The 66,588-nt window shown below is 46.6% G+C and overlaps 8 protein-coding genes and 1 long non-coding RNA gene across 23 annotated transcripts; 7 read left to right on the forward strand and 2 right to left on the reverse strand.

The window, feature by feature from the left end:
- The first annotated feature begins 322 nt into the window (after nt 1-322).
- On the forward strand, nt 323-4,817 carry LOC112874436 (CCR4-NOT transcription complex subunit 9-like). 3 transcript variants are annotated; one of them, XM_025937752.1, is made up of 10 exons: nt 323-628; nt 1,780-1,854; nt 2,051-2,140; nt 2,442-2,484; nt 2,727-2,833; nt 3,124-3,219; nt 3,911-3,964; nt 4,040-4,101; nt 4,183-4,252; nt 4,354-4,817. In XM_025937752.1, the coding sequence occupies exons 1-10, from the start codon at nt 467-469 to the stop codon at nt 4,477-4,479; spliced, it is 885 nt and encodes a 294-aa protein (XP_025793537.1). In that variant the 5' UTR covers nt 323-466; the 3' UTR covers nt 4,480-4,817. The 3 variants fall into 3 exon arrangements, with proteins under 3 accessions (XP_025793537.1, XP_025793536.1, XP_025793535.1); XM_025937750.1 differs by having other exon boundaries at nt 332-628; nt 3,911-4,101; XM_025937751.1 differs by lacking the exon at nt 1,780-1,854 and having other exon boundaries at nt 330-628; nt 3,911-4,101.
- A 5,054-nt stretch (nt 4,818-9,871) lies between these two features.
- LOC112878117 (ferredoxin--NADP reductase, root isozyme, chloroplastic) lies at nt 9,872-13,129 on the forward strand. Its single transcript, XM_025942521.1, has 6 exons — nt 9,872-10,075; nt 10,166-10,225; nt 10,603-10,938; nt 11,310-11,529; nt 12,166-12,406; nt 12,611-13,129. Exons 1-6 carry the CDS (start codon nt 10,052-10,054, stop codon nt 12,867-12,869), a joined length of 1,140 nt encoding a protein of 379 aa, XP_025798306.1. The 5' UTR covers nt 9,872-10,051; the 3' UTR covers nt 12,870-13,129.
- Nucleotides 13,130-14,122: 993 nt separating this feature from the next.
- On the forward strand, nt 14,123-18,080 carry LOC112875500 (WPP domain-associated protein-like). 3 transcript variants are annotated; one of them, XM_025939376.1, is made up of 6 exons: nt 14,159-14,255; nt 14,352-14,395; nt 14,877-16,840; nt 16,938-17,064; nt 17,166-17,267; nt 17,505-18,080. In XM_025939376.1, the coding sequence occupies exons 3-6, from the start codon at nt 14,934-14,936 to the stop codon at nt 17,580-17,582; spliced, it is 2,214 nt and encodes a 737-aa protein (XP_025795161.1). In that variant the 5' UTR covers nt 14,159-14,255; nt 14,352-14,395; nt 14,877-14,933; the 3' UTR covers nt 17,583-18,080. The 3 variants fall into 3 exon arrangements, with proteins under 3 accessions (XP_025795159.1, XP_025795161.1, XP_025795160.1); XM_025939374.1 differs by lacking the exon at nt 14,352-14,395 and having other exon boundaries at nt 14,123-14,255; XM_025939375.1 differs by lacking the exon at nt 14,159-14,255 and having other exon boundaries at nt 14,366-14,395; nt 14,495-16,840.
- A 2,757-nt stretch (nt 18,081-20,837) lies between these two features.
- Nucleotides 20,838-24,546, forward strand: LOC112877072 (histidinol dehydrogenase, chloroplastic). 2 transcript variants are annotated; one of them, XM_025941274.1, is made up of 15 exons: nt 20,838-20,959; nt 21,058-21,186; nt 21,292-21,404; nt 21,493-21,545; nt 21,625-21,697; nt 22,079-22,180; nt 22,274-22,375; nt 22,457-22,528; nt 22,606-22,668; nt 22,740-22,781; nt 23,085-23,144; nt 23,248-23,358; nt 23,522-23,692; nt 23,813-23,903; nt 24,011-24,546. In XM_025941274.1, the coding sequence occupies exons 2-15, from the start codon at nt 21,078-21,080 to the stop codon at nt 24,280-24,282; spliced, it is 1,434 nt and encodes a 477-aa protein (XP_025797059.1). In that variant the 5' UTR covers nt 20,838-20,959; nt 21,058-21,077; the 3' UTR covers nt 24,283-24,546. The 2 variants fall into 2 exon arrangements, with proteins under 2 accessions (XP_025797059.1, XP_025797061.1); XM_025941276.1 differs by having other exon boundaries at nt 20,860-20,959; nt 21,086-21,186.
- A 218-nt stretch (nt 24,547-24,764) lies between these two features.
- LOC112877848 (protein arv1 homolog) lies at nt 24,765-28,923 on the forward strand. Of its 4 annotated transcripts, none has more exons than XM_025942223.1 (10): nt 24,765-25,118; nt 25,233-25,280; nt 25,428-25,517; nt 26,208-26,253; nt 26,339-26,421; nt 26,503-26,597; nt 26,833-26,899; nt 26,986-27,061; nt 27,378-27,496; nt 27,883-28,923. In XM_025942223.1, exons 1-9 carry the CDS (start codon nt 25,008-25,010, stop codon nt 27,392-27,394), a joined length of 633 nt encoding a protein of 210 aa, XP_025798008.1. In that variant the 5' UTR covers nt 24,765-25,007; the 3' UTR covers nt 27,395-27,496; nt 27,883-28,923. The 4 variants fall into 4 exon arrangements, with proteins under 4 accessions (XP_025798008.1, XP_025798006.1, XP_025798007.1 ...); XM_025942221.1 differs by lacking the exon at nt 27,378-27,496 and having other exon boundaries at nt 27,883-28,041; nt 28,298-28,923; XM_025942222.1 differs by lacking the exon at nt 27,378-27,496 and having other exon boundaries at nt 27,883-28,041; nt 28,628-28,923.
- Nucleotides 28,924-33,400: 4,477 nt separating this feature from the next.
- On the forward strand, nt 33,401-35,211 carry LOC112876244 (patatin-like protein 3). The gene is made up of 3 exons (XM_025940310.1): nt 33,401-34,416; nt 34,573-34,635; nt 34,778-35,211. Exons 1-3 carry the CDS (start codon nt 33,451-33,453, stop codon nt 35,063-35,065), a joined length of 1,317 nt encoding a protein of 438 aa, XP_025796095.1. The 5' UTR covers nt 33,401-33,450; the 3' UTR covers nt 35,066-35,211.
- Nucleotides 35,212-38,410: 3,199 nt separating this feature from the next.
- Nucleotides 38,411-40,995, forward strand: LOC112876389. Of its 3 annotated transcripts, none has more exons than XR_003225305.1 (5): nt 38,411-38,649; nt 38,911-39,200; nt 39,405-39,541; nt 40,380-40,638; nt 40,723-40,995. It is a non-coding gene; the product is annotated as an uncharacterized LOC112876389 (long non-coding RNA). The 3 variants fall into 3 exon arrangements; XR_003225303.1 differs by having other exon boundaries at nt 40,740-40,995; XR_003225304.1 differs by having other exon boundaries at nt 38,411-38,612; nt 40,740-40,995.
- A 572-nt stretch (nt 40,996-41,567) lies between these two features.
- LOC112873741 (renalase) lies at nt 41,568-46,544 on the reverse strand. Of its 5 annotated transcripts, none has more exons than XM_025936783.1 (10): nt 46,387-46,544; nt 46,175-46,274; nt 45,915-46,095; nt 45,377-45,449; nt 45,097-45,276; nt 44,421-44,518; nt 43,887-43,984; nt 43,632-43,805; nt 43,358-43,541; nt 41,568-41,794 (listed from the first exon to the last, which is right to left on the reverse strand). In XM_025936783.1, exons 1-9 carry the CDS (start codon nt 46,433-46,435, stop codon nt 43,361-43,363), a joined length of 1,134 nt encoding a protein of 377 aa, XP_025792568.1. In that variant the 5' UTR covers nt 46,436-46,544; the 3' UTR covers nt 41,568-41,794; nt 43,358-43,360. The 5 variants fall into 5 exon arrangements, with proteins under 5 accessions (XP_025792568.1, XP_025792569.1, XP_025792566.1 ...); XM_025936784.1 differs by having other exon boundaries at nt 41,568-41,797; XM_025936785.1 differs by lacking the exon at nt 41,568-41,794 and having other exon boundaries at nt 43,416-43,541; nt 43,632-43,691; nt 43,763-43,805.
- A 4,479-nt stretch (nt 46,545-51,023) lies between these two features.
- LOC112876574 lies at nt 51,024-52,525 on the reverse strand. Its single transcript, XM_025940712.1, has 6 exons — nt 52,463-52,525; nt 52,189-52,386; nt 51,932-52,105; nt 51,474-51,863; nt 51,183-51,386; nt 51,024-51,112 (listed from the first exon to the last, which is right to left on the reverse strand). The coding sequence occupies exons 1-6, from the start codon at nt 52,523-52,525 to the stop codon at nt 51,050-51,052; spliced, it is 1,092 nt and encodes a 363-aa protein (XP_025796497.1). The 3' UTR covers nt 51,024-51,049.
- Nucleotides 52,526-66,588: the final 14,063 nt, after the last annotated feature.

Here is a 66,588-nt window from a genome sequence, read left to right on the forward strand (position 1 = left end):
GCTACGGTGCACGTCGAGTGAATGCTTGCGGCAGCCCAGCAAGGCACGCTATCGAATGCGATTGATGGAACACTCTTTCCCACTTTCACAGGCATTCCAGAAAAAAGAAAAGAAAAGAAAGGGGACACAATTCCTGGTTTTTCGGATCATGCAGTACGCCGGGTTGGTATGTTTCCAGCGCCTTGTCATATTCCATTCATGAAAAATTGGATTGCGCCTTTTCCTTGTGTATCCTTTGGAGAATGTTTAGACCTTCAGGAAGGGCTCCCTGCTGCTTCCGTGGGCCGAAAAGATGGGCCAGCTTCGGGACCGAAATAAATTTGCCGGAAGCGTCTCCTCCTTCCTCGCAGCGCAGCCCCCCGGTCGCGTACGGCGCTCCCGATAATCTCTCCGGCTCGGCCATCGCCAACAAAATTACCAATCCCTCCCCGATTCCCGGCGCGAACCCGCCGCCACATCCGTCGCAATGGCGAATCCGCCGCCGCTCCACTCCGGCGGCCCGTCCTCCGTGGCGCCCTCGGCTCCCGCGCCGCCGGAGAAGGATGAGAGCATGGCGACCGCGGAGCAGCTCCTGCTCGATCTCTGCATACCGGAGCTCCGCGAGGAAACCCTCAAGTTGCTCTCCCAGGTGAATGGCTCCTCGCCTTCTCTCCGTCGCCGCGCTGCGGGGGCAAAAAGGAAAAAAATCCTCCCCTTTTTAGCTCTCTCTCTGATCGCCGGTGCCGTGTGGTGGTTTTGGAGGTCGCGACCGTCGTGGTGGTGTAACGCTGCGCGTAGAGTAAAGCCTGCTTGGGGCGCGATGGTCTACCGTAGGTTGCATGCATCTCTATTGTTGATAGATTGCCAGTCTAGTGTAAAATATTACTTTTGGCTGGCTCTGTGTTACTCGATCTCGGCAGACGCGCCAGCGGTGGACAGTGATGCTTGTTCATATGCGGAAAACAACGAGAATTGCGAGGTTTTGTTTTAGTCCTTATGCTTTAGTTTTGTGAAGAAAGCAATTGGTTTTTGGTGTATGCTAGTTCTTGTGTTTTTCGTTTAGTATCTGGTCTTCTGTGTAAGCCTTTTAGAATATGATCCAGCTATTATTGTAATTGGGCGTGTGCGGTAAAAAATGATCCACTGTTTTCAGTGTACATAATAAACACATAGTTGACCTGCACTGGGTAGCTTAATTTGTTTCAGGTCTACGTGCGCTATAATATAGACAGCACTGCAGTTTTCTGTGGGGTTTGGCTCGAATAAACTGGTGATAGCCAGACAGGAGCCATTCGCTGCTCTGCAAAATGAATCATGCAGGCCCTGAAGATTTGGTTCGGATATTTGAGTAGTGGGTGAGAATTTGACACTCTATTTTAGATGAGAGGGGAAAAAGCAGCTCATAAATCAGCACTTCTTTTACCATAGATCTAAGCCTCCCTATTTTCATCATAGTACTCTGGCACCGTTTAGCATCCTTTCGTACAAAATTCAAGATGGTCTAATACAATTGTTCAATGATGTGCTCTGCCTTGGTGTTCAGTTTGCATGTATATCGAGGCTTGTTATGATCTAATGTTTGTGATGCTACTAGCTCTAGGGAGAATAAATTCCTCAAGCTTTCCTTTTCGGTAGATGATTATTTGTTCCACCAAAATTACATTGTGATACCTCATGCGTCACGTGGCAAGTTTAATTAAACTGTCTTTCAAACATTTGAGCATGCATCCCTCAATATTGATCTTGGAAGTTGCGGCTGAAGTTTCCATTTAAAATGACGATCCTTGTTATTTCTTTCAGAATCGAGAAAAATTTCAACAAGATATTGCTCCACTTCTATGGCACTCTTTTGGCACGATGTCTGCACTACTCCTGGTGGGTTAAATAATTGCAGCATCTGAATTTAGCCCATGGGAACTTGTGGCATCATAGTACCTATGAACCTTTATAGTGAATGCTGTTTACATTAGTAATGTTGTTAATGTATATCATATCATTTTGATAAGAAATCAATTGGGTCTTTCATGGATCTTTATGATTCAATTTATATAGCTAATTGAAACATGTGCAGGAAATTGTGTCAATTTACGGATCTGTTGCACGCGCAACATTAACGCAAGCCCAATCAAACCATGTCTGCAATGCACTGGCACTCCTTCAGGTATGCTTTTACATGAGAAAGCAAGAAACTACTAATGGCACTGGGGATGCTTTAAAGTGTTATATATCAGTTCAAATTGATGAAGATTAAAAATCTGTCAGTAATTCAGTTTGTCATGACTCATGAATACATTACCTTAGCCATGATAAATTGAATAATCTTCCAATTTCATAGTATAGTGCAATGTGTGGAGTTGTTTTAAAGTATTGTTTTATCAGTTCATGCTCCTCAAGTTGGTTTCGTACAGTGTACACCACTCTGTTCCCTGAGCTTCCTTTTTCTATTACTTGTTTCATTGCAGTGTGTCGCTTCGCACCCTGACACTAAGATGCCATTCATAAATGGTAATGACTGCTACTGTGTTTCATGTTTATTACAAAGCATGAATATCCTTATGATTGTGTATCTTCAAAGAATCTGTCCCTATTATTCCAAACTTTCTCTTGTTTAGAACATATGCTAAAGATTCTAAATAGCAGATAGTGTTTATCGCATCTAGTAGTTTTGCCTGTAAAAATTTGCCTCTGTACTGGTATAAATTTTCGATCTGGCTTCTGTCCTTGTCATTAACAGTCTCATCTTGCAGCACAGATTCCACTGTACCTTTACCCTTTCTTGAGCACTGCCTACAAAGCAAAAGAATATGAGTTCTTGAGGCTTACCAGCTTGGGTGTGATTGGTGCTCTTGTGAAGGTAAGAAATTTAAGAAAACTAAGAATGGCTATGAATTTTTGTTTGGACTTTAGAGGGGAGGGAAGGGAAGATGGTGGGAAAGTGATCAATTTGGATTTTTGGTTACATATTCCAATCTTTCTGATTAAATGATCTGCTTGGGATCTTAAGTCCTATAGATCTCTATATAAACCTTAAATGCTTGAAGAGCTGAATACCACTGTAAAAGTGTAAGTCCACTCATTTTGCTTTTTGCCAAATATAATTTGGGGAAAGAAGAACTCAGCCTTTTTTTTGGGCAATGTATGCAGGTTGATGATCATGAAGTCATTGCGTATCTGCTGAGTAGTCAAATAATTCCTCTGTGTCTGCTTACAATGGATATGGGCAGTGAGATTTCGAAAACGGTATCCTATCTAGCTTAACCATTACTCAAAACAGTATCTGCTGAGTACTCAACAATTCCTCTGTATCTGCGTACTATGGATATGGGCAGTGAGATCTCGAAAATGATATTTACCTATCTGTATCTGCATACTATGGATATGGGCAGTGACATTTTGAAAACGATATTTGCCTATCTAGCTTAACCGTTACTCAAAACATAATAATCTTCTAGGTTTGCTTCCCTGTGGACTACACAATTGTCATGCTCCTTTGTTTTACTATTCTGTCTGAAATAAAATAAATAAAACTCTTAGCACCTGTTTCTCTAGTTAACTCTTTTTTTTCTCGAACACGCTAGTTAACTCTTTGAGAGATCAATCTATTTCATATCTTTAGTGACTAGGATCATGTTGCAACCTATTTTATTATTTTAGCAGACAAATTACTTTCATAATGTGATACTTGTGTACCCTCATTTTTGTTTGCTTCGAATGCAAGACTTGATTTTATTCTTCGACACAAGACTTTCTACTATATAGATTGCCTTGTGGGAGCTCACGCTGCTGTGCATTTTCAGGGGGGGAAATCATCTCTTGAATGATAATTAATAATTACCCATACAGTTACCCTGCCAGGAATTTAATTAATCCTATCTTTGGGATATGGATATATTGCTTCAGTTTTGTTAACTCAGTCAAGTTATACATGCAGGTGGCCACTTTTATTGTTCAAAAGATTATGCTCGATGACACAGGACTTATGTACGTATGTACTACTCGTGAATGTTTCCTTGCTGTGTCCAATGTGCTAGCTCAGATGCTTGATGCACTTGTCGAACAGCCTTCCCCAAGGTTGCTGAAGCACATAATCCGCTGCTACCTAAGGCTGACAGACAACCCAAGGTTTATGCTTGTATTATGTGCAAATTTCGATTCTGTAACATTGTTCTTATGCCGTCCCTAAACCTTTCTATGCTCATGCAGCGCCCGTGATGCGCTACGCACTTGCCTCCCCACCGTGCTGACAGACGGGACATTCAACGACCTCCTTGAGGTGATTTCTGCACAAGTCATTTGCGCTTCACCGAAGAAGCTTTACACCGTAACCTATGCTGCATATTCCAACTGTTCACTGACTCTGAAATCTTGCTGCAGACTCAGAAAGATCAGACAACCAGGCTATGGCTCCACCAGATGCTGCATAACATCGCCATGGCAAGCAGTGGACGCGGCGGCTCTCACGGCCCTCACGCTGACCTGAATCGCATCATGGGGAGGTGAATGAAGCTGGATGCGTCAACTCATCATCTGCCAAGGGCATGCCTTGTAGGTAGTAGTAGCCCTAGGGGAAGGTGTTGTAGTTTGGCCTTTTGGAGAAAAAACAGTACTTCGGTAGTTTTAGAGATTAACTATTGTTTAGCGTTGTAAAAAAAGCAGATAACTATCTATCAGCTTCAGATTAGGATCTCAAAGATGGAGAAGGGTCAAACATGAGGCTGAGACTCCCTCTCATGCAAGTGTTAGCATGTTCTGGCGAGAACTCCAATCATATATATAGGTCATTGGAAATCCGCAATAATACTGCTTGAGGTCCTGGAGAGGCCACAGGTTTTCTGCAACAGCTGTTTTTTTTATCTAGAGGTCATGCTTCTAGCTTGTGCTTATTGCAGGTAAATAGCAATCTGCTTGAGCACATTCTTGCTCCTCCTACTGTTCTACCAAGAAGCAAATCTTTTTAAACTTTAGAGCCGGTGCATTCCGGCGCTCCTCACTGATCCACGACAGCTGTTTTCTATCAGCCGTTAGATCTAGCCAGTTGTCTATTAGACGTTCTTTTTAAACCTTAGAGCCGGTGCATTCCAGCGCTCCTCACTGATCCACGACAGCTGTTTTCTATCAGCCGTTAGATCAGTAGCCAATTGTCTATTAGACGTCAGATCCTAGCAAAGGGAAAAAAAATTCTAGAATGGTCCACCAGACAGAAAGAAATCAGCCTATATAGACGTCAAATCCTATGGTAGGAAATACCTGCGCACTACCAGAGAAAAAAGAATCTAGAATGCTCGAGAAGAAAAAAGAAAAATAGAGAGCAGATAGCTGCGGACCAGCAACGAAAAAATCTGGAATATTTCAGCAGAGGACAACCAAAGATGTCAGAGAAGTATTAAAAGTGAAAAAAAATGCCCAAAAATGGACTACGCCTATCTGGAATGGTCTGGCCGTAACAGGAGGTTAGATACATAAAGAAAAAAAACTTCATCACAAAGACTTCATCACGTCATATTCATAAAAGGATAAATGAAGGTAAAGAGATGCTCCAAAACGACGCTCCCTCTCCCAAGAACAAAAGACGCATGGTCTGCTCATAACATCTCTCCTCTGTTGTATGCATAGGTAATCCACCAACTGCTATTGTAGATATAGATGTTCATTTTCTTTTTTCTACACCATTCTGCATGCTGTCACCACCACATTCACTTGCTCTCCCAACACTGCTTCCTGGCTGCCAACTTCTCTCCTTGTTACTTCCTCTTTACCACATCTTCCTTTCCCGTTGCAACCTCAGGTTATATGCTATCCAGCGCAATACTCTATGTTGTTGCCATCTCTTTCCAGCATGGTTTTCCACCAACAGAGATCAGTCATTGAATTGCAAGGCCACTGACGTCCAGTGCTGCCTCCTCTCTGCCACATCTTCCTCCTCCTGCAGCTTCAGCTTCTTTGCACGATCACTTATGATCTCCAACGCACATCTTTTTGCTGCTACCATCTCTTTCTAGCCTGGTCTTCCACCACCAGAGATCAGCCATTGAGTTGCAGTGGCATCTTGATGTCCAGTGGTGCACAATGCTAGAAAATATAGTGATGTTAACTTTGCTTCATTAGTAGTAAACCTCAACAGAGTCATATTCCCAACAATGTACAAATTAAAAAATCAAGCAGACCATTCTAATCCAATACCTTATCCTTATATGTATCTCATCTCTAAAATGAAGAGATTATGTAACAATTACCATTCCTTTTTTTATCACAATTACCTAATACAAGATTCATGGAAATTGCAGGAACTAACTGTTGATGTAACTTTGAAGAAAAGGTCCACCCTGGCAGTCAAAAGACAAAAGGTAACAATTATCTCTCCTCATTGATATGTTGTTCTTTTCTCATAATATTTTTTTCTTCCAGTTAAACAAATTCAGCTATAATTAGCAAAAAAAAATAGCAACTTGACTATATAAAAAAAAGAATGGCAAGAACTAAAAAGCGAAAAATAATTGAAATTGACCGCAACACAACAACTGAAGAAGGTATAATTAATCGAAGTAAAAGACGTAGTCTAAATATACAAAAGAAGACATCATATTTATCGATTCCAAACATCGATATATATTTCTCCCCAGAGCATATGCAATACTTGAAAGAATCATACCCTGAACGATCATATTACGGAAAAGCAAACCATGAATGTCAATATTGTGGTGTGGTATTTTGGTATCAGGAAAGAATTAAGTCTAAACATGGAAGTATTACTTACAATTTATGTTGTAAAGGAGGTAAAATTCGAATTCCTCCATTTAAAGGTCCTCCATAATATCTTGCAAAACTATTGAACTATAATTGTGATGCTCAGTCAAAACATTTCCTTCAAAAAATAAGATAATATAATAGTCTCTTTGCTTTCACATCTATGGGTGCAAATATAGACAAATCAATAAATCAAGGAGATGGTCCTTATGTATTTCGTATCAATGGGCAGATACACCAATGGAAATAGAAACTAATGAGTATGTATTGTACATATATTGTCTCCTTTTTTAACAGTATATCTTAACACAACTAATCCACAACTATCTTTTATAAAATGCTTTTTATATACAGTGATCAAGACAGTAAAAAACAAAAGGAAAGCCCCTGGCGACAACGACAAGGACAGTGATGAAGACGACAAAGCTACTAAACAAGGCAAGAAAGCTAAACATTAAGTACTTTGTTTCTTACTCCATTTTTTATTACTTTACTATATCTATACTACAGATTGTTATGTCGCTTTGCATATAGTAGTCACCATAATTTCTACCCTTAACAAACATTTAGTGCTAGCAATCATATTTCAAAATTTTTGTACAGGTACCTGCGATTGAAGAATGAGACGCGACTAACTGTTAATGGACTTTTGGTGGTCTACACTTTTGTGAAGCTTTCGACCTTACTAGATTTTGGGCCAACTTAGATTCGTACTAAGAAACGATACTACTGGTTACCGAATCTCTACTACATCTTTTGCAGAGTGACATGGAACGCTCATTCCTGTTATCTCTAAGCATGTATTAACCGAAATCACTACGTAGCAGTGAATTTGTCTAAATGGTACTACATAAAGTGCAGTTAAGCCTTCCACCAAAATTGCAATGCATATTGGACCATGTGCAGTTTAGAAGAATACCAGCTAGCACCAGGCCAAAACATTCGTGCACTGTGCGGCCACGCAGCCGTAGCTCGCAGACACGGCATCCGCCCTCGCTGCCTTGCGCGTCGATGTCCCTTTCTTGCGCGCCCGCCTGGCCGCTCGCTTCCGCCACTAACCTGCAGCCTGCTGCAATGCCGCGCTCTTGGCCGCCTCCGCCTGCGGTACAGCCGTTGCTGAGCCCCCGGCGCCCAGATCAGGCCGCCGCCATCGCCGGCCGTGGGGCGCCCGCGCAGGCCGCTCCGCTGCACACAACTGCGCCTCCGCCTTGATCCGCTGGAGTCTTCAACGCTTTGATCTCGCGCAGCTTACTGGTTCGCGCGGATCCCCCAGCTAAGTTTGCGACTCCTTTGTCTGGATAGCAGAAGAAATTAGGCATTATCGGGTCGAAAAATACACAGCCAGATACAATACCTGCTCACTCGTGGCCTAGATACACTAAAAGAACATAGGTAGAAATAAGTATCATCGGAGTAACTGATAAAAAAAAAGTTCAATCTATCTAATCTCATTTTCCTTGCTAATTTAATTACCTAACATACCCTAAATATCTCTATAGTTGACGATTTTGTAGCATAAAAATTATGAATTTCATTTAGATTAATACACACTAGCAACTGTCTCAAAAATAACATAATACTAATAAGATATAATATTATCAGCTCACGGGCCCCTATGGAGACGCCAAAAGTACACCAAATTTTTAGTACGAACTCTAAGACTTTTCTTTTAGGTAGCTTTCGATATCGAAATCTAGAATTCGGAATTGGCATTGGATGCACCTAATACTGAATACCTGCTGTTTGGATGCTTTAAAAATTGGCATTGGAAACCTCTCTCAATACCAGACGGTACTGGGCACACTACCGCATTGCCTCCCACGATTCAGACAATTCCTCCTCCGTATTGGATTGAATCGTCTTCTCTACCTTCATCTTCTCCACGCCCCTCCGCCGACGTGTCGCGCCTCTCCATCGCCATGTCTGCGCCGCCTCGCGCCTCCGCCAGCATGCCGCACGCCACTTTGCACCGCCCCTCCACCGTGCAGCCCTGCGCCGCTCCCCTGTGCCTCTCCGCCTCCCCACCCCTCCGCCGCCTAGTCGCGCGCCGCTCCCCTGCGCTCCTCCACCGCTGAGTCACGCGCTGTCGGTATTTCACCACCTGCCCCCCGAAGGGTATACCCAAGGTGGTAAGTTTAGGTGAGGAGACGCCGAAATCAGAAACTCGAAGGTGCAAGGAACACAAAATTTAGACAGGTTCGGACCGCGAGGTACGTAATACCCTACGTCCTGTATGGTGGTTTGTATTCCCTTGGATGTAAAATGATCTTAATGATCTGTTTTGAATGGATCCCTGCCCCCTTTATATCCTTTATATCCGGGAGATCAGGGTTACAAAAATCCTAGTCCAATACTAGATAAGGAATCGTAACCGAATGCAACTCGAGTAGATTCCTTCTGTACCGACTAGCTTTATCTGCTACTCATACGGAATAAATAAAAGATAAATAAAATAAATAAAAGATAAAACGGACTTTATCTCTTAAATCTATTTAAATATATTATGGACATAGTTCCGTACCTCCGGATCTGACGCGCGCCGCTCCCCTAGGCTCGTCCGCCGCAGAGTCGCGTGCTGCTCGTTGCGCTCCTTTGCATGGCCCCGAGCTTTACCTCCGCGAAGACGAAGAAGGTGAGATGGCCGTGAGCTAGAGGAGAGGATGAGATAGAAGGACGGTAGGCTGGACTTCGTTCTATGTACATCTAAATAATTATTTTGGTATTAAAATTTATTTCCAATACCAACCTAATTTGGTAATTCAATACCAAAACCTCCGAGATATCCAAACGGACTCTGCATGTACACTGCTGGTCATGCATGTATCTGGGCTAGGTGGCGAGCGTCTTTTGACCCGTGTGATCCGAGCCAGAGCCATGGTGCCCCCGTCCCTTGACACCCCCACAAGGGCCATTTCAGCGGCTAACGGGAGCACGCGAGCAGCCGCTTAGCCGACTCCAGCGGCCAATCACAAAGCCGGGGCAACTCTCAGCGCCTGCGTACGGCTGGCTGATCAAATCAAGGTTAGATTAGTGATACCATCCCCATCAAGAGCACACAAGTTTAGGCAGCTAACTGGATTCAATAAAATAAATTTTAGCGGCTGATTGAGAATTATTAGCCGCTAATCAACCCGGCAGCCCTCCCCAAGGAGCAGAGAGCAAATGGGCTAATCGCGATTAGCAGCAGCAGGGCAAGCAAGACAAGTCGCCCCTTCCGTCACCTCAAGAGCTCACTTGTGCTTCCCCCTTCCCCTCTATAAACCCGCCTCCCTCCCCTCCTCCCCGTCCTCAGATCAAGACACCCGGCGTCCCTACCTCACGATCGATCATGGCCGCCGCTACTGCGTCCAAGGTACGTGAGCCCCATCCCATCCTTGCGATCCCGTCCCCGGTTTCCCGCGCGGCGCCGAGTGATTGAGCCGCTCTCTCTGGTGACCTGCAGGTGGCCGTCTCGGCGCCGGTCTTCGGCTCGGATCGCGGCGTCGGGAGCTCAGGGATCAAGGTGCGTGCCTCAGTGCCCGTCTGTGCTGAAATTCGCTCCTGTGCGGCGCTTTTGGGGGAACCCTCGCGATTCGGTGGGCTCTGGGTTGGTTAGATGACTAAAATAGGTAGATTGATTCCAAAAGGGAGCAGTTCAACAACAATGTCGGGTAGTGCTGCAAGATCTCCGCTAGTTGCTGTTTTTATGCGCAGACCTGTTCATTGCTTATCAGCAATCATGCATATCCACGCGGATCTTCAGTGATTCAGGGCACTTGCTCCTGAACTCGGTAGCGATCTCCTACGCCATTTATACTGTTTACCCTGAAGTCATGACGTCCTCACATGGCGATGAGCTGATAATGGTGTGCTAAATTTGGCATTTTTATTATGCTCTAGGGTAACAACAGTGTTAGCTTCAGCAACAAATCATGGGTCGGTGGCACATTGGCGTGGGAGAGCAAGGCAGTGCGGCCCAAGCACGCGAACAAGGTGCTCTGCATGTCGGTCCAGCAGGCGAGCAAGAGCAAGGTCTCTGTCACGCCGCTCGATTTGGAGAGCGCTAAGGAGCCGCCCCTCAACACATACAAGCCGAAGGAGCCCTACACGGCCACCATTGTCTCGGTGGAGAGGCTTGTAGGTCCCAAGGCTCCGGGGGAGACTTGCCATATCGTCATTGACCATGGTGGCAATGTGCCTTACTGGGAGGGCCAGAGTTTCGGTGTGATTCCTCCTGTAAGTTTATCCTCCTCTCAATCGTTTCCTTTGTCTGAAAACACATGCATTAGTTTTCTTCATACTTGGTTTCCCTTGTATTATCAGATAACGAACAATCAAACTTACTTGTGGATGGTGTAAAATATACTATGTACACAAAGACAGGCATACTGATGTTTGTTTTGAATCTGTAGAGATTATTTTCAGTCTGCCATTCAATATACTGCATGACTAGGCTAGAAAAAAAATATGGTTGTGAATCACTTAGCATGCAGCAAAATTGCTTTCGATTAATCATAAAGTACCAATTCTTTATTCATCTGTTTTACATCATATTTTCTCTTCACATTCACAACTCTCTGAACCTTGATTGCATTTTTATCTGTCAGGGAGAGAACCCGAAAAAGCCTGGAGCCCCGCATAATGTCCGGCTTTATTCAATTGCATCGACTAGGTATGGAGATAACTTTGATGGACGAACCGGAAGCTTGTGTGTCCGCCGTGCAGTTTATTATGATCCTGAAACTGGCAAGGAAGACCCCTCAAAGAATGGCGTCTGCAGTAACTTCCTATGCAATGCAAAACCAGGGGACAAGATTCAGTTAACAGGTAACTTCCTGATGGATGTAAAAGCCCTGTGTGTTTACAGTGTTCTATGAAAGCCTCCTAACCACAATGATAGTTCTTTTAGTTACGTACTCCCTGTAATTCACTTGGTAGATCATCCATTTCTCAGTTCTTAGATTCTTTATAAGGTATTAATATACACATTTCACTAGACATAGCAGGAAAAAACACTGCTTCCAAAGCATTAAGAAATATGAGGTCGTTTTCGGTGTCACAGGTTTGCACTTTGCAACATATGATACAACCATGTGCAAAACGTGCCTTTGAAAATTGAAACACTAGCCCACAGAAAACGTTGACATGTAAAAGCAACCAAGAAGCAATGACCCTGCTATATCTCTGTCTTGTTTTGTCCCATCTTTAGTTAGACTTGCATGTTATCTTTTAAAGACTTCTGATTCTGATTACCCATATAGCATGCAACAACTGGAACATCTTTTCTCCTTTCAGAAAAAATGCTTTCTTTACTAAGTAACTCTCAGATATGCCACTACTTGTATACACATTTTATTTTTCTTTCTAGTATGTATATAGTTGTCCTTTCATATTAGTTTCTGGAAGACAGTGGATGTTTTAGCCTCAATCAAAGCATCTCATATGATTTCATCATGAGTTCAGGTCCCTCTGGCAAAATAATGCTTCTACCTGAGGAGGATCCAAACGCAACCCATATCATGATTGCCACTGGTACCGGTGTTGCCCCTTTCCGTGGGTACCTGCGCCGCATGTTCATGGAAGATGTCCTGAACTACAGATTTGGTGGCCTGGCATGGCTTTTCCTTGGTGTTGCTAATACAGATAGCCTTCTATACGACGACGAGTTCACAAACTATCTTAAGCAGTATCCAGACAATTTCAGGTTAGAATAACCTCATCCATCTTAACACCTCATTTTTCATATACTGATGCTATCCTTGCCCGCAACTGTGCTTGTTTTTTTACTTAGGCGCTTGTCAGTTTGCATCATCATACAACATTATTGCAATCTGAGGGTGCAGCATCACTGCAGTACCTATGTCCAGCATATTTGTATAATATAACCAAGTCATGCTGAAACCTGTAGGTACGACAAAGCCCTCAGCAGGGAGCAGAAGAACAGGAGCGGTGGCAAGATGTACGTCCAGGACAAGATCGAGGAGTACAGCGATGAGATTTTCAAGCTTCTGGACGGTGGTGCGCACATCTACTTCTGCGGTCTGAAGGGGATGATGCCTGGGATTCAGGACACCCTCAAGAAGGTGGCGGAGCAGAGAGGGGAGAGCTGGGAGCAGAAGCTGTCGCAGCTCAAGAAGAACAAGCAATGGCACGTGGAGGTTTACTAGGGTCTGATAACTTGCAGGTGTTATGATTGTTTTGCTGCGAGTCAATGCCAAGAGGAGGCACAAATACATGATTGGAATTGAATGACGAATGATTGTTGTGGCGGTGTAAAACTGTAATAAAAGTTTTCTTGGTGAGAACCATAAGATCGCGCAAGCAACCCATAAGCTTCCACTGTCACGTGATGCGTGGAGCGTGTAACCTCCAGCCGTTCAGACTCGCAGGGCAGTGCTTTTCTACATTTCCATTTCAGAAGTGTCTCTGTCGAGGTCGTATGCATATGAATCCTGATGACTTGAAATGTTTAAAGCATGGCTGTTTGAGCAGCCAACGTTTCTCCCTGACGACGTCTGATCTACATACAGTCACTTGCATCAAAGCGCTTGCATTGGCGAATAAAAAAAAAAGCGCTTGCACTGCTGCTCCTCTTTTCTCCCCCCACCCCCTTTTTTCTAAAAAATAATACTGCGTCAATTATGGGAAAAAAAACTTGCATTGCTGTTGTCTCAAAATGCTTGCCCCTTATGCCCATTCACTAGCCACTTTTGGATTGTCCAAGTGTCAACCGACGAGCGGCGATCTATACAGATCACTCACATTCCTTTTAATTTTCATTTTTTATTGCTTGTTCTCGTCTGGAATCAGTTACCCACATCTTCACCTAACTCCATCACCTCCTACTAAAATAGCAACATCGATAATGTCCCATTGCATTGCATCTGAAGTTCCAGCACAAAAACCAAAAGCCATGTCACGCAGACGCCGTATGAGATGATCACCTCTCCAACCCGTAACGGGCTCCGGTGCCGGTCACCATCTCCCCCGCCTAACCTGTGAGCCCCTCGATCCAACGGTCCCCGACGCGCACGGGCCTGCCGCTGCTGCCACGGCCCTGACGGCGTACGACCCCAGCCTGCCTTGCCGGGGCCCCGCGCCGCCGACGTCAGTAACGGCGCGCGCTGTCTCGCTGCCTCTGGCCGCTCTCGACTCCACGCCGGAGCCAGCGGCCGCGGCCCTCTCCGCTGCCGCCACGCCCGCCGCCCGCTCGCCGCCTCCCCAACTGCTCCCTCCCTGCCCGCCTCGTCCCTCTCGGCCGCTGTCCCGCTGCTGATCGCACGCGGGGTACACCCCCTGGCGCGTCCCTGTCGCGCGCATTACTGCTTCGGGTCCCGCTTCGCTCTTTTCCTTTCAGTCCCCGTCGCCGTCGCTGTCGCCGCCCCGGTCTCCCACTCGTGCCTCCTCCTCCTCCTCTTATCCTCTGCAGCCTTGTCTCTCGCGACTCGTTGGCGGTTACTACCTGCCGACCTGTTGCCGTGGCTGCAGTGGAGACGCCAAGAGGTGTGCTGGCGGCGAGCGGGGACGGAGCAGCCATGGAGGCGCCCCGGCCGGTAAGCGATCCGGCCTCTCTTCTCTTCCACCACGCACGCGCAATCCTCGTTACCGCGTGTTCCTTCCTGCCTGTTAATCCTGACTCGATTGTTCAGTCCTTTGTTGGTATGCGTTGGAACATGATGGTCCGCTGTTGGTGGTAAGTGTTGTTTGGTTCGAATTGGCTGTTCAATTCGAAGATTTAATCAAGAATCATCTGCTGTTTTCTGAAACATTTGTCAAACAACCGCCAATCCAGGTGTTCACTAGAACGGCGTTTCATCAGAACCGTCGTACCTGTTTGATCCATCAAAAAGTTCCGGCCGTTAACAAACGGACAGGAACGGCGCACATCTGTTTTTGGGTTTCATTTCCAGTGGATTTTTAAGCATGCCATCTTGTTTTGATCTTCGAGCCCATCGTTTCATTTCGATCAGATTTTTCATACCTGCGCTGGTCCGATGACTTGCGCCGGCTTGTGATTGTGCATGTGCATATTTGTTCCATGGAATCTCCAGCACTGAAGTCAACACCTATGCCAATCACTCTGATCAAGTTTCCACTCTGTTCTGTGCTTCAACGTTTGCCATCAGATGTTCAACTGAGTTGAACTCTGAATTCTGAAAACATACTTGCTGCAGTTCCTGAGCGAGAGAACGAACCCGCTGCTCAGAAGATCATCCAGTCCATCCGGCGTCATGCTGCTTCAACCCCACGCCGACAACGGCGCCTACTCCTTCCTCGACACCACAGGGCCCTGCTCGACGAGATTCAGTAGCGGCTCAGTGACATCCGAGGACTCGCCGGCATTGACGCCCAGGCTGCTGTCCATCCAGTCCAGCTCCAGCCCCGACAACTACTCGTCCGAATGGCCCGACCGAGCGGCGGCGTCGCGCTCCAACCGGTACCTCTTCGACGCGAACGCGCAGGCCAGGTCCGCCGAGTGCCTCGACCTGATGAGGGTGGAGATCGATGCGCAGCTCGGCAAGCTCAAGGGGGGTGTCACCGGCCTCGAGAACTATGCCTTGCCGGACAACGGCCGTGTGATCGGTGGTGCGCACCTGGGCATGTCGCTTGATGTCATGCTGATTGAGATAGATGAGAGGTTCCACGCCCTGAAGCTACTCATGGGTGCCGTGTTCCGACAGGCGAGAGAGATGCTTGGATCGGTCAACGCGTCGGCGTCTGATCTCCATTGGGAGCATGAGCTTCAACTGGAACTCTTTGGTGCCACGATCGGGGAGTGTGTCAGTGGCCTGCAGGAGGAGCTAGAGAGGAGGCTGTATGAGCAAATTAACATCACAAACACCATGAGCAGGAACTGGAAGGAGGCCATAGCTCAATTTGCCGCGATGCGCGAAGACCTTGGTGCTCTTTGTAAGCTGCTACTGCCTTCAGTACCAGAAGCACATATTTCTAACAGCAAGCATGAAAGTTCAGGCAGTAGGAGCAACAGGTGGAAGTACACTTTCTTTGGAAAGAAAACAAAAGACGATCGTTCTCCGCGTGCCGAGGACAGTAAGAGTTTCAGGAAGCAAAAATCATTTGGTGCAAAGGATGTCATCTCAGAAAAATCTGACTTTCGCCATCTCAATGGTATGTCTAGAGATGAAGTGATAAGCTATTTTAAGTCTGAGATCAGCAAACTGAAAAGGATGCACGAATCAGCATTGCAAGAGAAGACAGAAGAACTGTTCAGGTTAAAACGGGAGAAGGGGTCACATTCTCTTAAGAACGACGTGGAATTTGAACCTCTGAGAAAGAAAATTCCGGAGATCATTTCAAGAATGGACCAGATCATTTCCAAGAATATAAAGGTACCTGCGATCTGCATGACTCATGATGAGCTCAGTGAAAGATGCAGACTGACAAGCAGAATAGATGCTTTGTACTATGAAAATCAGCATCTACGAGGATTGCTTGCAGATAAGATGAAGGATGTTAAGGCATTATCATCGCAGCTGTCTGAAGCCAGTACAGAACTGTCTCTTCAGTTGTCATCAGAAGAAGAGCTCCTGAGACAAATTGACAAAATTAGGGAAGAGTACGAGGACCTCCGAATTGAAGGCGATGTTAGAGATGGGCTGTACCAAGCTGTTACAAAACAATTGCTTGATGATTCTAAGGACAACATGGATGGTGCTGCAATGAATTTTAGTGCAAAAATGTCTTCACTTGAATCTGTAATCTCCGAAAAGGATAAGGCATTGTGTTTATACAATGAAGAAAATCACAGGTTAAAGGAGAAGTTAGCAGAACTAGAAAAGGGGCGTTTGATCCAGAATCACCAAGAAAATCCTGAAGTCATCAAGCAAGAGAGTACAGAAATTTTTCTGCGTGATATTGAAGTGGAGCCTCGCACATCACCAAGAAGATCAAATGGGCACGATTTGCAGTATGGCGAACTTGTGAAACTGAACTCAAGCTTAGAGATTGAATCAGGTGCCCTCAAGGAAATTGACAAGAAAAATGTGGATCGTAGTAGTAGTACCGCTAAGAAAGAGCATGAAAGGCAGCTGGAGTGCATTTTAGTATCTATTATGAAGTTATCAAAAGAATTTGTGGAGATTGAGAAAAAATTGTCAGTGGGAAGAACTGAAAACAGGTCTGCTAATCTTCCTTACACTTTCTTCCCAGGTAGTTTTATTTCCTTTTCAAAACAAGAATCCAATGTAAGTTTTTCATTTTATTGGTCAATTCAGGTCAGAGGATTTGAGTGATCATTGCAGCCACATGGTCAGACAAGCCGTGGTACTGACAAAAATAGGGCTCTGGTATAAACAAATGCTTGAAACAAGACGTTCTGAGCTCCAAAAGGCTGAAGCCAAGGTAGTTATAGAATTAAACTTCTGTTTGATTGCAAAAAATATGTGATGCATAATAATTATAACTTCATTGGGCAACATCTCTGATATTATTCTGTGATTCAGGTTGTCATATTGGGCGAAAAGATAAATGCACATTTAAGCCTTCTTCAAAAGATATATTTAACTCTTGATCGCTACTCTCCTACGTTGCAGCATCATCCTGGTGTAAGTACCATGTGCCAATGCCATATAAAATGCTAATGTTTCTTAAATGTCTGTCTCTTCTGTTTCACCTGATTATTGACTGAGTGCTCAACCCAAGATGATATGTAAGAATTTTGTTGCCGTTCTTGCTAGGAGTTATCCATGTTAAAGTTGGAAATTCCATATATTTTGCAATGACCAGTTTAATATACAGAACATCACATGCGCAAATATTTAACATGGTTGCCTTGCATGCAGCTGCTAGATGCTTTCTTGAAGACATGCAAACTTGTTGCAGATTTGAGAAGTAAACAGAACGAAGGCGACACGACATAAATGAGGGCAGCTTGGTGAGATGTCCCTTGGTGGCTAATGTTTCGTGTGCCATCAGGAACATATTGTTTTATGGGGGCATTGACATGTATTGACGACCACTGGTCACCCACTGGTTCCTCATGTGCTTAGACATGCGACACCCCTGCAGTTGTGAAGTGCAAGTATATACATGTGGACAGAACTCCAGAAAACAATCTTCATGAGGATCATCATGGCATCATGACCGTGTAGTTTTTTTTTATCTGCAGATGATCGATTACCAGAAATCTGAAACCACATCTTGTAAAGAAGAAATGTCAATGATGGTGACTCGCCTGCTAATGTACAGATGACATTTGCTAGCTTTCTTGTTGGGTAGAGAATAGCGTTACTTGTTTAGTTAGCACTAGCAGCCTAGGCCACAGAACGCATTGAAGGGTGCTCTCACTGTTAAATCAGGACACTAGGTAGATCAGATGTAAATTAATTGTAAGCAAACAGTTTATTCTCTTTCTGTGATGAGTATCTTCCCTCCATCTAGCTTGATGGTGTTGCTCAATAGTCTACACTAGATATAGATGAGTAATATCTTCCCTCCATCTAGCTAAATTTTGACTAACAAATCCTAAAATGTATCCATCTAGGTCCTGTTTGAGTCCAGCTATTGCTTCTCTAGGAAGCTCCAAAAGCTAAAAGCTCCCCCAAACAGGTCGTTTCTCCCATAAGCTAAAAGTGTATAAGCTCATGCGGAGCAGCTTCCTGAGCTTTTCACTGTTGGTAACTGAGCGGTCATGCAAGGAAAACCAAACTCGTCAGTTCATGAGACAAACTTTCAAGTAACTGAGCGTGAAGCAAAATCGAGGTTAGTGTGCAACTTATACTTACCCCATGACTAATGTTTGCTGAGACAACTTTAATCTTATCAATCCCACGCTAAACTCTAAGCAGATTCCTTGTATGGCTCATTGGCTCTTCGTGTTTCCTGACAATGTTCTTCTGAATGTCCAACCCAACCATAGAGGGCAATATTGAAATATGCTTGGATGCCTCAGCAAATCATTTTTTTCCGCGAACGTGCCTGACCACGTATTTCATTAAGAGGAAAGCCTCAGCAAATCATCAACACGTAAACGTTTCAGAGTAAGGGATCAGAATAGAATATCAAAGAAAAGCTAAGAAAAATCAGATAGCTAAGCAGGCAATGATGTGCAAAGTCTGAAACCAAACCAGCAGTCCACCATTATGAACCACACAGCCCCAAGAAAAGTGATTGCACACAACGTATGTTGTGGTAAGGAACTATCAAAGTGTCTTCTTTGAACAAGAAACTACCTAAGTATCAATTCATAATTGTAGAGATCTGCCAAATAACACTAAAAACTACAAACAAGGGCAGAAGATTGGATTCTAACACCTCAAGTATCCATCGAAGAAAAACTACAGAACACAACCTCTGAATAAACTTGTTCAAGATTATCTCAGCATAATCTCCCAACCTTGCATGACACTTATTTCTAGTGATCACGTCAATTGACATTCAATTACAGGTAAGCAGCAGAGCACATTTTACAAGACAAAGAAGGCACACCTAACCAGAAACTAAAGCATTCTAAAAAAACCCAGAAACAAAAGCAACTCATTACCATTATCATGAGCCCAAAGTAAAATAGTTGCACACCTGTCTGCAGCTATGGTTTGACTAGCCATAACCAGAGAGATCTGCAACTACTAAGGAGTGAGTACAGCGGTTAGGATTTCTAATACATCAAGTATTCATCGAAACAATAGAAAAAGGAAAAAAACACCAGAATGGTTCGCTTGATCTGCTTGAGGCTATTTCGTCTCTGAGTTCGATTGATCGTCACAATTACAACATTCAGCTACAAACAAACTGAACATTGGATCAAATCACGCCAGAAGGTCAATCAGCATTGCAATTCCAAGAAAAATGCAAGGGAGAAGCAGGGAGCCAGGGACTACCCTAGAATCCAGAGGGGGGAGGGGGCAGAGGCAGACGGAGCGAGAGTGAGGAGGTGCATTGACGAACCACTCCAGCTCGGGGCGCTTGAAAGCGATGCCGAGGCGGCCGAAGAGGACGGAGACGTTGGAGCAGCACGCACAGGACCTGCAAAGGCAACGAGCCGGCGCGCTTGGTGGCTTCAGCTCACGAGCAGCCAGCAGGAGCGGGAGTAGCCAGCCAAAGAAATCACCAGCGCCGCCGCTGCTCTGGGAGATCCCCGTCACTGGGCACCCGCACGCTCTGAGACACTCGAGACGGCGCTGCTGCTCGCAGCATCTCCAGGATGGTAGGGCCGTGAGCGGCGGCGGCGCCCGAGGATATCCGGCCGGAGGCACCAACAGCGGTGGTAGATTCTCCGGAGGATCAGGCGGCACACATGCCGTGCGACGTGGCAAACGGAGGTCACCGGCGGCAACGGTCGTCGCCGCCAACTTTTGTAAAAGGACCCCAGGTCGCAATCTGACTATTTTCATGTAGCCCCTGACATTTTTCAAATACCCCCTCATTTGGATCGCGATTAGTAATCGCGATCTGATAGTTTTGCATATTGCCCCCGGTAATTTTCATTTAGACCCTAAATAGGATCGCGATTAATAACCGCGATCCGATTATTTGCATATTTCCCCGCTATGTTTCATTTACCCCCCTGGGCCTGGTTGGATCGGGGGCTCGTCGGCCGACGACCCCGCCACCGTCCTCCCCAGCTGACGTTCCTGCCGGAAGCGTACAGCTCCATTCCCAACCCCCACACGCTCAGGCACCAGCACCGGCTCTCCGATACCCTGGCTCCCGCAGTTTGCAGGGAGCGGAGAGGAGCCTGGAGGCGCTCCCGAGCTCGCGGCCGGGAACGGCGGCTTGGTTCGCAGCGTGCCCGACGCAAACACACGCGTACAAAATGGATGCTTTGACGCCAGCCATTGCTGGAGCTCTGCCGCCGCCGTGCATTCCTGGCAGAGCAAGAGCAGAGCAATACGCGGTGCTCCAATTGAAACAAGAGGCTCCACGCACGCAGAGTTACGGGAATCCAAGATGAATCACCGTCTCACCGAGCGCCATTCGTCCCTCTCCCGACCCGCAGCTCTTCCTCCCGAAAACCGCTGCCACCCCTCCACACGACCGTCGCCGTCCTCCCGGCCAGCGCCTCCGCTCTTGCTTTTTTTTTTGAGGGGGGCGCCGCCGCTCTTGCTGGGCTTCCGGGCCTATGGTTCCTGGCTCGGCCCATTGTCTGAAGGCCCAGTAATATCCAGGAAAAGAGGAGTGAGAGTGCGTGCGTGACTGACAGACCAGTGGACACGGACGGCGGCGGCCTCCTCCTCCCCCATCGCCTCAACCGTCGCCGCCGGAGGAAGCCTGCCCCGCGCGCCGCCGCATCGATACGGTTCGTCTCTCTCTCCACTTCGCTCCCCTCGCCGAGCTTGATTCCTGTTCAATTTTCGCGCTCCCTCCCCTCGCCTCTGACACTCGCGAACGCTCCAGAATTGAATCGCGCTCTGTTCATGGGCAGCTTGCGCGCTCCGCCGGCGCCGGCGCCGCTCGTTGGGAGCGCCAGGGTTTTATTTGGTTCTGGGCTCCGTTTTGCCTCCACCAGAGTCCTCAAACCCAGAGGTGCGCGCTTGTTTTCTTATATCCTTTTGCTGTTGCTGCCAGCAACTTGTTCCTAATGCTGTTGATTAAGTTCAATGGAATGGCGCGTTGCTTCCTGATGTTCAGGGTTGACTGCCAGTAGCGCGATGAAGTCGTTTAGGCTGTCCGACCTCAGCGACGCCGAGGCTAGCGGCCTCAAGGCTCGTCCCCGCATTGACTTCTCGTCCATATTCGGCACGGTAAGATGAGGTGGGGATTAGTCATAGTATTGAAGTCTAGTATTGTTCCATAGCCTGAGACCCATGGGGTTCTGTCTGGTGCAATCAGGTGAATCCAATTGTTGAGGATGTCCGTGTCAGAGGCGATGCTGCGGTTAAGGAGTAAGTGTTGCTGCTATGGATGGTTTTTTCTTCGTTGAATGAAAGATTATGCTTAATTTTCTGGGTTTGGTTGGTTCAGTTATACAGAAAAGTTTGATAAGGTCACACTTGATGATGTTGTTGTGCGTGTTAGCGATCTCCCAGATGCAGAGGTAGTAATCCTGTTATCTGCAACTTAGTTCTGCAATTTCAACAGTACAAATCATGTACTATATGAAGTATTCAATGATTCTCTATGCATCATGTTGTTTCTTCTCTTTGAACTTCTGGTCAGATGTGATACCTATCTCTGCAGTTAAACATGTATTTCTAGGATGGTGTGATATATGATTTCGTTAGTTACCTATTTCTTCAATAGCAGCAACTCCAGGCTTTAGCGACTTGCACTGACCACTAAGAGATTTTGAATCCTTAGAAGTATGTGCAAGCGATGTTAATAAGTTCTAATTTTTCATGCGAATGGTGCTTATGTTTATGTTGTTTCTCTTATTTGCTATATGAGTTTGGTTGTCTTACCTACGCAAGTACTGTAGCTTGATCCAGCTGTGAAGGAAGCCTTCGACGTTGCATATGACAATATATATGCCTTCCATGTTTCACAAAAATTACCCGAGAAGACAGTTGAGAATATGAAAGTAAGAGTTGTATCAATGTTTCTATTTACAATTTTTCACCTTTCCTGTATGCTCTTTGTTAATTATATATGCCCATTTCATGAATATATGAAGGGGGTAAGATGTAAAAGAATAACAAGATGCATTGGCTCTGTTGGGCTGTATGTCCCAGGTGGCACTGCCGTCTTGCCTTCAACTGCGTTGATGCTTGCTGTGGTATGCTTGCCTCTGCTCAATCATCTCAATTTGTAATGATTCGCTGTTCAGAACTTCTCAAATGGTTTCTCCTTGTGCCAGCCTGCACAGATTGCTGGATGCAAAACTATTGTTCTTGCCACACCCCCTAGTCGTGATGGTAACATATGCAAGGTACACTTTTGGGAAACTACACCAGTACTTTTTCAGCAATTGTTTGATGGAGACCTAGACACTTTTATTTCCTGCAGGAGGTTCTTTACTGTGCAAAAAAAGCTGGTGTCACACACATACTGAAAGCTGGAGGAGCTCAGGTAGTAGCAGACTTGAGATTGTTTTCTGCTCCATTATTTAGTTCTTTACCCTCAATGGTGGTTACTTTCAGGCAATCTCAGCTATGGCATGGGGAACTGCGTCGTGCCCAAAGGTATTTGAAGTACATAAACTTCTTGGTTACATGTTTAAAATCAGTAGTGATTTGTTTATAGTCTCGCCTATATCTAATTACCTTCTGCTTGTTAATAACTCTAACAGGACTTAATAACTTGAGCACTTTTATGGGGCATGCCATGTTCTTACTGCTTTAAATTCCGCTCAAAGCACCTGTTGACATATGGACATCTTGGCTCACCATGTTCTGCAGCAGCTATTTACTTTTTTTATATATTGACTGTACATTCTGATGCAAGTTTCGCATAACTCTTTGCTAACTGTTTTTCTGCCTCTGCAGGTTGAGAAGATTTTTGGGCCCGGTAACCAGTATGTAACAGCTGCCAAAATGATTCTTCAGGTTTGCTCTGTTCTTTCCATTGTGTAAAACTTGATCATTATCTGCCTAGCACATCTTTTCTACTTGCAACAATTTTGTGGTTCTGATTCTTGTTTGACTGCAGAACAGTGAAGCTATGGTATCTATAGACATGCCTGCTGGCCCTTCTGAAGTTTTAGTCATTGCTGATAAATATGCAAACCCAGTTCATGTTGCTGCTGATTTGCTATCGCAGGTACTGGTATTCTCTTAATTGTTCTAATCTGATTTTCACTGCTAAATGGTGTAGATGTGATGTTTCTCTTTGAAATACTGAATTTCGTTTTAGGGTGCTACCCCTATTGGCATACCATGTTCATGATGTTTACCATTACAGTTAGCTGCCCTTTTTTTTGTAGGCAGAGCACGGCCCAGATAGTCAAGTTGTTCTAGTTATTGCTGGAGATGGTGTTGATTTGGATGCCATTGAAGCAGAAGTTAGCAAGCAGTGCAACTCTCTTCCAAGAGGTGAATTTGCTTCAAAAGCACTTAGCCACAGTTTCACTGTGTTTGCCAAAGATATGGTTGAGGTAATTTCATTCCTGCTTCCTGCCATGTCTTACACCTGACCCATCTGTGTAGCAAGTGCATCACCACTCTACTGTGACCTCAACAGCCCCAGTTCTGACCTTTGTTTGTCCCTTTTGCAGGCCATATCATTCTCAAATTTGTATGCCCCTGAGCATCTGATCATCAATGTTAAGCATGCTGAGCAGTGGGAGGAGTTCATCGAGAATGCAGGTAGGCATATGTTCTTTGCTTCTTTGGTGATATTGATCCTTATCCTTTTCTTTGCCACCCCTTGTGCACAAAAATCTCGATCTAAATATTCAGTTTCCATATGGCAGGTTCAGTTTTCTTGGGCCAATGGACCCCAGAGAGCGTGGGCGATTACGCAAGTGGAACGAACCATGTCCTTCCAACCTACGGTTATGCGAGGATGTACAGTGGTGTATCACTGAATTCTTTCCTCAAATACATTACTGTCCAATCCCTTACAGAGGAAGGGCTGAGAAAGCTGGGTCCGTACGTCGCAAAGATGGCTGAAGTCGAAGGGCTCGAGGCGCACAAGAGAGCCGTTACCCTGAGGCTGCAAGAGGTTGAGGCCACTGTGACCTAGCTGCTGCCAGAGCATGACCCACTTTTTTTGTTCAAACTCGATGTGGGATGTTGAAAAATTTCCCGATTCCTACGGGAACTGAACTGTTGATGTCTTCCAAAACAGGGCCTAGGATGTTAGAAAGAGGTGTTTCAACTGGTATATCAAATAATGCTCATGTCATTCTCATCTGTTTCGCAAATAAACATGAGCTGAACTTATTGTATGATTGTATCTGTAGTGTTGTTTTCCCAGTTGCCCTTTCACCAATATTTGGATGGTGCATATGTATCCATCGTGTTTACTAGAATGCATAGTAAGTAACATTACAAAGAGAACAATAAAATCGCTCCAGAATCTCTCTGACACGTGGACCAATGAGATATTTTTTTTAAAGATAGACCAATGAGATGTTCTTTTGGAATCACAACACTGAGTGCCTGAGTGGGAGTTAGGATGAGCAACGAGCAGCCGACCTCCTTAAATCAGTTATGGGCCGAGTCTCCGAGCGGCCCAGGCCCATTTCAGCTAGAACTGTGCAATCCTCTAGGCTCAACCCACTCTCACACCGATGACCGATCCGAAGCCGCCGGCGACCATCTCCGGGGAGGCAGGGGAAGCGGTGACGAGGTGGCGATAAGGCGGAGGAGCTGAGGCGGGGAGACTGGACCTCTGCGAGTGGGGAGCTGAGAGGCGGCGGGCCGCAGTTGGGTCCTGCAGAAGCTTCTGCGGACGGAGTCCTAGCGATGGGCGATGCACAGGCGGAAGGGGAGGGTCCGCGCTGCGTCGGCTGCGGCGGGCGCGTCAAGACGCTCTTCGTGCAGTATTCCCCGGGCAACATCCGCTTGATGAAATGCGTAAGCCACACAGCGCCCCTGATCTCTCAAGTCTCCGGACCATACTTTCAATCCTTTTTGCCGTCTGCTTGTGAGCCATCAAACTCTGAATGCTATCCTTTTTTTCGTGCCTAGGATAACTGCAAGGCTGTTGCTGATCCCTACATTGAGTGCGAATTCATGGTACGGTGGTTAACGAACTATGCCTTGCAATTTTGTAGTTTGAGATATGTCATCTGCACATCTCGTACTTGACTGAAGCCTTGACAATATGTCAGCTGCACATCTCGTACTTGACTGAAGCCTTGACATTGCTTGCTCCTTTTGTAGATTATCTTGATTGATCTGATCCTGCACAAGACAAGGGCGTACCGCCATATTCTGTTTAATAAGCTGAGCATGGGATCATCTGTTGACAAGGTATAAATCTTTGCTGTTTGTACAGACTCTGATTGTTGCTTCGCCTTATTGGAAAGATTTAAGTGGATTTGGCTCATACGAATATTCACACACTGCTTTCTTTCGCTGATCTTGTTGTACTAAAGCACTAAGCATGTATACTTTGCACTTCCCTTGACTCAACAATTCTGTACTAAAACAGTTGTTAGTGGAGATGCCCACTCGTAGAGTAGTTATGCCAGGAGGGCTCCCCTTTCTACATTAATGCAAGTATTTGCTTCTTCCTTAGCTTTTCCGATTCAATTTTATTGTGCAGACTGTAGAGATAACACCAAACAACGAGGATTGTAACAATAAACATAAACATTCTCATTGCATTTTACTCAATATTTCCCACGCTTCTGCTTGAAAATCTGAAGCTTCTCCTGTTTCACTGACACTGCAACCTTATGTGATTTTCGGACCCTTCTGACAACTGCTTCTTCTTTTTGTGAAACTCTGGCAACAGCATACAAGAGCCATTGTTTTCTATTCTTAAAGTTTTAGCTGCATAGTTTGGCATTCCTTTTGTAATTTGCTCTCCTCTTGCAGTGATCTCTGGCTTCCTTACTTGTAATTTCGTACTTTTCCCTTCAAGAACTTATTTTGTGGGTATGTCATTATGTCCAAAGTTCCGTTCTCTTACATGCCTGATTGTGTTCTGCCTTGCAGGGAATACTTTACCGGTCCACTTTGATACATATTGCTCTTGACGCATGTATCCGTAGTATTAATAAATCTTAAATTTGATTTTGGTTATCATGAACTATCTGCTCAACTTAAACAATCCATAACTATGCAAGTCAGAATATCTTTTTCGAAAGGAAACAGAGCTGATGGGGCTTCTTCCACAAGCATTTTCTCTACAATTTTCAATTGCTTTGAGGTGATTAGAGTTGACAGCATTCAATTTTCTTTTCGCTGCTTACTGTCTTATCAGTGTGTCTAACAATCTGTTGCTGTACAGGTTATTGGCGATGCATTGTTAGGGAACATCATATTTATGATCATGTTATTCCTGGGAGTGCGGTTCATTCTCAAACTATCTTTCGACATTACAAGGTGCAATTGGCATGACAAGTTTTCTATTTCTTAAAAGAATGCATTTGTTGGTAGTGCATCCCGTGTGAACATGCGCTTGAGTGTTGTTATGGGATTTATGCAACTACTAGAGATTCTATAATAGACTCATAGTTCATTTCTGCTCTAGTTGAATTTTATATGATTTCTTATTTCATTTGTTATTTACTTTGCTTTCCCTGAAACTTATTGACAACTAAAATTTTTCATTACTCAGGTATAGAGAGGTTCTATTCGCTGTTATCATTTCAAGCTACTTCAAGTTGTTTCTTTTCACAATGATGGTATAAAAGATTTGTGTGTACTAAGGATTATTCTTATAGACCTACCTGTGATTTTATCTTTGTAAATTCATTGTAAATATTTGCAGGTTTGGGAGTTTCCATCATCTGTTATATTCATTGTTGAAATGTTTGTTCTCTCATCAAACGTTGTAGCCCTGAGAGGTAAACACTGCACATTTTCCCCATGAATATCCCACCTTGTCCATCACATCATTGCATTATTTCCAAATGCTTTCTAGTTGGTAGGATGCATGCACATCAATAACAGTCTTAGTAAATACCGCACGTTTCTCCCATAAAATAAATCGAAAAATTTATTTATGAGTATTCCCTAGATATTTTCTATAACATTAATTGAGCATAGCCCAATGTTATATATTTTCTTACACGTCAATAACATTAATTGAGCATAGCCCAATGTCCAAAAGCTCATGTATATTGTGCATGGTATAGATAATTATGTTGGGGTTCTGTGTAGCATCAAGTGACACATAATCAAAGTTTTTCTATTGATCCTGCCATGGCTGGATGAAAAGGGGCTTTCTGTAATCAAGATCTCTAGTGATGGGATCAGACAGATGTCCCCAGTTCTGCATCGTAAGTCAAGTCTATGCCATCGCCATTATATCCTATATAATTGTTTGATAGATCCGGGCCTTACCCTCAGCATTTACAACTTCACCGTCTTCTAGAGTTCCTGAAGTGGTTCCCATCAAGAAAGTGCCCCTCATAACCGTGTTGCATTTGTTTCTTTGGCTTACTGGCTGTACACTTGCACAAATGTTGTAGTATGATGCATACATATATCAGTGTTCTAGGATCGTTGGTTTGCTCCCAGCTTTCAGCACATGGGGCGATTGATGGTTTTCATTTTACTTAAATTGCATCAGTTTTGTTTCTGTCTTTTACAAATAAGTTCTTCTTTGCTGAACAGCAATCCTGTTAAATGTTGTGAGAACTGAACGTGTGCAGTTTCTTTGCAGTCGTTTCACAGTTTCCAAAAGCCCACTGTTTTGGGGTCTGCCTCATGGCGCATGCAGCAAAATACTTGACCGAGAGATGGATCCTCAGGAAACCATGAGCCTAAAGCCATCCAGATCATCCTTGGAACTTCAAGCACGGCCCAATCGGTAGACGAACTGGTACTCCAATCCACCCCGCTTCTTCTAGCTCGCCGTGCAGCTCCACTCCATGATGATGAACTTAGGCTTTAGCTAATCATTTTGGACGAATTATTTGTCTGTGTTGCTCCCCACCACCCTGTTAGTCGTTGTGGTCTTCTGGACCATGCTACAACTGCACACGGCCTCTTGGCATTGTTGCAGCACTGCACCGGTTGTTGAGCAATCTTTTCCATGTGTACTTGCCCCAAAGACGGATATGGCATCTTACTTGTAGGTTGCCGCTGTGGTGTGTGGCTGGTCCTTGGTCCCTTTCCCCCTACTAACGGCCCAGGCAGCCTCGGCGTCTCCTGCTGACGAAAACAACGCAGCAAAGAAAGGACATGTGACCATTGTGTTTCGCATGGCAGCGTTTCCTGGCTGCAGCTGCAGTCTGTCCTTAAGTGATGCGGTGCCTACTGCTATCGCTCGTGTTGGGCGACGCCAAGGCAGCAAGATCTCTTGAGCTCAGGTTCAGACTCCTGAATCTGAGCGGCAGTTCAGATTCAGGGCAGGCTCACTCTGATCTTTTATTTTTTTATTTTTTACCATTGCCAACCTGAACGCAGCTTCAACTGGGACCATGACGGCAGTGACGCGACCGGCATCGCCTGCCTCGCTGTGCACCGACAATGGTGGTTTCTGTGCTCGCGATGAAGATTGCTTGCCATGAAGTGTTGAGGTGATGGATTACTGGAACTGAGCCCACCTGGCCACATCTCTGTCCCACGGCTCCTAGCATTTGATTCTGAGGCTGACGCATGAATTCGTGACGATAGTGACTGTATCGGTGTGAGCTCACGGTTGTGTGATTGTGTCAATGGTACCGAACTACCGATCACTTTACCCGAAAGCTTAGCCCAATGATCCATGTCGTTTGGCATGTACCACCGGTCAGTTTACCCAAAAAAAAACTGTGTCTAATGATCACAAACTAACTTAAGATTTTTTTTCTCGTGTTCTTAGATATTTCAAGAGTATCTCACACGAATAAAATGTGCTAGCCCTCCTTGTTTACCACACGAATAAAATTACGCGTTAGGCAATTCACCCCGAAGCCAAAACTGATAGGGAAAAACGAACAATTCTGTTATCTTAACCGTAGCGTAAGACGATCAATTCGGTTATAGTTCCACAGTTTCACCCGTCCTTTACTCCCCATTCTTGTACCTGTCGCCACCACCGGATTCCTTCTCGTCACTAAGTCCTAAATCAAATTCCCCACTTTTTGCCTCCTAATCCAAGCTCTCATTTAATCAGTGGCACGATCAAGACAGGGTCATTCTTAATTAATGGCCGTGCTCTCCTTTCCTTTGTCTCGCTGGTCTCCCCGGCTCATCATGTGGCCAAGATGATGATCAGGTAGGCAGGGGACAGCGCTGCTTAATGAAGCTGATTAGCACGCGCTTTTTGGACGTAATCCGCGCGTGCAACCCCGATCATCGCCGGCCGGGCCTTTGCTGCCGCTGCGCGTTGTGATCATCGCGGCCGGCACCACCACCGCCCCATTGACAAGTGGAGTACGTGCGCACTTGTTTCTGCTACTGAGATAGCAGCTATACCCTCTCCTTTCCATTGTCCTAAATTGATGTGGTTCAAGTGCTCCAGTCTCCCATGGGGACTCCACTTAATCACGAATAAATACTAGCAATATTTGTCTTCTAAAATATTTGAAAATGGAAAAATTAAACCTTACTAGTTTTTATTTTGCCTGAAAATACTTTCTTAACATGGAGTACAATAGAAAATTAACAGTTTTTATATATATCGGAAAACGATTTTTTTTTTGGTGATGCAGGTTGAATTTACTCACAGTTGGTGGGATAATGGATACTTGACCAGACTGACATGATGACACGTAGCTGATTGAATGAACGATTCCGTATATTTCTTCAGGAGAATGGAGAGCCCTAGTCGCACCAACCGCTTCCAGAAACGATCAAACAACTGCAGTTTTGCGGCGTACAGCTCAACGATGGATCATGACACCCTTATTTTTTCAAGAAAAAAAACTCGGACATATATGCACTCTTCAGCTAGCTAGGAGTTGCAACGAGCAGTCATGAGTCAGGCTCAATCATAACGGAGACATGGAAAAGATTAGCACAAGCAACCTTTCTCAAAAGTTTTTTGTACACACTACCCCGAGAGAACTCTGTGCGTGCTGTGTAACTTTCTTATCCCCAGGGAGTAGTGGTGTCACGTTCAGTCACGTATATTGCAGCAAGAAGTGGTGTGCCACGATACTTTGCTGGGCTTGACATGGCTCAAGGCTTTTCTCTAGAGATTGTGACTTTTCACAAGGCAAACACAAGCTCTGTCTACTGTCACACACGTTCTAGAATACAACAAGCAAGGAGCTATTGAGCTAAATCAATTTATTTTTCCGCTCTGTCCATATATAGAACAGGAAAAAACCTTCACTGACTGTGAAATGTATTCTTAGTTTGCTCTTTGCCAGTTATCAAGTTTCATGATCAGCGGCCATTAATCTGTGTACCAACCTAACACGAGAGAACCTTTAGTTTCCTCGTTCATGATTGAACCACAAATAAACAAAATCTCTGCAGAAAAAATCCTTGTCCTAGTCATGTACACTGTAGAGGGAATCATGGATCCATGGAACCTACTTTTTGGGGGCCACTACTGCAGCTTCGTCATGAACCAATCGGACTTATCCATGCATACACACATCAAGCTATTCGACTGATAATCATCATGTAATAGTAGGTGTAGTCCTATTGCATCACACATAATTAAGGCACATAATTAATCCAATATAATTATTTCATTTTTCAAAGAAAAGTTTTTTATTTTTTAGTATTCTTGATGCCATGAGTTGCAAAAATCCAGTGGAATTTAGTCCACGTGTTGTACTTTATTTATGGAGACAAAAGAAATGGAGACAAAGGAAACTCGGAAAAAAGGTGGTGACACATGAAATGGATTTATGAACAATTCCAAATAGGCTAGTTTGATATAAGCTAGAGCCATATTCCTGACGTTGACATAAGCTTATGAGTACACGCAATGCAAAGCACGGTGGTCAAAGGCTCAAAGCTACATACCCGTACTACCTGCTGCAAGGGATTCCAGGTGCTTGGTTCCTGAGGGCTAAACTTTAGCGCTGTCATATAAAAAGAATCTTGCTACTCTAATTGCAAAGCTAATTGTAGAACTTCTAGGCTAATTCATTAGACAAATCTAATAAGGTATATTAATCCATAATTAGCGGATGGTACTGTAGCATCATTATAGTAAATTACAGATTAATTAGGCTCAATAAATTTATCCCGCGAATTATCATGCATCTGTGAAAAAATTAAAAAAATTTAAAACTAAATTTTATTTAATTCTCCTAAATGATAAGATTCTCTTTGATAAATAGAGCTAAGCTTTAGCTCTCCGCAGCCAAACCAATATCTTAAATTTTGTAGCGAGTGCCATGCACCAACCGTTTCTCATGATTCAGTGCGAGGATGCCTCTGGAATCCTTAATCAGGTCGAACACAACGAAACAAATTAAGCTGCTTTATCACACGAGAGATTTGATTAGTAGGAGTTTTGTTAAGAGGGGAGGCTATGTGCATCCGTAGGTAGCTCTAGCTAGGATGCTGCTGCTTGGCTCTACGAACTTGAGAGGGATGGCGATTGGCGAAGAACAAAGATACCTTGGTGTGGCGTCGTCATCACGCATGCACAGTGGTCTGGATTTGATGCTCTAACAATATAGTTTAACACATGTACAGCACCATCATTTCGCCTTTTTATCTTCTCTTCAGTCGCGTGTCAAGACATGCAAGCAATTCTTTCAGGAGGACGAAAGAAATTCAGCTGTTCTATTTTTTTCCAGGGAGAAAACAATATGTATTCTAGGACCAGACTATATGCATGTGTCACCGAGGCTATGAACAGTAAACAACGTCTACAAGTTCTTTCTGGATGACCAGCCTAGCTTCTAGCTAGGTGTAGCCGTGGCTGCTATTCGTCGCAATGTGTACGTAACCATACGTGTCGAGATCATCACCGGCTGATCGTAGAGGGCAGGCGAAAACTGATGCGGTGATGTGTTCCACCTTCCTACAGTCCTACTCCTAGTGACTGCACTCCACTTCACTCTACTGCATGCCTACTGAATAATCGTCTACCACTCACGATCAAGATGCCGCTAGATGCCTCATCCTCTTCGCTGTTGATAAAAAGGGAAAAAAAAAGGAGCTTGAATGGAATGGATGGCTACCGGGGAGAGCGCAGGGTCGGTCAGTCACTTGACGGCCGATCCGGCGGCCTTCATAGGATACTGGCCGCCCGGGCCGGACAGCGCGGCGTGGGCGCATCTTGTCACATTGACACGACGCCCATGGAGCTCGATCGAGTGCTCGACGGAGGAGCAAGAAATACCAGTGGGCACCACCACCGTGCGTGCACAGATCGGCCGTACGGCAGCCAGCCGGGGACCCCGCCGCACCTAGTACGACGCGATGCGAGGGGAGGTGCGTGCGTGGACGTGGCGTGGCGGCAGCGAGCGCGGCGCTCGCCGACGCGCCCGGATCGGACGGCGCCCCGGCACCGGCAGGGCAGCGCTGTCCCCGCCGCGCCCGGCACGCGTCCCGCCCCCCGTACGAACCAGCGCCCGGGGCGCCGGCGTTCCCCACCAGGCCACCACACCCGCGCCTCCTCGCGATCGCATCTCGTCTCGTCTCCACCGATCTGCCCCCTGGCGCGACGCGAGGTGATCGCGGAGCCAGACCTGGAGCGGACGAACGAACGAATCTGCCCGCTGGGTACCCGGACACCCCCCCCCCACCCCACCCCACCACTTCCGCACGGCTTGTTCCGGTACGCCCGCACAAAGGGTCGCTCAACCAGAGCACGGGCCGGCCGGCGATCGACCGGAACCACCTCACTGACGCCCGAGTCCTGAATGACTCGCCAACTCACCATCATCTTCCGAGTCCTCAGGGTCCGTGCACGCTCGCAGCGGCGTAACTCCTCTTGTCCCGCAGCACCCGCGCCGGCCGGCGAACGCGACACGGACCGCACTTCCACACGCACGCACGCGCGCGAGTTACTGCGGCCACCAAATCAGTTTCGCATGCGCTGTCATCTCTATAAGTAACTGCTAGGCGGCGGTAATTAGTTACTCCAGTAGATTTACAGCGGTTAAAACCAGCTGCATGCGGCGCTAATTAGTGTTTACCGTGGCCGCCGTCTCGCGCCACGGCTCGCCGCGCCGGGTCAACGCCACGAACCCGCGCCCTCGTCCGCGCCCACTATAAAACCTGCTCAGCCCCGCACTGCGTGCTGGCAACTGCTCAAGCGCCGAGTGCCTCCCCACGCACGCACGCGAGACCGGCGGGCGGCGAGCACGGGGTCGGGGCGTGGAGAGAGATGGAGGCGGCGAGGGCGGACCCGGCCGCGGGGCTGGACGTGGACAAGCTCACCTACGAGATCTTCTCCATCCTCGAGAGCAAGTTCCTCTTCGGCTACGACGACCCCAAGCTCTTCTCCGCGGGGGCCTCGCCGCAGCCGGGGGCCGGTTCGGGGAAGGCCACGCCGCTGAGAGCGGTGGCGCCGCCGGCGGCCGGCAAGGGCAAAGTGTGCATCCTGTCGATCGACGGCGGCAGCCGGGCCGCCGACGGGCTGCTCGCCGGCTCCGCGCTGGTCAGGCTGGAGGCCTCCCTGCGGCGGCGCACCGGGGACGAGGGGGCCAGGCTGGCCGACTTCTTCGACGTCGCGGCCGGGTCCGGCGCCGGGGGCGTGCTCGCGGCCATGCTGGTCGCGCGGGGCCCCGCCGGGCGCCCGATCTTCTCGGCGGAGGACGCCCTCGCCTTCCTGCTGCGCAGCCTCCGCCGGGGGTGGTCCGACGGCGGCGGCGGGGCCGGGGGCGGCCTGCGCGCGCTGTTCCGCCGCCCGGGCGCCGCGTTCCGCAAGCTGTTCGGGGACCTCACCCTGCGCGACACGGTGCGGCCCGTGCTGGTCCCATGCTACGACCTTGCCACGGGGGGCCCGTTCCTCTTCTCGCGCGCCGACGCCGTCGAGACCCGCGCCTACGATTTCCGCCTCCGCGACGTCTGCGCCGCGACCTGCGCCGGTTCTGGCGGCTCCGCGGCCGCGGTGGAGGCGCGGTCCTGCGACGGGTCCACCCGCATCGCAGCGGTCGGCGGCGGCGTCGCGCTCGGCAACCCCACGGCGGCCGCCATCACGCACGTGCTCAACAACAAGCGCGAGTTCCCGCTCGCCGCCGGCGTCGAGGATCTGCTCGTCGTCTCCATCGGCAGCGGCGAGGGCGAGCCGCGGGGCGCCGCCTCCACGTCCGAGATCGTCAGGATCGCCGCCGAGGGCGTCGCCGACATGGTACGGCACCAAACACAGACACACACACACACGTGAATCACGCGCACGCCCGCACCAGCCTCTTGGTGGTCCATCCTTGCATTTGCATCTTGTTCTTCGTGCTGCTCCTTCGCTGAAGCCTCACCCTCTCTCGCATCTGACCTGACGGCGCGCCAGGTGGATCAGGCCGTGGCCATGGCGTTCGGACATAATAGGACAAGCAACTACATCCGCATTCAGGTGAGTCTCGCGTTACCATCTCCACTCGCCAGTGCAGCGTCACTGTCCTCCTCTGCTTTTCACCGTGCTCGCCCGGAGACTTCGCGAGCCTTGGACGCGACGCGCACGACCCACTAACCCTCCGCCGCCGATGTCTGCGCAGGCGACGGGGACGCCGCGGGCGGGCCGGGGCGGCGCGGCCAAGGGCGGGTGTGTGGCGGAGGAGATGCTGGCGCAGAAGAACGTGGAGTCGGTGCTGTTCCGCGGGAAGAAGGTGGCGGAGCAGACCAACGCCGAGAAGCTGGAGCGGTTCGCGCACGAGCTCGTCAAGGAGCGCGACCGCCGCAGGACCAGCCCGGTGTCGCCCACTGTCGTCAAGCAGCATCCCTCGACGCCGACGCCGGCGTCGTACTCGAACCTGGTCAGCCACACGCTCACCAGCATCATGTAGACCGCCACCAGCACAGCAAGGCCAAGTGAAATGTGCTGCATGTACTAGTCTCCTAGCTCCTTTTTTTTCCCTTTCCGCTCAATTTCTGCAGCCGGCCGATTTTTGTAAATGCGGTTTGACCCCAAGAAAAAAAAATGGCGCGTGATCTGCAGGGTCTGTCTGTATCTTGAGAATGCCTGCACAGCTTGTGAGTTTGATGAGCAGAGCTGTGACTGAACAGACCCTGGATCTGCAAAATAATGGATCACAAAAGCAGCAGTTAATCAGGAGTAACTGTCCCTAATGTGGTGATGTCTTTAGCTTGAAGGCAGGTAAAAATTGAAATGATAGCTGCTGCAAAGTATGGTGGCTAGCTGTTCTCATGAAGCATATAGAAGTATAACAAAGTACATGGAACTCAAATGTTCACACTGAAGCCTGGAATACGCCGTACCCCAACGAACATTTTCGCTGCTGCCTGCGGCATGCCGGCATCAGACATGTTGCGTATGAATGTGCCTGCCGTTTCGGAACTCGGGACCAGTAGTGCTTCCAACGTTCCAGCTTTCGGATGCACTGTTTTCCTGCAGCTTTGCTAGGAGTTCACACCTGTTCCCGAGTCCCAGGTGCTTCAGAGTTCAGAACATGCAGAATTCAATAGAATTTTGTCCTTGTTACGCTTACATTGTAACTTTGTAGGTGATAAAGACTAACGAGGTTTGTATCGAGTTTAGAACTACTAATTAAGCGTGAAGCAAAAAAGTCCATGATCACATGCATGAGTACGTGATGGCAATTAAACACCAAGCACGGACAGGGGAGACAGGGTCTGAGGCAGCTGGTTTCAGCTCTGCCGCGAGATGCATTCTTTAACAAGAATCCTAAGGCGCGCGTGTTGACGCGGAGGTGATGGTGCTCTGAAGTCTGATCCAACGGAAGAATAAGTGGCGCCCTTCATGCGTCGTGAGTCCAGCGACTTCGCTACGTGGAGGCGTCAACGAGCCCTGGGCTGGGCATCGGCTGTGGGCTGGCTCGAGGTGTCAGTGTTTGTTTTTTCAGTATATAACTTTAGCTGCTACTGTAGTATTTTTTAGTGTCGGCCAAGTTACAGTGAAGCACTGTTGATTCTGGTGGCGTTCATGCCACCACGAAGTTACTATCCACAAATCCATAAGAGACACCCCCTCTGAAGTCTGAAAGCATGAAATCACACGACCTAGTCGATCTCAACAGGGGAGAGTGCATGTTGTTTTATTCCTGTGCTACATGTCAATGCATCTTTTCGAGAAACCAAAAAGTTTTTTGTTTTTAATACCAAGCCTAAAGTTTTCCTTTATTTTCTTTTTTGTTCTTCTTTTGTGGGCTGGGGTCCTCCTTTGTATTGTGTGGGGGTCCGCAGTAACACTAAATATCCTTACTAATGTACATGTGGGCCACCATGTTAGGGTTCAGATTAAGTCAGTGCACAGTGAGGTCAACTAGTCTAGTAGAGCCATTCATCAAAACTCATCATGTAAAGTGTAAACCACACCACACCAAACCAATGCTACAGCTAGGTAAATAGGCAAGCATAATGAGGTAGGTTACATCTTACAAGCTAGCAGTGCTGGTGACAAGGGTAGCAGGCTAGCAGCTCCATCCTCCGGGCAGTAACCACCACACCACCACCTCTCCTCACTCTCGGTAGACAGCGCCTGCACCAGGGCAGAATAGAAAACTCAGCACATCACTCACCTTTACCACAAAGTTAATTATGCTTCTCACATGCCACAGCAGCAGCCAGACAGCAGATTACGGGCAATAGAAACCAGGAATCGCGCACCAGATGGCACGGGTTCAGCATCACCATTCAGGCATTCACCCTCTGCTTCTTGCAGTTCAGAGTCTGGGCAGCACTGCTTCGCCCACGCTGTTGCCTTGTCTCCTCGCAGCTGCTTTGGATTCCATTGTCTGCGCAGGTAGGTGCATAGGCCACACGTGTAACTTTTACTGTGTGGGTCGATCTGCATAACCTGTATTTGTATATATGCAAGTAGCTGAGAATCTCTGCATGCACCGTCGGATGGAGCCACGCCGGGCAGCAACTTGCAGCTCAAAGCGCTCGATCTCATCGACCTCGCTCTTCCTAGTTCCTGCACAGAAAAGATAGTCTAATCGACCACCTTTGCAAAGCAGCATCCATCACGGAAAAGAGGCGTGGTTACCGATCCATCGTGCCTATGGAAAGCCTCTTTGTTTGTTTGGTTCTTCGCACGGCAAGTTGGTTGAGCAGTTACCCGTTCGGCCCTCTCTGCTAGCATTGTTTACCGTGGATGTCAGGGATTATTTAGGGATCTAGGATCTTTCATCACATGTTGACTACGGTAGGCTCAGTAGTTTTTCCCTAACATCTGCAGGCAGCAGCTTTGTATTATTTCTTAGGGGTTTGAATATGCATGTATAGACAACTTACTCCTGCAGTGTTTGTCCAGGAATCCTATTATACATGTCTCTAAAAAAATGCTATAAAACTCACGAGCACGTCCAGAACTGTTTACTTCTGGCTCACTTGTTGTCCTCCACTTTGCATTGACCTTCTAAATATCATTATTTTTTCAATCAGATATATTGTTCTGTAGTCTTTCAAGCGTTCATATAATGTTGTCAGGCATAAAAGCGGCTGTCAACATTTATTTCAATGGAGATCTTCTATACCTTTATAATACGGGTAGTTGGAGGACATTTTTCTTGAGTACGAAATACCGAAATCGATACACACCATCCTAACTACCCAAAATAAATTGGTATGCCCTAGAAACACAAACAGGGAAATGGAATGCTTCCCTGATGGCATCCGATCCAAAACAAAGCACGCGAGCTACGGTTTTGATTTGCTGCATCAACTGAACAGAAAATGACTGCTTACTTGACACGAATGATTAGATGGCCATAATTACCAGGACCCAGGCCATGCATCTGCTGCGTGACTGCTCCAGTGCTGTGTAAGTTCAGTTGAGACACCGGAGGCCTTCAGATCAGGTGCTGCTCACCTGCAACCATCGGTCAGCATGCAGATCACACGAGCAATGCGTGCATACTATTCTGAAATCTAACCTACAGAAATTCATGTTGATTTGATAAAAAGAAGTATTACGTGGTGTGGTACAGTATCAAAGGCAAGGAACGTTTCTTGGAATTATACAGAACAGCGAAAGCAAGTTCCATTGGTTATGTGTTATAATAAAAAACACTAAAATGATACGGTCCAGTTATAATCTATCCTCCTCTAAACATTCCAAATGCCTCGTCGTCCGTCTTTTCGCCATGACTCTTTTACCAAAAAAACCCTCCAGCTTTAATGAAATCAACCCACCACAGCCCATCTTTCAAGAAAAAAACCTGCAGTCCCTGCACTACACGTTCCATCGTCGCCTCCTTCGGCCTGTCGCCCCCTCCACTCCCCTCCCCAGTCTACGGCCTGCGTGCGCCGGCGCCGCCGCTCCCGACCGCCGCCTCCCCGACGACCCCCGCGCCCGTTCGACTGGGATCCCTCCCCGCCGCGCCGCCCGAGCTCCGCCCTTGGGCCCAGGTGCGGAAGTGCATGGTGGAGCATCTCCCTTTCCCCGGTAAACTGGCAATATTGGGAGGAAAATATACTCCAGCAGTTTCCCAAAACCTCTCCCTTTCCCCAATAATTATTTCACCCTGACTCCCCTCAAAATAAAGGGAGAATTTTGGCTCTCCCGGTACGATAGTTGTATTGTGACGAGGTTATTGGGGAATTGTAAAACCTTGTAAACATTCTAAGCACTCAACAGATTTTACCTGCATTTTTACAACATTATTCTGGAGTACCGATGTGCATTCTGTTTTCTGTTTTCCTGTAGCTGAGGGGGAACTTGAGAATCTGGGGCATCATCAGTACACTTGACCTGGTGAGATTAAGGACTTCATCGACAAAGGTCAAGCAGAATGGGTGGTACCGAACACAGCATACGCGTTGCTCAGCAATGCTGAAGCTTTCTGGGAGGATATCAAGGATGGCAGCCGCTTCCACGGTGGTTATGCCATTGTGAAGACCGAGATCTATGCTGCTGAAATAGGTCATCAAGCAGGTTACTCAGAAAACAGTGAGGTGATCGCCACTGAGAGAAGAATGAGAAAACCTAACAGTGAGGTACCTCTTTATATGTCACATGTGCTAGTGGATCTTCGAGCAAACATTCTTATAATCTATTCCTAGCTTAACACTGCTGATCCCTACGAATTTTCATTTCTGTTGTGAGGAAAGTGGATTTATTACACTTTTTATTGTGACTTGTCTGCTGGTTGCACTACCTGCATTTGTGAGATATTAATCCGTAATGTGTCTTTATTTCAGGTAGAACCAGGCAAAAATGAAACCATCACACTTGACAGGTTTGATGTTTCCGGACAGCTTTGGTTTAGGAGGAGATACCAAAACCCACATACAGTTTCGTCCAATGGATGGATGGTAAAGCAGCCAGGCTTAAAGAGGTAACTATCATCATCCAGAAACTGTTTAGTTGTGAATCTAAGTGGGCAGGAAGTTGCCGAGCTTGGTGCTTTAGATAATATCTTTTTATACCAGGTCGTTGATTTGTTGTGCTCTTGTTCTATAAATCTTTGTACTTCTTTTATGAAGTAGTGAAAATTAGATGATCCTGTTATGGTTAACATGGATATTTTATATCAATTGGAATTGCCCTGTATCCGACCTGACTCTATTCTCTGCAAACTGTCTACATGATGTGAGAAGCATCAGGACAATTTTTCTGTGAGTGGCACATAAGCAACGCATTTAATCTGAGTGCACTGCACCCAATAGGCTTACTTTTTGGCAAGGTAATTGAAAACTTGTAATAATCAAATTGCTTGATTGAATGAACTTCGCTTTAAGTGTTTAAGCAACTAGTAAGTGGCTAAAGATGATTTAGTTTATGTCATTTATTTGCTTTTCTAGAAAAGTTTGACCTCTTGACCTTATTGTATTGTATTGTATTTCCATACAGAATCTGCAATGAAAGTAGATACTTCGAATAACAGAGAATTGTTTAGTTTAGGTTATTGCTGTAGGCTAAGGTGATAGTAAAGTCAGATTATTAGTTCATACCTTAAATATCACGTTACCCACACATTTCTAGGATTCTTGTTTCATCAATTTTCTGTATTTGTCTATATATTATTAGATAATATGTTTAGGAGACTGCATAAGCATGCAGTTCATGTTTAAGCACTAGTTAGGACTGTTGTGCAGCATCCTAGCTTATTTTGGGTTTATCTCCTACTTAATTGCTTATGTATGATAACTAATACTTGAATTGTAACTTTGCAGAAGCCTACATCAATCAAGATATCAGATATCTGTGCTTGGATCGAAACAATGGATGAAGCATTGAGGTGTATCCAGAAAGATGTAAGTGAAGTGAAGGATTTGATAAAAAAAACTACACCACTCTGGTGGGTGCAAATTTGGCACAGGCTGAGGTCATTAAGGAATTTGTCAAAGAACAGACTTCAACAACTGCTTCCCTTACTCGTGACCTGACCAGTTTAAGGAATGAGCTCAGAATTGTTGGACCATGATGAACTAGGTAATTCACCATGTGCATTCTTTAGTTAAACTTGTCTTCTAGTTTTGATTTCTTTTGAATTAGTTTTCTATGCTGAAACTATAGACTTCAACTTGTTGCAGACAATCGAAGCCTCCAAGGTGGTGTCTGGTGACAGCGGTTACGTTTCGCAGGTGTTTGCAGCAGCGTTTTATCCTTTCTTAATTCAATCAAAGAGCCGAACCTGGATCTTGGTTATTGGAACTTGTTAATCCAACAGATGTAAATGGCACGCAGAGTTGGTAGATTACCCTACTATTGCTTTTACTTCCGTCATGATGATGTCTGAATTTTATCATCTAAAATTCTAAATGGAAATTGTGTGACAGAATTGGTGAATTTCCTTTCTGGTTATTGTGCTGTTTTTTTTTTTATCTAGCTGCTTACACAATGTTTCTTTTTGCTCTATGAGCTGCGGTGTTAATGAAATTATGAGTTGATGGGGTGGCATCGCAGATTCATGGATAGTTTATGGCTTACATCTCATCTCTTGCTAGCGAGCCAGGGATTCTAAGCCATCCTTTGAAGAATGCTGCTTCACGGTGTGCTTAGGAGCCATCCTAGAATAGGTAATGGAGTTAGGTGATGACGTATCACATACTCAGTATGTAACTGTGGCACGGAGGGAGGATGCCTTGATCTGTAGGATCCATGTACAAAAGGCTTTGGAGACGAAATGGAGTTTAGAGAGGAAGCTGAGCCATGTTTTAAACAATTCAAGCCATCAGGGTTCTGTGAGATGGAAATGGTAGCAAAGCACAGCACTGCACTGCACTGTAAAGAGTTACACGGGCGATTTTATGGTTTTCACTGGTTTTCACCATAGCCAAGAAATGCCACGTATTGGCACTGACTCGCATCACAACAACCATAGCACCTGCAAGTATCTGCCTCATATTGGCACTGACTCGCAGCACAACAATCGTAGCACCTGCAAGTATCAGACCCTAGTAAACCTCGACGTGCCATTGCTTGTTCTTCTTGAGCTGTGACAGCTTCTGCTCCCAGCTCTCCCCTCTCTGCTCCGCCGCACCAGGCCCACCCCTCCGATTGTACGTATTTTGCTCCCATCCGCTTATTTTGCTGCCACCAACCGTATATCGTACTTCCCCCAGTTATTTCATCCACATTGTTCCCTCTGCTAAAGAAAACAATTAGGAATCTCTATTTGTTACTCTAGGAGTTTATTTTTCTTACAATCTCTTAAGATCCTATGTAAAATGAGCATGTTTTGGATGTTGCAAAAGGAAAATATCGAGGTTGCAAATAAAGTTTGTGCATGTTGCTGCTATCTATGAATGTTGGATGAAACATGATGCCATGTTGCGACGGAAATTTTCCATCCCTGAATTGGATGGATAGTCATTTTATACATATTTTTTTAATGTTGCAAGCTGTGATTTTTTATGTTGCGTTAGTTAACTTTTATTGTTGCAACGAAGCGTCCAATGAAAAATCTACTATCGGACATCTGGGCCCTAGTAGCTCCGTGTAAATGCTAAACAAATATTTGTTTTGGGACGAAGGGAGTAGGTGCTTAAATTAAATTCTACTTGCATTATTGTATCTCTTACGACAAGATTTTTAAAATTACGATTACACTTGACCACATCTGAATAAAATTATTTTGTAATATTTTTTTAAAGGTGGAACAATTTCATTGTGTAGTGGGAGCAATTTTTCTAAAATCACAAATAAGTTTTTCCATCTTCAAAAAGAATTGTGCCGCTGGAAATTCATCCAAACATAGTTATGTATGATCTTATCTCAAATATTTTGATGTAACACATATAGAGGTGCAATTGAAATTTAGTTCATGCACTATATTTATAAACTACTCCTTCCGTCCCTAAAAAAGTTAGTATATGCAACAATCAATTTGTATCAAATATGCTTAAAAAATAAGATAGGTAAGATCATTTTACCTTTAAATTAATTTATCACATAATTCTTAGAATATTTTTTAGGGGGAATGATTTTTCTTTTTTTAGAACGGAGGGAGCATTTTTGTTTTGGATAGACTCGCACGTCCCTACTACGTGTGGGCCATCGCGGGAGGCGGGGGACATGCTTTTTTGCGCTAGCATGGGCCGTGGGTCCCTGGCACACTGCACCAAGTACGCTGCTGCAATCGAATTAATCCTGATTGTTCGCATTAGTGTTAGCATCTTTGTCACTTTGGCATTGCTGCATAATATGACCAATGCGATATCCTTTTCTTGATGCTGACAAAGAATTGTTACAGGATTATAACACTACTAGGGCTGCTCTGCCCTAGTAGGGTTTGGTGAGTGGTAACACTCCATGATGTCAATGGGGAATAAGTGAGGTTGCTGTATAGCTTCTCTTCTACGTCACAATTTACGCACTCTACGCATGCATAGGTCCAGGTATCAATATGTTAGGCAGCCTAAGCTGTGGGTTAGTGTGTTAGCACTTAGCGGAGCAACAAAGATGCATCACATCTGATGTTCAGCATACCTCATTGAATCTGATATTGCTTCAAACGTAATGATAACTGATCACATCTCCAACAAAGAAAGATATAAAGTCATGCACCTTTATTTCTTATTTTGTAACAAAACATTCAACAAAACAATAGGGCTCCTCGTGGAGCTTGATTCTTTATTTCTATAACAATTACATAGAGAGAGTTGGAGAAGGGGGCAGGGGGCTGTAGTTGATTAAATATACAACTCACAAGTCACAACCCCGATGGACAGTTTAAACATCCCATGATTTTTGAAGCTCCTCTCACGGCACTAAGGACCGCTCCTTCAATACTTGGACTTGCACAGAAATCTCCACAAATTACCAATTTCGTGCTTTTGTCCCAAACACATTTATCATCGCCACCTATAGCAATGGCTGGGAATGCACTACCCCTGCAATTTTACATTTTATCAAATACCAACAAGGAGGGAAAAATACAATTGAAGATGACAGCCCTAAAAGGTATGGCTTAAAAAACTGACCATCTGTGAGCTTTCATGAAAATTGGTTGTGGAATGCTCAATCCTGTAGCCTGGAATTCCCTGAACAATTCCTCTGCCACCTTAGCAAGTGCATCTACTGAAGGTTTCCGCGGGCCAATATTATTTATTACCTTGGAAGCATATTCAGCTGTCGAGTGCAATACCCAAGATTGTCTGAATATAAAAAAAAGTTACATTAAACAAAACTTTATGATACAGAATGATGTATGTGTACAGAAAAAAAAAGACATGTACCTGTTAGGAGGTACACAAGCACGCCCTGGCTTACTACTATCACAAAAGGCCCAACTCAGAGAATCAGAATTGTTGAAAGAGAAACCATGCACAGGTACCTGATTAAAACACAATTGAGCAGAGAATTAAGCTTTCAAAAAAATTGTGCAGGGAAGTAAACACCTTTGAAGAGGTGGCAGGGGCATAAAGTCATAAACTGAATAAATGAGAGTTGCTTATAAGGTCATTAGATAAGGAACAGCTTCATGACCCATAATTATCATGATGGTAAGTTAAATAGCCAGCTTGAGTATTTTATACCAAATTAGGGAAAGAAAAGTATCCTATAATCCGGCATTCTAACTATGTAGTATTTTGGTAATTACAATACCTCTGAGGCTCCAACTAAACCCTGGTCCTATGCATAATGACAAACACCAGGCTTATATGCATGACAGTAAGTATGAACTGACTACAACAGCAAAATCTTTAGTCCCGAATAAGTTGGGGAGGCAGCAGCTGTATGAATGTATAAAATTAAAAAATTAGACATACCATAGCCAAAGGCTCTGAGAATGCTACCATAAGAGCAAAACAGGGACGAACTGGGATATCTTGAACCATTACAGACAGCCGTGGAAATAGCGACAAGTCTGAGGAAACATTTCAAAGATTCATCAACAAAGTACACAGATGCATCACACTTGTATACAAGATGCTGATACTAAGTAATTAGTACCAATATTAATATGTAATAAACATGAGTGCAAGTAATCATCGTCACCTTTAAGTAAACTCTTACATTCAAATACGCAGCTTCTCTCAATAATAACCATTATTTTGCCCTTACCAATCATTATTTTGTGCTTACTAATAACTAGATACCATACAGAAGCTGATAGCTACTTACAAATAGAAAAAAAGAAATGAACTGGAGATAAAACAGGACATGGCTTCAAAGTGTTTTGTTTTGTTACTACACATTCCATAACTTCACAGAAATATATGCATAAATATGAAGCAGAGACAGAAGCAATTACTTAGGGCTAAACAGGAGCTATCTTTTGAACCGAAATGGTGATATACATCTTTAATTGACTTAAGTGATAGCCATCTGATTAGTAGAACTTATTGGGAAACAAGAAGTTTGCCTTCTAAAACTAGGTGCCTTAAGTTATAATATTGAATCTTATTTTATGATGGTTAACATTATGGAGATTATAAAACAAACCAAGAGGCGGTGGCCTTCCAGTCAACCCTGAAAATCTTGGTGATGCCACAATCTTATCTGTGGCTATAACATAATCAAAATTGCCAAGATCTTTTCCATCCAAGCTAGCTAGTGACCATGAACTCCTATCTTGAAGCCAGTCCATCTTGCCAACAGTGACACCAAATTTGGCCACCACACCTAGCACAAGCAGAGTATGCATGGACATCAAGAATTTGCCCGCTTGGTCCAGAAGAAATATTATGTATGGGACTCTAAAGTTTGAAGTCTGAACTCTAACCATCCTCTGAACAGAGTGATTTGCATATCGAGTTCATGCCTGGCACTCCCACATACTTCTTAGTTGATCCCTCCTGTAAGAACATGTCCCAAGCAAGCTAATGTTATTTTATGAAAAGGTACCTTGAACCATACAACAGAAGTTCCGCATACACTGCTGCTAATGTACATAAATCTTTCATTTCGAAAACAGTCAACACACAAATATTTTGATCATCCCAAAAAATGAAAGCCCACATGAGATATGACATAGCCTAGCTAAGATTTAAGTACTTCACCTCTCCTCAATATATCAAGGCAAGCATCGGAGACATTCCAGATGGCAATTTGGGATATAAAGGTAAAATTTGACATATCTAAACTATCAGATGCCCTGTAGTCATTTCCAAGTTTGGAAAACGAAAAAAGTCTACCCTTTAACTGCTTTATTTATCCTCAATTCAGTCTCGAATTCTCATGGTGAACCAACGAACTACCTGAGCGATTCCGTTTTAGTAATGGAGAAACCCCAGGACAAGGGATGGATTAGGAAACTGAACCTTCTCGAAGTCAGTGAATTTGCCGGTAGCCCGATCAAAGCATGCGAACATGGCCTTCCACTCGGCGATGATCCCTCGCGCCTCCCACCCACCCACGACCCGGGCAACCTCATCGTTGGTCACGGTGAAGTAGGGCGCTCCATGGTCGAAGCGAAGCTCCGTGCCGTCCTCCATCACCTCCCTACGTCCATCAATACCCCGCAAAATGGGAACCGATCAGTCAGAGCGCGGCAATTGCAGAGAGTCAATTGGTCGAGCACCTCCGCTGCGCCATGCGCCCGCCGGCGCCCCGGCCGGAGTCGAAGAGCGTCACGGCCACGCCGCGACCGGCGAGGAGTGACGCGCACACGGCGCCCGAAACTGCGATCGGGGAAGCGGAAACGTCAGATAGCACGCGTCGGTTCGAACGGGATTGTTCGGGAGTGCGGTGGGCTGGGGGCAGGAGACGGGGTTAGACGGTCGAGGTGCTTACTTCCGGCACCGATGACGGCGACATTCGCGGCGGCGGTGGCGGAGGTCATGGCTCGACGCTTCCCGGCGGCTGGCACCTGGCGCGGTTGAGGGGCGGAGCAGTGGAGTGGCGCGGTACGGCGGATGGAGGCGGGACCGCGGGACGTTTGCGGCTTTGCGCGTCCTCGTGTCGACGTGGCTCGTCGTGGACCCTTCGCTTGGAGGGTTCTTCTCGGGCCGGGCTGACCGTGTAACTAATACGGCCCATTTCTCGTTTGGATCTTTTCTATTTTCTCTTCTTTTTGCTCTTTTTTTGTGTGTACTTTTTCTTAAAAAGCCAAAAGTAGTTACATCAATAGAAGTAACTTCATAAACTATCCTTGAATTAATAATAGCTACTCTCTCTATTTTTATTTATATATCGTATTAGATTTGTCCTAAATTAAATTTGCCCAACTTTTACAATATCAAATTTATTTTATTAAATCCACTATGAAGTATATATTAACATTACATATGTTGGATAGTGTAATTGTATAATTGTTGTTATTTTTTTAGATTTAGTCAAAGTTGATCAAATTTAACTTAGGACAAACTTAATACGATATGTAAATAAAAATAAAAAAAGTAGTGTTTGGTTGGAGAGCGAGGTGGAAGGGAACAGCCTCATCCTTAATTTTTAGGATAGAATGATTCCATTCTTATGTTTTGAAGTGAGTTTCTATATTTGGTTGGAGGGACGAGGATGGGAGGTTCACACGTTCTACTAACAGTGTTAACCGTGGGCCCCGCTCGTCGGTCAAACAAATTTCATCTTCTTCCATCCACCTGCTGACCTGCCTCCATCGTCGCACAGCTCCCTCGATTCCCTTTTGCTTTTGCCTGGCAGCTCCGCCGTCGTCAAGCAGCCCCGCAGGCTAGTAGAGCCCCTGCCGCCACGCCGCACAAGCCCCGCGCACGGAGTCGCTTAGCTGCAACCTCGTCCGCGAACGGTGGGCACAGGCCGAGCGGAGGCCGCCGGCGCTGCAGAGCAGAGGGCAGCGATAGGGGAGTGCGTGCGAGGAGGAGACGGCGTCGGAGTGGAACGAACTCGTTCGACCACTTTTTGGGAGCCAGTTCGTCCCGGATCTTTGAGAATATTTCCTGAAGAGGGATGAGCTCATCCCAGCTGCTGCTCAACCAAACACTGTAAAAAATGGAATGAAATAGCTCCATTGCAATGCATCCTCCTAACCAAACACTACCTTATGTTAACAGAATATAACTTCACCATAGTTGCTTAAATAAAATTAACTGCACTTACACGTGTACTATAAAAGAGCACCCAAGGCCCCTGTTCCAACACCAGGAGACTTGTAGCCATTCCAAGCCAAAGCCACCACCATCATCATCAAATACTAACCCGCAAGGGAGAAATGGCCAAGCTCAGCGCCCTCGCCTCTCGCCATCGTCCTCCTCGTCGCCGTGGCCGCCGCGGTCACCGTCTCTTCCGCGCACGGCGCTCGCACCCTGGAGACCGCGTGGCCATACCGGCGTCGTTCGTGGCCTCTCCGCCCGCGGCGGAAGGCGTTGTCGACTTCGACGTCCTCCTCGAAGAGGCGGCGGCGGACGGCCCTGCTGCCGCCGGGCCCGATGCCGACTGGGCCTTTAAACAATGTCGGGCCGGGCCTTCATATACTTCTATATATAAATAAAATGGGATTTGATACTGAAATACTGCTAGCTATAAGTTCATTTTTGCTCTCTAGCCGCTAGGCTGTAATTGTAGTACTGTTGTCTACGTAGTGACGGCATCCTAGCCATCTCGGCTTTTATATATGTATGTATATATAGTAGTGAGTACTCCAGAACCCAGCCCTGCTTGTTGTTGCGACCTGCAACTGCCGTCTAGTTAGACACAACACCAACACCACCTTTCCTCTGATGATGCTGGGCTTGATATTACAATGCGAAGTGACTAACAATATCGCGCAAAAACAACAGGTACAACAAACATCTTTGAGAGTGGAAGGCACTGGGAGAATACGCATGCAGCGAAGGCGACAAACTTGTTTCCCTCTAGGTAGAGTGCCTGTTCCACATATAGAGTTCATATGTCAGTGATCTGCATTTGGTGCTTGATTCCTTGTTGCGATATTTCCATGGCATGGATAAACAGAAAGTTTTTGTAATCAATAAAATTCGTGTTTCTGTAAAATTATTCACAATTGTCATCACGGAAAGAAATAACACAAAGTATTATAGACCTATTCATATATTACTCACCATTGCTATCATCAAAATGGTAACAAACATACCCCTATGTTTAATAATAATTTTCCACTATAATTTGCATTACAAGTAAACAGAAAAGGAACCCATCCATGCTTCTATATCATTCGCCTCTACCTTTATGTGATAAATTAACTTTAAGATTGATGTGGGTACTGGGTAGACAAATAAGTAGCAAAGAAGATATGTCGCAGCGTCCCTGGAGGCGCAACATGCTTGCAGTGAAAGCTTTTGAGTCATGTTAGAGTTGCTCATTCCAAAAGAAAAGAAAAGAAATAAAGTTGTTAATAACAAAAGAAAAGAAACAGAGTTGCTCCAAAATTACTACTCGTAGCTTCATCAACATCAATTCATGCGCTAATTTATCAGACACACAGGAGAATGAACTAGCTAGCTAGCTAGCTACTCTAGTCCATATAACTGTTGCTAGCGTTAAACACCGTAATTAGTCCCACTGCAGTTACTGATAATAAAACCGAATTAGCAACCCTTCCAACTATAAAAGACCACCGATGAGTCGAGTTTGGTTTTGACTAACGCGTCAATCATGTATGTCTTGCAAACATGGATGTCTGTCCTTGTAAGTTGTGTCAAAACCATATGTCCACGTAAACATTCTTCAAATAACATGCACGTACGTGATCGATGTTGTCCTACCCAAATCAAATGGGACGTGATACTGGCATAAAGATAATAATTGAATATCTGCCCTACCTAAATAGACCTCTTGACCTCTGCCTGCTCAATTAACTCGCAATTCATTTCTTCACCCACTGTGTTCACCTATCCGCCGGAGCGATATCTTTGCCGTCGTCTGGACCTATATTATACGGGGTGTTTGGTTATAAGGACTAAAATTTAATGCTTATCACATAGAATTTTCTGATGCTAATTAGAAAGATTAAATATAAGATAATTATAAAACTAATTACACAAATGTACATTAATTCGCGAGATAAATCTATTAAGTCTAATTAATCCATCATTAATATATGTTTACTGTATTACCATATTATCAAATTATGGACTAATTATGCTTAATAGATTCGTCTCGCAAATTAGCTTTCATCTGTGCAATTAGTTTTATAATTAGTCTATGTTTTAATTAGTAATCAAACATTCCATATGACGGGAACTAAAATTTAGTCCGTGGAACCAAAATACCTTGCGCTTGACAATTTCAGAATATAGTCTTGCTTCTTTCAATCTTTCTGATCCCTTATACGAACTAGCTAGCTAGCTAGGAACAACATCTGAAGAACATATATAGTGCGTAAATAAAGAAACAAAGATGAACAGCGTTTTGAGAGTGGAAGGCATCAGGAGGGTACGCCCTGGAAAGCTGATTTGCTTCAGTATTCTTCAGGCGCATGTGCTAACTTGTCCTCAGACAGTGCGATCGATTGTGGGAAGCATGGGTTCACCTGATTGCAAGGGAACTTAACATGGCGAGAAGTATAAAATCAGTTTTCACGCGGGACAAGTAAAATCTGTTTGGGTAACTATGTGTGCATGGAAATTAATAAAATTTCCCTTTCAAAAAAAAAATGTGTGCATGGAAAACTTTAGTTCATCCGCTTGTGTCGACCGAAACCATGCATGTGTGCCTTAATCTTTGTGAGAGTCAATGCTCGTTCACCGTCCAGCTACGTCAACACATTTTCCCCTAATTAAACGACGCCTGGTCTACGGTGCATACTATTTGCACAACATAAAACTCGTTCTTGGGATGTGAACCGTGATAATTCGTTGTGATACTTTCCCTTTTTGATTAACAGTATTCCCACTACCGGACGCGGCTGATTTGCCGAGTGCCCCGAGCACTCGGCAAAGACGTAAAGGCACTCGGCAAAAATTTTGCCGAGAGCCCCACTCGGCAAAGGGCTCCCGGGGAAGCCGGGGTCGGCAAAGGATTCTTTGCCGAGAGCTTCTCCACGGGCTCTCGGCAAAATGTTTACCGAGAGCCAAAAGCGGCCCTCGGCAAAGAAAAGTAGCCGTCACGGCGCGCCACCGTGGACGGATCCTTTGCCGAGTGTCGCCGTCAGACTCTCGGCAAAGGACCGCGTCAACGCCCACCCTGGACGCCTTCTTTGCCGAGAGCCCGGTCAATAGCACTCGGCAAAGAGGGCATCCAGAGCTGCCTCCAGTGGCTCTCGGCAAAGAGGCAGGATTATATTATGCAGTAACAATTGGGCCTGAGAGTGCCTGGCGGACAGTCCGCCAGGCACTCTCAGGCCTGATTGTTCCCACGAAAACTAGTGACGTCAAGAATTAATCCAATGGGGCTCAAACTTTGTAGGTACATTCACTTTAGCCAAGTATATCACAAAGTACACAATGAACAATCAAAGTACATGCATTCAGTCTAGCTAAGTCTCAAATGCAAATAACTCCATCATCTATGCCGAAGGTGGCTAGTTGTTCTGGTTGGTCTGATTTGGAGAAATATACGGATCATTGGAGGCCGCCGACTGATTCTGCAACATATAGATGAAATGTATGAGTGAAACGACAAAATAAACGACATATTGAACATTGCATACTCACTGAAGTAGAAAACGGATCGGTGGGTGGTCTAGGTGGGGTGACGAAGGGAGGTGGCGGAGGTAGACCCGTCGCTGCGCCAAGACTCTGAATGTACGCGAACATGCTCGCCATCCTCTGTCGGTCAGCCTCCCGCTCGGCCTCCATCTCCGCCCTCATCCTTGCCTCCAACTCCATACGTTCTCTCCTCTCTTCTTGCAGCTGAGCCTGCAAAATTTTTACCCCAATTTTACAATAATACAAAAGCTAAGTTATGTAATATAATAGATAAAAAACGTATGAACAAGCAACAACCTGGAGTGCCTGGACTTGGCTCGTCGAACTGTCCGGACGAGGTCGGATGCCTGCGCTCGAGCTCGTTTGCCGTGCTTTTATCTGAGATAGAGTCGGAGTAGAAGAGGAGTCGATCGCGCCGTCGCAAATCCAGTACCGTCCATGCTTCTTTCCTCCTCCGACCTTCATGACAATTTCAGCGTCAAGATCCTCCTGGGTCGGATCGTACTCTTGGCCGTGCACCTCCCTCGCCATCGATGTGTACTCATTGAGGCGAGTATAGATGCTCGGGTTGCTGTACGCCTCGGGCCCGTCCTCCGCGTTGTAGCTGACGCTGGATGTCGCTTTACCCTTGTGGGATAGAGCATACGCCATGAATTTGTTGCACTGCTGCCCTCCATGTGCCGCCGACTGCGAGAAACAAGATGATGAGAAATCATGCATAGTTGAATAACCACAAAACAAGTAAAGTCGCGTACCCATGCTTGGGCGTACTCGGTCAGGTTACGGTTGCCTTGGTGGTGTGGCACACCGGCCATAGTCAGACGGTGCTCACGACGCTCCTGGTGCACAGCGTTCCAGTCGTCGGATAACCACTTAGCAACTATCTGCTGCCAGCACTCAGGAAAGTGGGCACACCAATGAGGAACCATCTACATGACATCAAGTAGAAGACATATTAGTAGAGGACATTAAGCCAACTTAATGGTCAAATAAATCAAATTTTGGTATTTACCTGCAAGTACTGCTCCTCAGTCAACGTCATAGTTCTTGCTTGCGCCTTGGTGACCTTCTGTCCAAGGACGACGGCGTGGTAGTTGATGATTGACTGGAGGCGCTGCTCGTAGAACATGTCGGTAACGAGCTTTTTGCAGCGATACTCGGCAACCACATCCGCCTGCGCGTCCATCCCGGCCTGTAGTCTGTAGAAATCCTGCAATAAACACGATATCATTATTTCAATCATATTATCAAGGATGTGCAACGAATGCGATATATTGATCACTTACCCAAAGCTCGCCCTTCACTCGCTCAGCCAAGTTGGGCCACTGTCTGCCGGCAACATCCCGCATGTCGGGGACGGCCCGGTAGTGCTCCCACGTATAGGCCGGACATGGCTCTCCGGCCAACGTGACCAGGCCAGGGAAGTGATCCCTAACCAGAAGACCCAAGATGCCATTCACATGGCGTCTGTGAGCACCAACGGGCCTCTCCACAACTATCCAGTTCCTGCATAGGTGATTGATAAAAAATTTTATTTTCTACCACAAAATTGAAATTATACCGTAAACATGTACTGAAAACATGTAAATTTACTTACTTATCCCCTTGGGGAGCTATGATCGGGCGTTTTGCTTCAGGAATCGGTCGCTGGGGGAGACTCGCCGGACCTCGCTGGTAGACGGTTGACGAAGCAGAGGCCTCCGTGCCCTCCTCGTCCGCCTGCTCGTCGTCCCCTGGCCCCTCCTGGTGGACCACCTGGTCCGCCTGCTCGTCCTCCCCTCTGGGAGCGCCTGCTCCTCCTCCGGGAGCGCCTGCTCCTCCTCCTCCGGCGGCACCTCCTCCTCCGGGAGGCACCTCCTCCTCCGGGAGCGCATGCTCCTCCTCCGGCGGCGCCTGTGTCATCGCCCTCCTGCCACTCCCCCTCCTCCTCCTGTAAGACGGTCCCTCAGCCGCCCCGGACGTCGGCTCACTGCTCCCCCCCGAAAACCTCTTGTGAAGGGCCGCTACACTCTTCTTCATCCCGCGGCCCACCATCTTTGGTGAATCCCCTGCAATTAAAAGAAAATTAATTAGTACAGATAAATATATAACACATACTTAGATAAATACATAAAGAAAATAGAACATAATTACATAATAATTATGTGGATGAAGAGAGATAGAGGAGCTTCATCCAAGATAAACACATAAACAAAACCGAGTTGTGTTATGTGGATGAATAGAGATAGAGGAACTTCATCCAAGAGGTATAGGGGTTTTGGACAGCCTCCCACGGACATAAGACGATGGGCCCACAAAGAGATACTTTGGATGAAAGAAAAATGATCAGTTCTGCTGGCTGATCCCGATCTGTCCTGGCGGACTGTCCGCCATTCCTGGCGGACAGTCCGCCAGGACCTCTCAGCCAGCCAAAAAACCTTCTTTAATTCCAAGGGATTGATCCAAACTTTAAGATATCTTAGAGGGATGATTGGATGTATATGAGACAAAGCAGAAGACAACTAAAACACAGTTTTCAAGACAACATAAAAAAAGTTTACCACTTTATAGCAACAACCATAATTACGTAATAAGTACAGATAAATATATAATACATACTTATAGATAAATACATGAAGAAAATAGAACATCAATACGTAATAATATAGTCTTACATTGACTAAAAATATTCATCGTAGTCGGGATTAGCTGGATCATAGTCCTCATCATCACTATCAATCATGTCGTAACCAATAAGATCAGAAGACTCGGTGTCTTCATTTGCATTGTCTACTTGTAGTCGTTCTAGCATGTGTAAATCCTTAACGCTCTGCACCTCTTCCTCCTCCCCCGCATCATCAACTGCTTCAACTTCCATTTCGTTTGCCTCGGTTAATTCTATCTCGAATCGCCCTTGTAGCCCCTCTTCTTGAAAGAACTCTCCGTCATATATGTTTGGATCTAAGTTGTAATCATCATCGTTAGGGACAGGTACTCTACCGTGCGGTGATGTCTTGTACACAATATACCAACCCTTAAGATGCTCTTTGCTTTCACACGCATATGGGAGATAATAAACTTGTATAGCCTGTTGAGCAACAACATAGACATCGTCTATGGTCATGACTGAATCCTGTCGAATTTCGACTAGCCCAACATTAGAATGCGTCCGTCTCATTGCTTGAGGGTCAAACCAATGACATTTGAATATCACGGGATTAAGTCGTTTCGAACCATAGTAGCTGAGTTCGTATATTTCTTCAATTCTTCCATAATACTCAATCCCATCAAGGCCGGGAGTAAACACCCCAGAATTTGTGGTCTTTCGATTGGGTCGACAATCCTCATGACTGCTTGTACAAAAATGATATCCATTCACGTCATAACCAGAATATGACTTGACCTTATATCCAAAGCCACCGGCCACCTGTCTCAACTCGGCACTCAAGGTCGCATCGCTAACGCCCTGCAAGTTCAAGTACGATTGGACAAACTAAGTAAAAACAACTTAGAGTGAAAAGCTAAGTACGGGCTAGATTGGACCGTACCTTCTGTTTGAACCAAGAAATAAAATTGGGTGATCCATTTCCTGCACCTTGTTTGAGCAGGGTATCTAATTCCTGCTCCGTGATATCCCTTGATTGACGCCAGAATTCTTGAATAAATTGTTGCATGTACGGTGTCACCTCGTCAAGGTTGGTCAACACATACAGCATGATCCGACACCACTCTTGATGACTCAACCTCTTGGTGGTCGAACCACTTGCAGTTCCAAGCTGACCTTGAAAAAGGCTGAGTCTCGAGTCATTTTCGCTAGCATTGTAACGAGTCGGTGGATTATGCACACTAGGTAGGTTGTCACCATAGTATACTGATGTAAAGTTCGACACCTCCTCCAGAATGTATGCCTCGGCAATGGAACCCTCAATTTTGCTTTTATTTCCACATTTCTTTCGGATAACCTTTAGGCATCTTTCAATTGGATAGCACCACCGACCCTGCACGGGACCCCCCATTCGTGCCTCATACGGGAGATGCAATATCATATGCTCCATCGGATTAAAGAATTCGGGTGGAAAGATCTTCTCCAACTTACATAACAACACCGGTGCGATTCTTTCCAAGTCTGCAACTAAGGTCCGTGATAACTCCTTTGCACAAAGTGTGCGGAAGAAGTAGCTCAACTCTGCAAGTACCAGCCAGACATGCTCAGGGACATAACCTCGAACCATCGCTGGAAGAAGCCGCTCAATCCATATGTGGTAGTCATGACTCTTCATACCTAAGACTCGCAAAGTAGACAAGTTGACTCCTCTACTCAGATTAGTTGCATAGCCATCAGGGAACATCAACGCCTTGATCCATTGTAGTACTTCTATCCTTTGGGGCTTGCTCAAGACATAATCGGCCTTAGGCCTTCTCCATGTCTTTCCTCGTGCAGGAGGCCTCATTTCTAAGTTTGGTCTGTCACACAATATTGCTAGATCCAACCTAGCCTTAACATTGTCCTTTGTCTTCGTGGGAATATCCATGATTGTTGCCCAAAGTGCTTCAGCAACATTCTTTTCAGTGTGCATCACATCAATGTTGTGTGGAAGGAGCAGGTCGTCATAGTACGGGAGCCGAGTCAAGCCCGACTTATGAGTCCACATATGTTGCTCACTATATCCCACAAAGCCACCCTCTGGATTGATCAAGAGACCATCTATCTGCTGACGAATCTCGGCACTAGTCCTCATCGGACTTGCGAGGTCTGTCACTGTAACACCTTTTGTAAAGTTTTTGATGTCTCGTCTGAATGGATGGTCAAGAGGTAGGAACTGTCGATGTTTGTCGAACGCAACATACTTACCACCCTTCTGCAACCAAAGGAACCTAAGACGTTCCTTGCATACCGGACATGGGAATTTGCCGTGAACACACCACCCGCAGAAGACCCCATACGCCAGAAAATCGTGCAGAGAGTATTGATACCAAACATGCATCTTGAAGTTGGTCTTTGTGGCCCGATCATATGTCCATACCCCTTCCTCCCAAGCATGGACCAATTCATCAATCAGCGGCTCCATGAACACACCCATATTTTTCCCCGGGTGTCCAGGAATAATCAACGATAACAACATGTTCTGTCGTTGGAATGCTATGCCTGGGGGAGATTGAGGGGAATCAGAAACATGGGCCAACATGTGTATGTGGCAGCCATCGCTCCATACGGATTGAATCCATCAGTTGCCAGCGCAATACGAACATTACGAGCCTCACTGGCTTTGTCCCGATGAATGCTATCAAAGTAGGTCCATGCTTCACCATCTGATGCATGTACCATCTTGTGAGGATTGTATCGTTTCCCTTTCTTATGCCATGTCATCTGTTTCGCGGATTCCTCAGTCATGTACAGCCGTTGGATCCTCGGTATGGCCGGCAGTGACGTAGGATTGTCACGGGGATATCAAGCTGCCTCTTGTTGCCATCACCAGAGTCAACCTCCAGGAACCTAGAGGATTTACACTTCGGACAGTACTTTTCTTCCGCGTATTCTTTCCTGAACAGGACACATCCGTTCGGACAGGCATGTATCTTGTCATACGGCATCTTGAGTGCACGAAGAAGTTTCTGTGACTCGTACATACTCTTTGGCAGGATGTGACCCTCTGGAAGCAGGCTGCCAATAACTGTCACTATACCATCAAAGGTGTCTCTGCTCAGGCTGTACCGCGACTTCAACGCCATTACTCGTCCAATGGCATCCAGCTGAGAAACTTTTGTATGTCCGTGAAGGGGTTTCTGTGCTGAGGCAAACATATCGTAAAACGCCTTTGCGGACCCCTCAGGCTCCTCCTCTACAAGTTCTTCAGCAACGTGTGCCTCATGATAGTCATCTAACATGTCCACTACACCAGCCTCAGCATCACAATCCTCGACACGTGGTCTCACCACGTCCTCTCTCCTACGATGGCCTTCACCATGATGGATCCACCGGGTATAGTTTGGCGTAAATCCATTAAGGAAGAGATGTTCCCCCATGACATCCTGTGTTTGTCTTTTCCTGTTAGCACACTTGCTGCATGGACAGAAAATTCTAGCCGCTCCTTTAGCATTCTCGCCCCACGCCTGTTCCAAGAATTCATTGGTGTTCTTAATCCACTCAGGGCTGACATCTCTCTTACTACGGTGACCAGTGTATATCCACCTACGGTCCTCCATCATCTACTATAGACAACGAAAACTAGTTAATATCAATTATATATGATCAGTTCTGCTGGCTGACCCCGAGATGTCCTGGCGGACTGTCCGCCAGGCCTGGCGGACAGTCCGCCAGGACCTCTCAGCCAGCCAAAAAACCTTTACAGCACCTGAGTCGAGCACTAAAGTAATAGGAGCACTTTAGTCGAGCACCACCACACGGTATACCACAATTCAGCAATGACAAGAATACAATTAAAGTGTAAGATCTAAACAAGTAATACAAGCATCCATTGTCTATACTAGCATCCATCATATAAATACAATCATTTCATTCTCTATATCATAAAAAGGATTTTATAGAAAGGCTTGGAAAGGTAGGATTGCTGCCGTGGGTCATAAAAGGTTAGCTTACCGGTTAGCTTGATAAACAGTTTTTTTGGACAGTACTCAACACAGTAACCACAAAAATATACAAACTCCGAAATCATTACTATAATTAAGCAATTGTTTCCTTTTATATCCTTTTCAAAACTCCAATCCACAAGGGGTAGATCTATCGGGCATACGCGAACACATACTTCACAAGCATTGCAATCATCTTATGTACTAGCAAGGCGGGTCGTCACCTAGACTGGAGGCGACGTTGCCGGCGGCGGACGGACGGTCGGCGACAGCACCCGAGGAGCGCTCCCCGGCGAGACGACGGCGTTGGGAAGACTGCTGTGTGGGAGCAGCGGCGTCGGGGTGTGAGCAGCGGCGTCGGTGGCCTCGGGGCGGCGTGCCCGCGGCCTCGGAGCGGCGAGCCAGCGGCCTCGGTGCGGCGAGCGTGGGGCGGCGGCGCCGGGCGTGGGCGTGGGGGGGGGGGGCGTGGCGGGGGGGCGTGGGTGGGGGCGGGCGGGCGGCGGGCGCGGGCGGGGCGGGGCGGGCGGCGTGGGCGGGCGGGCGCGGCGGCGTGGGCGTGGGCGGCGGGCGGGCGGGCGTGGGCGTGGGGCGGCGCGGGCGGCGGCCGGCGCTGGCGGCGGGCGGGGGCGGCGGGCGTGGGCGGCGGGGCGTGGGCGGGCGCGGCGGCGGGCGGGCGGCCGCGGCGTGGGCCGTGGGCGGCGCGGGGGCGCGGCGGGCGCGGGGCGTGGGCGGGGGCGGGCGGCGGGCGGGGCGGCCGGCGTGGGCGTGGCGGCGCGGCGGCGGGGGCGGGCGGGGCGGCGGCGCGGGCCGTGGCGTGGGCGTGGGGGCGGCGCGCGGGCGTGGGCGGGGCGCGGGCGCGGCGGCGGGCGGGCGTGGGCAGGCGTGCGGTGCGGCGGGCGAGATAAACCCGCTTGTTTGCCGAGTGCCCTAGATCTGGCGCTCGGCAAAACCCCATGTTTGCCGAGTGCCTCCGATCCGCGGCACTCGGCAAAGCCCCGCCCCCGGCCCCGCTATCTTCGATTGAGCCGCCGCCCCCGCCCCCGGGCCCGCTGCGCCGCCACCGCTCCCCCGCCCCCGCGCCCCCGCCCGCCCGGCCGCCGCCCGCCGCTCCCCCGCCCGCGCCCGCCCGCCCGCCGCGCCGCGCCCCCGCCCGGCCCGCGCCCCCCCGCCCGCCCCGCGCCCGCGGCCGCGCCCCGCCGCCCGCCGCCGCGCCGGCCGCCGCCGCCGCCGCCCGCGTTCCCGGCCGCCGCCGGCGCCCGCCGCGCGGCGCCCGCACGCGCCCCCGGCCCGCCGCGCCGCGCCCCCGCCCGCCCGCGCCCCCGCCGCCCGCGCCCGCGCCGCCCCCGCCGCCCCCGCCGCGCCGCCGCCGCTCCCCCGCCCCGCGGCCCCGGCTCGCGCCCCCGCCCGCGTTCCCGGCCGCCGCCCGCGCCCGCCCGCCCGCGCCCCCGCCCCCGCCCCCGCCCGGCCCGCGCCCCGCCCCGCGCCCCCGCCCGGCCCGCGCCCCGCCGCCCGCGCCCGCGCCGCCCCCGCCGCCCCGCCGCGCCGCCGCCGCTCCCCCGCCCCGCGGCCCCCGCTCGCGCCCCCGCCCGCGTTCCCGGCGCCGCCGCGCCCGCCCGCCCGCGCCCGCGCCCCGCCCCCGCCCGGCCCGCGCCGCGGCCCCACCCGGCCCGCCCCCGCCCGCGTTCCCGGCCGCCGCCCGCGCCGCTGCCGCTCTCCCGCCCCGCGGCCCCGGCCGGCGCCCCCGCCGCAGCCGTGCCCCCGGCCTACGCCCCCGCCGCCGCCGCCCCGCCCCCGGCGTGTGCTGAGAATGTCTGCCTCTGACTTTTCAATGTAGTTGCACACAAGTCATTCATTTTAAAGATCTCGCTACTTGTTTCTCCATTACCACTCGCATCCCACCTTATGCATGTTGATTTCAGGTTGATTATCTAAAAAGGCTGATCCAGCAAGAAGCTATATTATTCAGTGACTGATTGGTAACCAAGGCATGTTGATTTTTTTTAATAATCTCCCTATTTTCTCTTTGCTTGATTAGAAGTAACGAAAGAACGGGTGGAGAAAACACAGTATTATGCTGTAACAATCAGAACTGAGAGGGCCTGGCGGACTGTCCGCCAGGCCTGGCGGACTGTCCGCCAGGACCCCTCAGTTCTGACTGACCGCTATTTCTTTGTGCTGTGCAGAGAGTGCTTGTTGTCTGTTACCTTTGGCTGTCATGTTGCTCTCACAATTTTCGTAACTTGTGAGACCGAAAGAAACTTACCATAGGCATGTCTTGGGGCTTAAAGTCAACAATTAACACCCCTTTCGCACTTGTGATATCAGCTGAGTGCTCCTTGTGGCCAACTACATGATGACTTTCCAGAATTAAGTAGGGTTGGCTTACACCTTGAGTAACTGGGAGAATAGAGCAATCTGGGACTGTGTTCTGTACTTGTTCAATATATAGGTATTGCTACTTGTATTTTTTGGGGGGCAAACAATTTTGAGCTGATAAGCTTTCGACCATAAGAGACCCTAAATCTGTGTTTTCGACCATATGAGACCCTAAATCTGTGTTTTCGACCTACGCCATTACACGTTGTTTTGTTCATAAAAACTTGTATCATATGCAATTGATATTATTCTCGGCTATGTATTTAGAAAATAAGACATCTCTTTTTTTGTGCATTGATCCATAATGTATATGGATTTTATTTCCTTCTTGGCAGGACTTCGTTCCATCAGTTTCAACAACTAGCCATTGTATGTCCGGTTCAGTGTCAACTGAGGAATCGTGTTCGCCTGTACCGCCGCTCTCAGCTCGAAGGCCCAGTCCAACACAGGTTTGTTTTAGTTGAATTGAGGTGTTCCAAAGTTAATCGGTCCAGCCTCCTTGATTCATGGCGGGACTAAATCAAATATCCAACAAGTTTTTGCATACAAATTTTCCCAATGACTTATTGACTCATTCTTTCAGTTGAACACCCGGTCGAAAAGAAGCTCACCTGCAAGGGTTAAGGAAAACACCCAGTCGGAATCATGTGGAAGCTCACCTGCAAGGTTTAGTTGTCCTTATAATTTGTATACGAAATTATTTGCACATTTCCAAATAGTTCTGACGCAAGTTTTTTTTTATATTATTAAGTGGACCGATAGAGCTGGAGTATGAAATGTAAGTTTGTCTGCATCCTTATAATTATTTTTGAACAGGAAAGTCAAAAGTAAGCTGGATTACAAATTGTAGGTTTCCAACTGATCCGATGGACACGCGAAAAAGAATCCTTCTTTCTTTGCATAACATAAAGTTTGCGGATAGTAACGATCAGTGGAGAGCTACTGATCCTGATGTACTGGAAAAAGTTGCACGAACTCTACAAGTTGTGAGTTGCAACTTGAGTATCGATGATATAAAAGAACATGTTACTGCATTGGAAAATGATGTCAAACTCCATTTGGTAAGCATTGCAATCCATATCATAATCCGAAACTTAGCTTAATCTTAATACCCTTGTGTGTAATCCACAAGTTTTTTTTTTGGTTTATGCAGGCGGGTGAGCACTATATTTCAGAGCATTGGCTCACATATGCAGCAGTGTTTGACTATGTTACGCCTGACTATGTCGTCGAGACCCCGCCGCCACATCTTGTAGACAATGATAATGTAGCCAATGAGCCTAATCCCAGAAAGAAGATGAAGATGAAGATGACATGCAACGCAGAGTCCACCAGCAGTGGCAAGTCAGATTCAAGCTTTGGTGAACGTTTTTCAAACCTGATGGAAGATAAAGAATTTGCCGCACAACTCTTCATGGGTCGACTGAGTATGGAAAATTGTTGTGACAAAGCTATGAGGTGTGGTTTCAAAGGCAAAGAACTTCGTTCTGTTCTAAATTTATGCAGGTTAAATTGGGAGCAGCGTCAGATATTCTTGAAACTTGAAGATTCTGAAGCAAAGGACTATGCCTTAGAAGCTATTTACGGGTTTGTCCCGCCGCCACCGCCTCCGCCGCCGCCGCCGACCCAGTGAGTTGTATGAACGTTTCCAAACTTGTATGGACTGTATATGTTCATTTATGCTGGCTCGGGACATTTGAACTTGTATGAACTTTGTATGAATTTGTATGGACTTGTATGAGTATTGTCATATATGAAATGTGTGTAATGTGTATTGTCATATATATATATATAAACTGCATGTGATGTCCGTTGTGATATATATATATATGTATATATATATTATTGGACTGGATACGAGAAAAAAATAGTCATAACTTTGTCACGTGAGCATCCAATTGGCAAGCAAGTTGCACAACACAACATCACACTCTCTATCCAGGCAATGAATAAAGTTTGTCCGTGTCACTGGTGAATTTCATACGCATCTGTTACTAGGAGCGATAGAAGCGTGGGCGTTGTTAATCGGGAAATATTGTGATAATAAAGCCATAAATGGAGCAGCCCTTTACCCAAAAGCTCTCACGCACAGGAAGCATCTAGCTAACGCGACGTCGATGGAAAAACATGAGCATCTTGGTCGCTGCGGCAGTTCCTGCGGCACGCGTGCGCGGGGTGCCTGGGCCTCCATGGCTACTGAGGCTAAGAAATTTGGACTCCTCATTTGTTGATCAGCCAAAGCGATCACAATGGCTTAAAAAGTGATAACAATCGCTTAAATCTTGCTTGGATCTTGCTCCCTCGGCAAAGCTGGTGAATCTCTTGGGAAAGAACTTGAATCTTGCTTGGATCTTGCTCAAACCCAACCCTAGACTAAGGATTTGGAGTGGGGAAGCTAGGGTTTCACTTTGGGGAGTTTTGGAGTGCTTAGAAGGTGCTTGAGGCTAAGCTTATGCAGTTTGGCAGGGTGGATTTTCCGTTGGGGTCGAAGGGATATATACAGAGCCTCACTAAAAACTAGCCGTTAGGCTGTTTTTAAGTGTCCTGGCGGACTGTCCGCCAGGACCACTCGGGTTTGCATTTTTCTGTTCAAGGTATGGGTTCCGGATTTGGTTTATTTGTGTTCTACCACACACTTTCCACATCCCCTTTGATAGTACGGTATACCTAGACTAAAGAAAATATAAAACAAAGAATTATCTTCGCTTGAACCACATTTCTTGAACTGGTACCGTTCTCCAATTTTAACGAATCGTCGGGTTTGCATTTTTCTGTTCAAGGCATGGGTTGGCTTCATTTCATAATGAGCAAACCAAATAAAGTCAAAGCATCATGATGAGATAAAACCAAGATAATGTAATATCACATGATTTCACAAACATAGAAAAGCAATAAGATCACAACCATGCAAACATCATCCATAAAAAGAAATTAGAAATTACAAGCCAACTTAGTTCAAATAGGATACAAGCCAAGTCTCACATAGATCCAAAGTCGCACAACGACTCTAAAGGATGGAAAGATAAGAATGCTAGGAATGCTAGGATACAATCTTCTCCCCCTTTGGCATCAAACACCAAAAAGAGAAAAGACAAATGGAAGCTCGGAGCAGTAATCACTCATCATCCTCATCATCATCATCATCATCATCAGCACCTACATCATAATGCTCCCACGCAGCTGGAAAGTCCCTAGGAGGAGAAGGCGGAAATGAGGGCCAATCCGTCTCCTCAATGCCAAGGTGGCGCTCAATCCTGTTGATACTCTGCTGATTTGCCCGAGCGTGAGCACGAACTACATCGTTGGTGTTGCGGCATACTTTGAAGAGAGCTTTCAAGCCAGAAATAAAGGCATTGCCTTTCCTGCGAGGACGAGTCCTAGAAGAGGAAGGCATCGCCGAGGTGGAGGGCATATCCATAGTGGGCTGGGGTGGAGAGTGAGCTGATGGGGGAGACTCGCCCTCTGGTGGAAACTCTTGCTCCTTGGGAGGCTGTGGGCAATATGGGGCATGGACCGCATCATATCCAAACTCCATTCCAGTCACGGCATTAATCATCCTTTGAATGTATGGAGCATAGATAACTGGATTACTGCCATGATGGAGCATGTACCTCAACTCCGTCCAGAAAAAGTGAAAGACACTAAAGGGCGGGTGATCAAAGTCCATAGCTAGAAGAAGGTTCTTGACCGTACCATGAATCTTGGTGCGATCACCCCTCTTGGGAGTCAAGGTCTCCCGGAATAGCCTGTTCATGATCTCCATATATGGACGTAGTCCATGAGTCGTCGCTATATCCGGATCCTCATCCCGATAGAGAGTCATAAGAGCTTCATCCGTTGGATTGATGTCATCGTGAATTTCCATCTCATCTAGAGTGTCATCAAGCTTAAGGATAGTAGCAAATTGCTTGTATGAAACCCAGAAGGCGCGCCCTTGAAGATTGAAGTGAATAAAGGAATTCTTGCCCTCACCTTCAAACCAAGCAGTGGAGCAAAATTGAGCAACCAACTCATTGTTCCAATCTTGATTGAGGGCCAAGAATTCATAGAAGTGTTTCCTCTCACATTCACGTATGACCAAGTCAAAGGTTGGATTATTTTTCTCACTCATTTCATCCCAATTGATGTACTTGGAGACGGTGATAGCATTCTTCTTCTCAATAAAGACGGATATGTACCAATCAGCTTGAAATTTGCTCCAAAACCTCCTATCCGTGATGTACTTCTCATAATCATAAGGATTTTCCTTTCTTTCCTTAAATGCAGCACCTCTTTGCTTTGTGGTGTAATCCACTCGCTTCACTCCAGGGTCACCGAAGTTGATCCTTGTGTACTCCGGTCTGTGCATGATATACTTCCGGTAGGGTTGGAGTGGAGGGTACTCATCAAAGATAGGAACCTCCTCTTGAGGCACATCACCTTGTGGTTGAGCAGCTCTTTGGTAGCTACGCCTGGGTGCCGCATGGCTAGGACCGCCCATTTGCCCAGCTCGACTCATTGAAATTTTGGGCGTTGGCTTCCTTTTGCGCTTAGGTGGAGGAACGACTTCAATTTCATCGGAATCGGAGTTGGAGACGGGATCATGCAAGAACTTGGTCCTCCTCTCATGCACCATCTGTACATGTATAGGAAGTATACAGCTTGATTAGAAGTAATAAAAGAACGGGTGGATACAAACAAAGGATTATGCAGTAAAAATCAAGACTGAGAGGTCCTGGCGGACAGTCCGCCAGTACCGGCGGACTGTCCGCCAGGACCTCTCGGTTTTGAATGTTCCCGCGAAAACATGTGATGTCAAGAATTAATCCAATGGGGCTCAAACTTTGTAGGCACATTGTAGATGATAATGGAAGCCTAGACTTAAATTTTGAACAACAATGAGTGGATAGATTGGGAGATCGACTTGAATAAAGGTTTAGGTTATGAAATGAACATGAACATGTGAACTAAAGATTTAGCCATCCATTCTTCAAGATTTTCAAGGAATAGCATCCTCTACCTAGCAGGAAACAATAGCTAAAAGCATTCCTCAAGATATGCATCGAGTAGAGAGATCAATGGAGGATTGCATATACCTTGTTCTTGCCCTAGGATGAATGGAAGTGCTTCCAAAGGATTGGAAACGAGGGGAGAAGGTTCTTGCAGCCTGTGGAGGGGCTCCTTCGCCGTGGACCTTGCGGAGGAACCGAATCCTTGGCTCCACGGACAATGGGGGGCAATGGGGGGTGTTGTCCGTGGGGAAGGAAGAGAGAGTGAGAGGGGCTAGTTGTGTTATGTGGATGAAGAGAGATAGAGGAGCTTCATCCAAGAGGTGTAGAGGGTTTTGGACAGCCTCCCACGGACATAACACGATGGGCCCACGAAGAGATAGTTGGATGGAACAAAAATGATAAGTTCTGCTGGCTGACCCCGAGAGGTCCTGGCGGACTGTCCGCCAGTACTGGCGGACAGTCCGCCAGGACCTCTCAGCCAGCCAATAAAATATCTTATTTGCCGAGTGTCGGTCATCTGACACTCGGCAAATACACCCTTTGCCGAGTGTTACAAATGTAGCACTCGGCAAAGATAACGGCGTTTAGGGTTTAGGGTTTAGGGTATCTGTTTGCCGAGTGTATCCGTTTGCCGAGGGTTAGGCTCTCGGCAAATAATATGTTTGCCGAGTGGTTTTTTTTGCCGAGAGCGACGCTCGGCAAATAACTTCTTTGCCGAGTGCCCGAAATATAGCTCTCGGCAAACTTTTCACCCTCGGCAAATCGGGCCTCTCCGGTAGTGTCCATTTTGTTTTTTCTTCTACTAGGTAGCAAACATTAGAAGAAAACAAAATGAAACGATGTTAATCAGAGTACTGAATGTCATTTATGCATGATTTGAGGGAGTTTTTTAGATGAAGGAAGTTTTATTAGAATAATTTCCTTCCATAAATAGGAACATAAATTCACATGAACTGTACACTAATAAGTGAACTTCATCAATTCCTACGCTAAAAATTTACCAAGCAAAACCTACTAGTGGTGGGTTCATTAATTACAAAGAGCATTGAGCGTAGTATAACTCCCAGACCAGTTTTAGTGCACAGTTTTATGGGATAGTTACCGAGACTGGAAACTAGGTGACTCTGCTAGAGGAGTTTTTAGGTGATAAAACTCCTCTCATATCGCATGAAACTCTCTCATTCTCTCTTCTCACCATTTCAGTAAAATTAATGATGTGGTATAGAATTTAATATCATAAAACTTTCCATAAAACTGTTATCGAGACTGGTCTCGTGTAACTGGCACTCCTCTACGGTTACTGAAATCGAGTTAATAGCAGCCACATGGGTGCTTCATCTATATAAAAAGATCGCCTGCGGGGCTCCAGATCCGACACAAGTACGGAAGCAGGGAGCCACTTGAAGCCACCACCCGCGTGTAGCCCAAGCTCCCTAACAAATTGAGCACGTGATGGCCAGGCTCGCCGTCCTCGCGAC

Source organism: Panicum hallii, chromosome 9, assembly GCF_002211085.1.
Source record: "Panicum hallii strain FIL2 chromosome 9, PHallii_v3.1, whole genome shotgun sequence".
Lineage (NCBI taxonomy): Eukaryota > Viridiplantae > Streptophyta > Magnoliopsida > Poales > Poaceae > Panicum > Panicum hallii.

What these genes read in the sequence shown, in the direction of transcription:
- LOC112877072 (XM_025941274.1), top strand. Translation starts at nt 21,078, where the DNA reads ATGGGCAGCTTGCGCGCTCCGCCGGCGCCGGCGCCGCTCGTTGGGAGC. An exon ending in GGCGATGCTGCGGTTAAGGA is followed by an intron (nt 21,546 to 21,624) that starts GTAAGTGTTGCT and finishes TGGTTGGTTCAG; the next exon opens with TTATACAGAAAAGTTTGATA. An exon ending in CTGCGTTGATGCTTGCTGTG is followed by an intron (nt 22,376 to 22,456) that starts GTATGCTTGCCT and finishes TCCTTGTGCCAG; the next exon opens with CCTGCACAGATTGCTGGATG.
- LOC112876574 (XM_025940712.1), bottom strand. Translation starts at nt 52,525, where the DNA reads ATGCGGGATGTTGCCGGCAGACAGTGGCCCAACTTGGCTGAGCGAGTG. An exon ending in GAGTGAAGGGCGAGCTTTGG is followed by an intron (nt 52,387 to 52,462) that starts GTAAGTGATCAA and finishes TGTTTATTGCAG; the next exon opens with GATTTCTACAGACTACAGGC. An exon ending in CCGATCCGTTTTCTACTTCA is followed by an intron (nt 51,113 to 51,182) that starts GTGAGTATGCAA and finishes TATATGTTGCAG; the next exon opens with AATCAGTCGGCGGCCTCCAA.
- LOC112875500 (XM_025939374.1), top strand. An exon ending in GTGGGAAGAACTGAAAACAG is followed by an intron (nt 16,841 to 16,937) that starts GTCTGCTAATCT and finishes TGGTCAATTCAG; the next exon opens with GTCAGAGGATTTGAGTGATC. An exon ending in TCCAAAAGGCTGAAGCCAAG is followed by an intron (nt 17,065 to 17,165) that starts GTAGTTATAGAA and finishes TCTGTGATTCAG; the next exon opens with GTTGTCATATTGGGCGAAAA.
- LOC112873741 (XM_025936783.1), bottom strand. Translation starts at nt 46,435, where the DNA reads ATGACCTCCGCCACCGCCGCCGCGAATGTCGCCGTCATCGGTGCCGGA. An exon ending in TCTCAGAGCCTTTGGCTATG is followed by an intron (nt 43,985 to 44,420) that starts GTATGTCTAATT and finishes TGTTTTAATCAG; the next exon opens with GTACCTGTGCATGGTTTCTC. An exon ending in GCTTGTGTACCTCCTAACAG is followed by an intron (nt 43,806 to 43,886) that starts GTACATGTCTTT and finishes TTTTATATTCAG; the next exon opens with ACAATCTTGGGTATTGCACT.
- LOC112874436 (XM_025937750.1), top strand. Translation starts at nt 467, where the DNA reads ATGGCGAATCCGCCGCCGCTCCACTCCGGCGGCCCGTCCTCCGTGGCG. An exon ending in ATGCACTGGCACTCCTTCAG is followed by an intron (nt 2,141 to 2,441) that starts GTATGCTTTTAC and finishes GTTTCATTGCAG; the next exon opens with TGTGTCGCTTCGCACCCTGA. An exon ending in CATTCAACGACCTCCTTGAG is followed by an intron (nt 4,253 to 4,353) that starts GTGATTTCTGCA and finishes ATCTTGCTGCAG; the next exon opens with ACTCAGAAAGATCAGACAAC.
- LOC112876244 (XM_025940310.1), top strand. Translation starts at nt 33,451, where the DNA reads ATGGAGGCGGCGAGGGCGGACCCGGCCGCGGGGCTGGACGTGGACAAG. An exon ending in CCGAGGGCGTCGCCGACATG is followed by an intron (nt 34,417 to 34,572) that starts GTACGGCACCAA and finishes ACGGCGCGCCAG; the next exon opens with GTGGATCAGGCCGTGGCCAT. An exon ending in GCAACTACATCCGCATTCAG is followed by an intron (nt 34,636 to 34,777) that starts GTGAGTCTCGCG and finishes ATGTCTGCGCAG; the next exon opens with GCGACGGGGACGCCGCGGGC.
- LOC112877848 (XM_025942220.1), top strand. Translation starts at nt 25,008, where the DNA reads ATGGGCGATGCACAGGCGGAAGGGGAGGGTCCGCGCTGCGTCGGCTGC. An exon ending in ACATCCGCTTGATGAAATGC is followed by an intron (nt 25,119 to 25,232) that starts GTAAGCCACACA and finishes TTTCGTGCCTAG; the next exon opens with GATAACTGCAAGGCTGTTGC. An exon ending in CAATTTTCAATTGCTTTGAG is followed by an intron (nt 26,422 to 26,502) that starts GTGATTAGAGTT and finishes GTTGCTGTACAG; the next exon opens with GTTATTGGCGATGCATTGTT.
- LOC112878117 (XM_025942521.1), top strand. Translation starts at nt 10,052, where the DNA reads ATGGCCGCCGCTACTGCGTCCAAG. An exon ending in CCGCCGCTACTGCGTCCAAG is followed by an intron (nt 10,076 to 10,165) that starts GTACGTGAGCCC and finishes GGTGACCTGCAG; the next exon opens with GTGGCCGTCTCGGCGCCGGT. An exon ending in GGACAAGATTCAGTTAACAG is followed by an intron (nt 11,530 to 12,165) that starts GTAACTTCCTGA and finishes TCATGAGTTCAG; the next exon opens with GTCCCTCTGGCAAAATAATG.